This window comes from Phycodurus eques, chromosome 19, assembly GCF_024500275.1.
Source record: "Phycodurus eques isolate BA_2022a chromosome 19, UOR_Pequ_1.1, whole genome shotgun sequence".
NCBI classification, from domain to species: domain Eukaryota; kingdom Metazoa; phylum Chordata; class Actinopteri; order Syngnathiformes; family Syngnathidae; genus Phycodurus; species Phycodurus eques.
The window spans coordinates 13,461,840-13,530,167 of record NC_084543.1 but is presented as its reverse complement, the minus strand read 5'-3'; the positions used below and the strand labels follow the sequence as shown (position 1 = coordinate 13,530,167).

The 68,328-nt window shown below is 38.9% G+C and overlaps 1 protein-coding gene across 1 annotated transcript; it reads right to left on the bottom strand.

Moving 5' to 3' along the window:
* Positions 1 to 22,636: 22,636 nt before the first annotated feature.
* LOC133417940 (urotensin-2 receptor) lies at positions 22,637 to 58,560 on the bottom strand. The gene is made up of 4 exons (XM_061706192.1): positions 58,075 to 58,560; positions 55,639 to 56,363; positions 52,538 to 52,916; positions 22,637 to 23,726 (listed from the first exon to the last, which is right to left on the bottom strand). Exons 2-3 carry the CDS (start codon positions 56,350 to 56,352, stop codon positions 52,539 to 52,541), a joined length of 1,092 nt encoding a protein of 363 aa, XP_061562176.1. The 5' UTR covers positions 56,353 to 56,363; positions 58,075 to 58,560; the 3' UTR covers positions 22,637 to 23,726; position 52,538.
* Between the last annotated feature and the right edge of the window lie 9,768 nt (positions 58,561 to 68,328).

Here is a 68,328-nt window from a genome sequence, read left to right as displayed (position 1 = left end):
TAGCACATCTGCCTCACATTTCTGAGGACCGGGGTTCAATCCCTGGCCCCACCTGTGTGGAGTTTGCATATTCCCCCCGTGCCTGCGTGGGTTTTCTCCGGGCACTCCGGTTTCCTCCCACATCCCCAAAACATGCTTGGTAGGTTAATTGAAAACCCTAAATTGCCCGTAGGTGTGAATGTGAGTGTTGGTATGTGCCCTGCGATTGGCTGGCAACCAATTCAGGGTGTACCCCGCCTCCTTGCCGATGATAGCTGGGATTCGCTCCAGCACTCCCGGGACCCTTGTCAGGATAAGCGGATGGCTGGGTGAAATAATCTTAATCTATTAATACAGTATACAAATACATTGAACTCATCCCATAGAGTTTTTATTCCAACTAAATATTGTTTTGAGGTCAAGAAAGAGAAAGTTTCGGCTGTATAGTTCATACATTATACTGCTCTCCAGTACATACAGTACAAACCGTTGATCATAAAGTAGAAATAAAATGCCTGGCAAAGAAATTTTATGCATACATCTATTTCTCCTAGGAAATTGGGACACAATGTAATCATTGGACCTCGTTAAAGGTGATTTATGAGGCATTCAAATAGGAATAAACAAGGGATTGTCTGAAAAACAAAATTAGTTCTCCTTTATGGGCAACAATGTTGAGCAGCAGCAAAACCTGAAATGAGAATATATGCAGATTTGCCCCACACCACACAGTAATAACTCACAATCTACACCCACTTTACACTTAAAGCTATAAGCCACGATTTTTTTGTGTCCCACTACTGTTACAGTTCAGCATTACAACAAAGTGATCCGTCGCTTTAATATGATGTAGCCTGTGCGGAGTCCAACTGTCTCCGTCTCCGTCTCCCCCTCTCCCAACCCCTTGCGGGTTGATATACACTAACGTAGTGTATAATAGAGCTGTTGAAACCCATGAGGAAAACAAAACGGGTGAGAGAAACAGTCAATAGTGTCCAAATATGTTCTCTAACCTCTGCGGTGTTAATGCAGAGACACACACATACTTTTCCGGGTTCCAACTAAACCATTCCACTAATGTACATTAGAAGGTATTGTGTTTTACTACTATATTTATAATGTACCTGTGTATAAAAAAAAAAAAAAAGCTAAGCCTGTGGCCAAAATGTACGCGGTCGAAAAACATACGTACGTTTGTTCTGCTCACGTTCTTCCAACTATTAATCTATATTTTTTTTGGTTCAATACATGTGATAAAGTACAACATACTATTGGCGCAGCATCAAACGCGCATCCACATATCCAATGGCTCAATGTGCACGGACGCTTTGTTCGCTTCGCGAACGTGGAAGACGCTTTTCGCTTGTCGTCCTGCTCTTCTTCCTCTTTTCCCATCTCGATAATGCTTTTGTCACGTCTCCGTAACTCAGATGTCTCGGCGATCGAGATTAAGGAAGTTGCGAATAAAAATTGCAACAAACAAACAACATCTACCTCTTTTCGAGAAGCCATTACCTGCCAGCAGCTGTGTGGGTGGTCACATCGTCACGACCCAGCACTCTTCACCTTCTTACATGTGTGTTTTTATTGCTTTTCTACATCCTTATCTCATTTCTTTTAATGTGAGCATTGTGTTATCTCCTCTAATAGAGGCTTGGGTGAAAATTACTTCAAAATAAAACAAAACAAAAAAATTGTTGTCGATTGCACGTTTAAGTGCTCATAATAAGGACATTCTCCCATATGTGAATAACTGAATGTTGCAAGCTTACAATTTTATTCCATATCTTTTTTACCTCAACGCTGCAAATTGTGAGATGCTACAGTAACACCAAATTTATATTATATTGTATTCTATTCTATTCTGATAATCGGCCCCATCCCCTCTTTCAAAATCATCAAAGGCCAAAAATGCTGATGTCTTAATAACTACCCTGACTGATTCTCCTCTGGTGTGTGGACTGTTAAACGGAATTTTTCCTATTATTCGTGATCTTTATTTGAATGGACAAGTTCAGCCAAGCCACACACTCTGCGATTGTGACGTGAAAAAAAACGTCAGCTAGGAAGTGACTAACAAATCGTGCTGCAACGACTTTACAAATGGAATAGCAACTGGTTGGTGTTTGTATAACGTGTCTCTCAAGTTTCAAATGTAATGTTAAGTATCGGCATTTAAAATGACACTTCTCAGCACTCCGAATGAAGCCCACCTATTGAAGTAAAAGTAATACAATGTGTTTTCGTATAATTACTGTAATTTCACATTCAAAGCAAGCAGCACTGTTTTGCAAGTTCTCAACAGGATATGAAATTCAGGTTAATACCACCTCTTGGTTCTTGTGTGTCCTTTAAGATTTGTTTTAGGGTATCATTGAATTTTTCCTCATCCTCCATTTTCCACTGGTTTCTGCTAATGCCTTTTGTACTCAGTCTGCTCACATCCGTTTCTGCTGAAACAAACTATAAATCATCTTCAGTTTATTTCATTACGAAACTTGAGCAAAATTCATATCAATGTTCTCCTTACTCTTCTCAAAGTTTTTATTATCCTTATATTGGATGGCTGTAGGCAAAATATTGATTGCCTGGAAGGTATTACCAAATCGATCAGACTGCCTTGAAGCTGTCCTTGATTAGGCCGTGGGACTAGTTATGTTTCATCACTTCCAGAGGTTAAGGCTTAGATGCTAAGAAATAAAGCAATGACCACTCAAAAAAAGTTAAACTGATAAAAGTAAAAAAGAAATTTAAAAAATGTGCAAAAAAATATCCAATGCAAATCAGCCACTGTTTTATTTTTGTTTTGGTCCAACAGAATTATCTTAAAAACCAAGCCTATGAAAATGGCCTGGACAAAAATAGTGGTACCCTTAACTTAACCTTTTGAGGCAATCACTTTCATCCAACATTTTCTATAACTCTTGTTTAGACTTTTAGCATGTCTTGACAGGTACTTTTCATTTCCTGACTGTATATTTCAGTTTTTTTCCACAGATTTCTACAATAGTATTTATATCAGTACTCATCCGAATAGTCTTAGCAATTCTTGATTTTTTTTTTTTTTTTTTTAATTAACTGTGGGTTTGTATCCTTATCCTGCTACAACTCATGACCTACAACTATGAGCAAGCTTTGTGGCACTGGGCAACACATTTTGCTCCAGAGTGCCTTGACACTCTTGAGATTTCTTTCCACCTAGTATAGATTCAAGACACCCTGTGGTGAGTTTACAAAGCAGCCCCAGAACATAACTGAGCCTGCTGTTTATTTCACAGTAGGTACGGTGTTCTTTTCTGTGTACACACGACACAGGAAAAATCGTTGGTACCCTTTTGTTAAAGAATAAAAACCCACAACGATTACAGATATACCTTGAAACTGATGATACTGAAATTTTCTGAAATGCATATTGAAAAGTCACAATGATTTTGTGCCAATGTTTTAAGGTATTCTGTATAAGCAAAGCACATAGAGCCACAAGAGACAGCCTTGATGTGATTAACATAAATTAGTCTAAAGGAAGCAGGTGGCTTCCAAATGTTTGACTGGTGAGAACAGTCGGACATTATTGAATCACAAAAAGTAATTAATTGTCACTATCCCCCAACAAACTTATAAGCCTACATATTGAATTCCCGCTATTATATTATTTGTACACTTGGTGATCCCAACAACCGGCCTCTGATTTATAATACTGTATTGTAAATAATCCCTCCAGCAACATGAGCATTATTGCACTTGGATGACACACACTAAAACCACTGGCAATTCTATATCAACAAACCTCACAGACCAGACATGATGTACTGTATGTACATGTCACCATTGTGTTATATTTTACGATCCATTTATCCCTTTTCTATACTGCTTGTCCTCATCGGAGCCTATCCAGGCTGACTTTGTGTGAGAGGCCAGTCACACCTTGGACTGGTTGCCAGCCATTCGCAGGGAACATTCAGACAAATTCACACCTATGCATAATCTAGTCTTCTTTGAACCGAGCATGCATTTTTTTGGAATGCGAGAGGAAGCTTCAGTACTCGCACAAAACCCTTGCGAGCACAGGATTAACCTGCAAACTCCACTCACCGGAGGGCGCGATTTGAGATTCAAACTCAGAACTTCTCGACTGGGAGGCATACATGCTAACCATGTACTCACCGTGCTGCCTTATATTTTACCCTAATTTATAGAGTAAATGGTCAGATCTGATCATTTTCAAAAGCAAAAGAAATCTGTTATTTTAAACAATTTACTGTGTATTACTTCCATAAGAGACTGAATTCTCATGACTCCTCATCATTGGCCCACTGTTGAGCAATGAACAACGGTGTATTACTGTATATTGACATGACTCGGTTGACTGTGGGCCTTTCTAATCCTCCTTGAGTGTATATTAGTTATCGTCAAACAAGTTGCCAACAATCATTCTGTAAAGCCCAAGTCGGCCTTCACCCAATTACTGACCCAATACCATTACCTTGACTGAGCCAATAAGGACAATTAAGATGTTACGGTTGGGGATAGTTCGCAAGGGTCTTATTTCCCAGTTTCGGTCTTCAAGTAAATTAACCTGTCAGCTTTAAAACTGCTAAATAGCTAAAATAGGGGGGACATTTCCACTAGGGGAGAGACTACATGATTTCTCAAGGGGACAACAAAGGGCCTGTCATGAAATTTATTAAACCTATACAGAAAGCCTTAAATAAAACATGAGTAAATAATTAAAGTCACTGATGGTTCAGTGGTACACTCTCCTGACTTTGGTGTGGGCAGCATGGCTTCAGTTCCCACTCAGTGGTGGTGTGGAATGTATCTGATTATGATTTGAAAGTAAAAAGGTCATTTTATGTATGACTTAAAAACTTACAAATATGTATGGTATGACATAAAATAAATACAAGGATAGCAATTATTGTGTCATCATAAAGAAGTGAAATACAAGAAAGCGTCGTGGTGGATGATGGCCAAATTCTACAAATACTTGGATGTGATGTTCGAGTATCAATAATAAGCAGAATATGGAACAATTTTACCAATCTAACCAATTTTTTTAAATGTGAGAGACCCCATACATGATAAGGAAAAACATCAGCAAGACTGTGCTTACTGCTCTTATAGGATCTTGACTTTTGCACTTTTTATCTTCGCGTATAATCCCGATTTCTGACCAGGACCATAGTAAAACTCATTTTCATTCCTGGAATTTTATGGCTCAGACCAGCCCACTTTAGTTCACAAAGTATTAATGAAGATGTATAATATTTTCCCCTTATTAGTGTATCAATCTTAAATACCTTACCATTCCCTCTAACATAGATATTCATATTGTATTTGACTTGATTTAATCTAAATTACAACTGAATACGCTTACAAGATCATGATCAGTGTTTATTTGAACAAGTACTTGTACAGTGCTTAACAAATGTACTAGACCACCTGTTATATCTGTCACAGAGGCCATCTAGCATCATGAAGTGCTTTAATGTGGAGGGTTTAATTTTCAGTCAGCTCTCCACATTTTACCATTTTAAACAGGAATGAGGGATTTCCAACTGAATTCACACAAATTTGACCTATCTTACTGGGATTCTCTGAAAAGTCATAAATGAATCAAGCATTACATTAAACAACTAAAACTGTTTTTTTCTGTTCAGGAATGCGAGTAAATAACTTTAATTTGACATATTAATCAAGGAATATTGACATGCTTTATGACATCTGTCATTCTCAAAGAGTAGTATGGAAAACAGTCCCGCAGTTTACCCACCCCACACTAGAATTTGAAAACATAATCGCTACTTCATCTGTAACACATTTGTGTGGTCCCTAATTACAGTATTTTTGGGGTATTTTACCTCTTGGACCTGTGGATGGTCAGTTGCTTCTTCCAGGGTGTCAAGTGTCCATTCCAATACCTTAACAAGCACAGTAATATTTAGAACGTCAATCCACCACTGATCAAAGTCAATTTTCTTTGCAAATTGGCAATGTCATTATCGTGCAGGATCATTATTTCACTCGCATTGCACTTATTGCCCATGTATGTGAAGTAGGTATGTGTTCATTACTATTTGATTGATTCAGTCAATCTGAGTAAATGTCATAATTGTGATCAATGCCTGTAAGGAGCCAATTAGGGAGTCTTCATCTTCTGTCCTGAAGCAAATTAACCTGCCAAATTTAAAACTGTTAAATGGTTATGCCAGTGCCAAGTTCAGCTATATTTGAGCTAAATTATACAAAAAAATTACTTCCTTCCAATTTCTACAAAAGCTAAAGGAAGGTTAAGGCTTCTTCCAAGGACGAGAGTACTACATTTGGGTACATATCAGAATAGAGGTAAGGAATGAGAAATATATTTTTTGTCCTCTTCTATTGACAGTACATGTAAATCTAAGGCCGTATTTCGAGTCCTTCTGGTTGTTGGTACTGCTCAATTACAATTACAATTACGATGTTCAGTTTCAATGAAAGTCTTGTTTCCAATTAGTTTTAGTTCATAATACATCCTTTGAGAGGAGGCAAATGCAAAAACTCAGGTTGAACTCGGGAATATTGGACAAAAATTAATTCATACAGTGCAGTAGACAACCTTACTGTCCTTGGTTGGAAGCATCTTAGATCACCCACTGCAAGATAGTGTGGTCATGATGTAGTTAAAATGATAAATTAATTGAAAAAAAAAGTTTACATCATGTTGATAAAAAATCTCAAACATATGCAGTCAGACTTTATTGCGGTTCGATCCCATTTAACACATCTTAAACTGGTGTTAAATACAGCAAATACTAAGTCCACATTATTTTCCACAAGCAAAGAATTAATATCAAATGTATTGATTTAACCAATTTAGGGGACTAACATTTAGATACATACAGTATTTGGTAGGGTGTAATGGGACATTTATTCACATACAGATTTTTTTGGTATGGAGTATTGGATACAGTCCTGTTGTACATGTTTTTCTACACTGGGGTCCACACTTCTGCATATTCGCCTCATTACAGGTAAAGTACTGAGATGCATTGCACCGTACAAGTTCCCAAACTGAACATTTTAGATATGGGACAACTGCCTCACGCGCTAGATGCACACTACTCCTTAAACAAATACTCAGCCTCGGTCTAGCGGACATCATGGCTAGTGATATGCCATTAAATATTAGCGTTATATGATACTGTATATGCAGGCACGGTAGGCGACTGGTTAGCGCATCTGCCTCACAGTTCTGAGGACCGGGGTTCAAATCCCGGCCCCGCCTGTGTGAAGTTTGCATGTTCTCCCCGTGCCTGGGTGGGTTTTCCCCAGGCACTCTGGTTTCCTCCCACATCCCAAATAACATGCAAGGTAGGTTGATTAGAGACTCTGAATTGCCCGTAGGTGTGAATGTGAATGTGAGTGTGAATGGTTGTTTGTTTCTATGTCCCCTGCGATTGGCTGGCGACTGGTTCAGGGTGTGCACTGCCTCCCGCCCGAAGATGCTGGAATAGGCTCCAGCAGCCCACAAACCTGGTGAGGATAAGCGGTAAAGGAAATGGATGGATGGATTATACTGTATATGATAGTTATTTGCTGTTATTTCGCTTTATTTTACTCTGCTGTCTGCAGCCAGTTCGGCATTGCAAATGAGAATCTGTTTTCAATTCCCTTACCTGGATAAATAAAGGTTAACTAACTAACTAACTAACTAACTAACTAACTAACTAAATAAATAAATATGCTTTTGGCAGTATGTAAAACACGTTAACTCATTTGAGACCACAGGATGCAAAAAATTGGCGTGGTGCAAACGACCTTTCATTGGAATTTAAACTAGCTCTTCAGATCGAGCCAAAGCTATAACAAATACCATTGATGTTTTTATGGCATTAAAATTCATACTGTTACTGGAGCACTTGCCTGCAGAATATGATTGACATTGCAATTTCTTGTTGTGCTATTATACATTATTAAATCCTTTTTCTATTTATCTTGTCCTAAATCTGGTCAAATGGTGAGTTGAGCCTATTCGAGCGGACATTTGGCGATAAGTAGAGTACACCCCTGGAAATAATCATCTGTATTGAGCTAGTATGTTAAAAACACACAAGGAATTTGCTTCTGGTAGTTGAAGCCACTCTAGTACAACAGCAAACAAGCAACTATGACAAAAATATGGCTGTTTGGCACAATCCATCTTTCGGAAAAGTGCTACTGATCACTTTTTTTTGCTGCACAGATCAGAACACTAATTACAGCGAGTACATTGAGCCTCTGTGGATTTGTGCTATGTGATCCGTGACCATGGCTGTCATGAGGAAAAATGTATGACACTGCACAGGGAACATACTTGAGCGATGCGCTAACAATGTTTGAGCTCAGCAATTCCCCGGTCACCCTGATCAAAAGCACCGACCGTGTTAGCTCTGGTGCCCTGCACCATTTACTTTTAATGAGTTTCACACTTACATTGGCATCAACACCACCGGTCTGTTTCATAAACAGCATGTCGTTTGGTGTAATAAATACTTCAAAGGACTGACTCATGGAGAAAATTAAAGGCCTTTTATATATATATATATATATATATATATATATATAAGGCCAATTGGTTCCAACTGTTCTTGTTCATTTTTTGGAGTCTTCTTTAAAACAGACGATAGCAAACACATAAAACCGCCCAATCTTCCCTACAACAATAGTATATGCACATGATGTGATCTTTAGAGAACATGGAAACTCAATTAAATAGATGGCCAGTTCAGGAACAGTTCTTCAAGGTCCAGTATGTTATAATTAAGTCTGCAAACGTTTTTTTTTCCAGTACACAGTATTTTGCAGCAGTTTCTTTTCCATTTAAGAACATCACCTGTGTCTTCCTCTCTAACTCCAGCTGCCCTCATTTCATTTCACCTCCTTATCACACTCACCATTGCTCTGCACTGTTGACCCTTAGTATTTAAAGTCCTCCACCCTCACGATCTCTTCTCCTTGTAGCCTCACTCTTCCTTCTCCTTCTTCTTCTTACTTCGGTTAATCTCCATTCCTCTCCTTTCCAGCGTATGCCTCCACCTTTCTAAATGTTCCTCCTCTACCTGCTCACCGCTTTCACTGCAGATCACAATGCCATCTGCCAAATTCCAATCTAACCTCATCTGTCAGCCTATCCATCACCACTGCAAACAGGAAGGGCCTCAGGGCTGATCCCTGATGCACTCCCACCTTCACCTTAATCTCCTCTGTCACACCTAAAGCACACCTCACCACTGGTTCTGCTGCCCTAATACATGTCTGGTATTATTCTAACATACTTCTCTGCCACACCAGACTTCCTTATGCAGTACCGCACCTGCTCCTCTCTGGGTACCCTGTCATAGGCTTTCTCTAGATCTACAAACACAAAAATGCAGGTCCTTCTGACCTTCTCTGTACATCTCCATCAACACCCTCAAGGCAAATAACGTGTCTGTGGTACTTCTCCTTGGCATGAAATAATTCTACCGTACTCCAACAAGAATATATATTTTTAGTTTTAACATATAAAATATTTTGAAATCAATTGTGCCTAAATAAAATAAAATACAAATAAAATGAAATTGCTTTCCAATCCAAACAATGTGAGGCCAGCACAAATGTCTGCAGTTAGCATGTCTGTCTCACATCTTTGAGTTTCTGTGTTTGAATCTTGCCCCAGGTGTTCCTGTGGGGAGCTTGCACATTATACAAACTCTCCGGGCTTATGTACTGTAGGTTTTCTCCGGGTACTCCAGCTTTCTCCTAATTTACTGAAGACTCCAAATTGACCATAGCTGTTAAAGAGTGTGAATAGTATACAAGTCGCCAATCGGAAAGCCTTTAATCTGTTGTTCTTTTCCACTTGTTCCTCTGATTTAGACCATCAGTATCACAGTGATCAATAGCAAGCACTAGAAAATTGGCAGGATCAAGCAGAAATGCCAGTAAGATGTGATGGCTTTTACAGGTCTTCTGTGTTAAAGTCAATCAACTGCTGCTCATCACTTTGTACCTCAAGAGATTTAACCAGTTTTTGTTTTGTGCAAGGATCTTAATACAGTACTTAAAATCAAATTATTGGGCTACAGCTATTGTACCCTATTTTCACGACCATAAGGCGCACTTAAAAGTCTTAAATTTTCTCCAAAATGGACGGTGCGCCTTATAATGCAGCGTGCCTTATGTGTGCACAGAGTTCCAAAATCTGTAAATGTTGTTGTGTGACTTTGATGAGCGCTCCGCTTGACTGACTGGGAGCATTTCCTGCCGACACGCTGCTTATATAGAGGAAAGGCGGACATGACTGAGGACAGCATGTGGACGTTAAAGGGGAAAGGGTGCACGTGAAAGAGGACGCGAAAGGCACGCCCCAGTAGGTATATAGTGCTGGTATGTGCATACTGCAAAACAACTTCGGTTTGGCTAAGGACCCCTGAAAATGGAACCTACGAAGAGACACGGTTACGGTCAGGGCTGCTGTTTCAGTACCCTGAGTCCAGCCCGTGTGTGTGTGTGTGTGTGTGTGTCATGAGTGCTTTGCAGAGTTGATGTGTTGGATTCTAGCAGCTGTACCTTGTCATCCTAATTACACCTGACTGCTCTTAAGACGCTGTGGGACCGTTGCCGCATCCCTGCGCCCCCTTACACGGTTGGTCAGAAAGTGTGGCTCAGTACAAAGCATCTATCACTCAAGGTTGAATCCAAAAAACTGTCCCCCCGTTCCATTGGCCCCTATGAGATTGTGGACTTGGTAAATCCATGTGCGGTACACCTTAAGCTCCCTGCCTCTCTTCGCATTCACCCCACCTTCCATGTTTCCCTGATAAAATTGGTTTCTTCAAGTCCTCTGAGACTGACTCTGACAATGACGAGAGGGAACCCGGCTTGTTTGATGGAGAACTTGCCCAGCTGTTCATTTCGGATACAAAAGATGAGGACTTTGATGGATTTGTGCATGAGGATTGATCAAAAAAATAACAGTACATTGTTAAATACTTCAATAAAGTACAACCAAACTCAGTTTTGCTCCCGCTGCCTTTTTAAAAACATACGGTAGCATGCATGCTAGCGTGTGTTTTAAAATAGCGTATGTTTTACCATGCCTGCGCCCAATAATATCGTGCGCCTTATGTGTGTGTTAAATACAGAAATAGAACCCGTAACTGAGACTGTGCCTTTTAATATGGTGCGCCTTATGGTAATATACGGTAATTAAAAGAGCATCAACAATGGCAATGAATTGTTCAGATTATCTGTGAGATCAAAAAGAAGAGATGCTGTCAGAAAAAATACTCTCTCTCTCTCTCTCTCTCCCCCTCTCTCTCTCTATCCTGTTGTGCACGACCAACCAGGGGGGCAGTATAATAGTTATGAATAAACAAATAAAGACACCTTTCACATCGACTGGAAGTGACCCAGTAAACTGTGATAATATTTGTCATATTTTTCCAGAGGATAAATAATATATGCATATGAATAATTCAACTATTCATGTTCCAAATTGGACCCACGCCTAAAACCACATACATTGAGTGAAAAGTAACTCGCTATTTTAAAATTCTTATAATTTATTCATATATTGTAATATTTTTCAAACATTTTTTGTGTATGTTCCATGATTAAAGGAGCAAGTCTATGCTCCCAAACCAACGACTTTGGAAGAACTTGAAGGGTGACTACGAGAACTTATGTCTTCCATCCCACAAGAGTTCCTTGTGAAATAGGTGAATGCGGTTCCCAGGCGGCTTAAGAAACTGGTGGCTAATGCTGGCGCCCATATCGAATTTTAAATAAAGCTCCCTCCACTACACGTTCTTCTCATGTTAATTTCTTGTCAGAATTATAGTTCAGAAATAAATTACAAGTACTTAAAAATAGCCATTTCAGTTATCATTGATTTTTTTTTTTTTTGTGGCTGGTGCAGCCACTAGGGGCCACAAACCATTGTATTTCTAGTGCTTGTCAAAGCCACTGTAAATGGTCATGGTTGTGTCAGGAAAGACATCAATCATAAAACATTGTCCATAGACAATGCAACCAGAGAGAGATTGGATGCTGCAAAGTGGTGACAGGGGAGAGCATAGGCAGACCATGTTTGTGTGTAAAATGACGAAAGAGGTGAGAAAAACAAGAGAGTGAAGTTTGAGCAGAGGATCAAATGGTGGAAGTTAAGAAAGTTGGACTGTTGTGAGGACTTTAAGAAGTTGAGAAAAACTGTGGGTTGGGTCTAGGGACCCGCCAACTGTCTCAATGCCATTTGAATGAATAATTTTTGGGATATTTCAATTTGAATCTACTTGTGCATATCCTCTTCAATAGAAATAACCAAATTAAATTCAGATATTCAATTAAACATTTATCCATCATCACTATTAGAAATGCTGCACACATGCAGGAATGTCAGATTTACAGTATGTGATGATATGTCATCATCCTATCAGAGCTTTTAACTTTCCCAAAGGTAGGATAGGGGTCAGCAATTGGTTTATTATGTTTTTTTTGTTGTTGTTTTTTAAAAAATTATTATTGTTTGTGGTGGCACGGTGATGGACTGGTTCAATCGTCTGCCTCACAGTTTGGTGGACCGCGGTTCAATCGCCGGCTCCCCGTCTGTGTGGAGTTTGCATGTTCTCCCCGTGCCTGCGTGGGTTTTCTCCGGGCACTCCGGTTTCCTCCCACATCCCAAAAACATGCATTCATTGGAGACTTTAAATTGCCCGAAGGCATGACTGTGAGTGCGAATGGTTGTTGGTTTGTATGTGCCCTGCGATTGGCTGGCAACCAGTTCAGGGTGTACCCCGCCTCCTGCCCGATGACAGCTGGGATAGGCTCCAGCACGCCCGCGACCCTAGTGAGGTGAAGCGGCTCAGAAAATGGATGGATGGTACATTACATTAACACAATAATATCATAATTTTTAAATGGGCCAAAAATAAGGTAGGGAGGAGGAACTCCCCTATTATGATATCATTTTTTAATGATTTTGTATTTTTTTAAATGATGCTATCCATCCATTTTCTATACTGCTTAACCTCTTTAAGGTCACCGGTAACCAGTTGACTTTGGGTGAAAGGCGAACTACCCCCTGGACCAGTCGCAGCGCACATATAGAAAAAGACAACCATTTACTCTCACATAATCACTGAGTTGGAACTAAACTCACGCTGCAGTCAGGCGAATGTACAACTACATCATCAGTGACTATGATATAATAATTAATTTCAAACTATTTTGAAGAATAATTGTTTTTTGCTGAGGGGGGAAAAAATGAAGTGTGCATTTGAGGAAAGGTTCTCATTTGTTTCAACAGGGCAATGCACCGAGACAGTTTAGACCTCGAGTTTTAACTTGAGAATCAAGAACAGAGGGGGTTACAATTAAAGAACTGAGATATACTCAAATAATTGCCCCTCTATTTGCGTCCGACAACAGTGTGAGCTTCAGGCCCCTTCCTAATGGGCTATTGTTCTGTTTCATGTCGTAATCACAAAGTCAGCTGAACTCAGTGTTGACCCCACGCATAAGGATTTGCGATCGTCAATATTGAACAGGTTCAACATTTACCATTGTCGGCCTCGGTCATTTTCAGCAGATCAGGGAGGAGATATAACTTGTAACACACTTCACATGCAGGCTAATCGGCCAGGATAGTCTTTTAATACAATATCATCGGCCCCTAACTGACATACGCAATGAACATTATGAACATTATGATGTGACAGCTTGACTTTGTATGGCGCTGCTCCTGACGAAAACAATACAACGATAACGAGAAAGAACCATCCACTGGACAGTGTATCACATTCTTGTCCTTGAGGGGAATATCACAAGTAGACAATTTTCAAACAGGTAAAGTGGACAAAAGGGGTTATACAAGAGGTACGAAGGAAGTAAAAAAAAATAATAATAATAATCCACATTCCACACACATCACCGACGCATACTTTACCTGCACCTTAATTATAACTGGGTATGACATTTACAGGCGATCAGTGAGAGGTTTTCAGGATGCATACATGAGCCAAGAGCTAAGGCCATAATTAAATTGACTATATTTATAATGCCACTCTTGTTAGCAAGTTAGATAATAGCCTCACACATGCTGAGGATCATTGATCTGACATTTCGTAGTCATGCGGGGAAGCTTTCCTGGATATTACTTCCTGGGGTTTTCATCTCAGGCCTACACTTGTCCATCAACACTTTCATTGAATCTAATTTTGTATTACTGACACATGATTAATATTCTTGGCAGTGGATAGACTTTTCAATGATTAAAAGGTGTGTGGGCTAAAGGTTAAGTCTACATGGACAACAAAAACCCAACGGATGCCATAATTATTAGTTCAACATAGAAAGAATAGACTCACCACAACAGGGAGAATGACATGATGTAACAAGGACCTTTGAGAATTAACTGAGAATAAGTGAACAGAAACTGGAAAATAAATACAAACATACCACCGAGACAACAAGGCACTGGACAAGACGAGTGGCAGGAGGAAGCTAATCGGTAGTCGCAAGTAACAGGGCTGACGAGAATAGGTAGAGACGGAGACACACACTGGTCAATAATGCAAATCAACTCTAAAAGGTCACCAAAAACCCTGATCATGACAAACACAGGGATAGTTAAAGACCAGGAGACAGTGACAGCATCTTTCTGCCTATATATAGTGCCACAATAAAATGAAACAATCACAATGTGTCTGAATTGTAGATTTTCAAAATATGATTGACATAAAATTATTCCACATATTCCCTCATCAAGGTGACTTTAGCATTTTCAATTAACCTAACATGCATGTTTCTGGACCCCTCCTTGAGCCGTCACCTTATCGTGGTGGAGGGGTTTGTGTGTCCCAATGTTCCTAGGAGCTAAGTTGTCTGGAGCTTTATGCCCCTGGCAGTGTCACCCATGGCAAACAGGTCCTAGGTGAGGGACCAGACAAAGCACGGCTAAAAGACCCCTTATGATGACGACAAACTACGGACTCAATTTTCCCTCTCCCTGGACGCGGGTCACCGGGGCCACCCTCTGGAGGCAGGCCTGGAGGTGGGGCTCGAAGGCGAGCGCCTGGTGGCCGGGCCTGCACTCATGGGGCCCGGCCGGGCACAGCCCGAAAGGGTAACGTGGGTCCCCCTTCCCACGGGCTCACTACCTGTGGGAGGGGCCATGGGTCGGGTGCAGTGCGAGCTGGTAGGTGGCCAAAGGCAGGGACCTTGGCGATCCGATCCCCATTGTCATTCACGACAATAAAAACAACTAGCCTAGCTTCTTCTATTTCTTCTTCTACTACAAGTCATTCTGGCATTCCCTGTGGCACCATGCAGCCTCTGACAGGTCAGTCTTGGTACTACAACAGACATCTGGTTTGGGGAGGAGAGTCACAAATGTCGATGTAGATATTGTTGTGTTTGGTGTGCTTTTTTTGGTCATCTTGAATACAACAAACACTATAAGTAAGCACACACTTGATTTTAAAATTGGTTTAACTATCACCTGCACATACAGTAGCTGGTCAATTTAATTAAATTCTCTGGATTCCCTTGAGATGGATTCCTGGAATACAGTGAGTATCATGGAGGTATCTTGTGACTAATGCAGACAATATTGTAGCCTTTGTATCTCTCATTCATAATCTCACATTCTTTTATTACATGGGAGTCATGTAAATGTATGACATCTCATTTTATCTCACTCAGTATTTATGAGTAGAAATCAAATGAGATGAATCTGAAAAGACTTGATGAATTGGGTTCGATGTCACATTTGCATATATATCCATCCATCCATCCATTTCCTGAGCCCCTTTTGCTCACTAGGGTCGCGGGCGTGCTGGAGCCTATCCCAGCTATCATCGGGCAGGAGGCGGGATACACCCTGAACTGGTTGCCAGCCAATCGCAGGGCACATACAAACAAACAACCATTCGCACTCACATTCACACCTACGGGAAATTAAGAGTTTTCAATTAATGTGCAATTAACGTGGTTAATTGACAACTCAAAATTGCCCGTATGCGTGAATGTGAGTGCGAGTCCTGCCTGATGATAGCTGGGATAGGCTCCAGCACGCCCGCGACCCTACTGAGGAGAAGCAGCTCAGAAAATGGATGGATGGATGGATATATATATATATTTATATATATTATATATATATATATTTGTGTGTGTTTGTGAATGTGTACAAATCGTCCCAAATCCAAATACTCCTAGATTTCTCCTGGGGATACCACGGTTAATTATACATCAGCATGGCAGTGTTTGCAGCCTGTCTTCTGTCGCTCAGTGAGGTAAATCAATAGATGCACCAGCTTGATGCACACCTGGAATGCGCCTGAAGGCTTCGCTCTCTCTCTGGTAGGAGACAAAAGTCATAGCGTGATCAAGCCGTCACAAAATGTGAACAGAGCGAAAGAAAACACACACTAAGAGTTTTGGTCGCTTTTCATGTATTTAGTTGTGAATGTGATAATGTCATACCCTGAACATTATACGTCATATTGACATTCAAAGGAAATAATTTACAGTGGTGCCTTGAGATACGAGTTTAATTGATGTAATTCCGTGACCACTCAAATCACTTGCCCCATTGAAATGAACAGAAATACCATTAATACGTTCCATCCTCCCCTCAGAATTGTTTTTTTTGTGTGTGTTTGTTTTTTTAATCAGGAAAAATAGTACTGTCTAATATTGTACTTTACAAAATCATGGAGTAATAACATATCCGTATTTTCCGGACTATAGAACGCATTGGAATAAAAGACGCGCCCACTAAATTTGTAGAAATTAATTTTTTTTACATTTATTAGCCGCACCAGACTATATGCCACGGATAAATACGTTTTGAAATTAAATATCTACACAGAAAGATTTTCTAAATGTTTATTTACATACTTTAATTGTTTCCAAACAGTGTCTGTAACACGGCAGTAAAACGGCTCAAACATAACAGAAAAGGCATTGTTTATATTCATCCTCCTCCTGTTCGCTGAAACCACTGAAGTCGTCTTCTTCAGTGTCGGAATTGAAGAGCCTCAGAACAACTCCGTCACACACCATTTCAGTCTCTCAGTCGGTGTCACTCTCAATGTCATTTTCATCTCGAGACACAGTTACCCCTGAAGTGCCGTTCTCCTCACGTAGCAGTTCAGCCTTTCGAAATCTGTTGGTGATAGTACAACCCCAATTCCAATGAAGCTGGGACGTTGTGCTAAATATAAATAAAAACAGAATACAATGATTTGCAAATCATGTTCAACCTTTATTTAATTGAATACACTACGAACACAATATATTTAATGTTCAAACTGATAAACTTGATAGTTTTTAACAAATAATTATTAACTTCGAATTTTATGGCTGCAACACGTTCCAAAAAAGCTGGGACAAGTGGCAAAAAAGACTGAGAAAGTTGAAGAATGCTCATCAAACACCTGTTTGGAAGATCCCACAGGTGAACAGGCTAATTGGGAACAGGAGGGTGTCCTGATTGGGTATAAAAGGAGCTTCCCTGAATTGCTCAGTCATTCACAAGCAAAGATGGGACGAGGTTCACCTCTTTGTGCATGAGAAAATAGTCGAACAGTTTAAGGACAATGTTCCTCAACGTACAATTTTCATCATCTACAGCCCATAATTTAATCAAAAGGTTCAGAGAATCTGGAGAAATCACTGCATGTAAGCGGCAAGGCCGAAAACCAACATTGAATGCCCGTGACCTTCGATCCCTCAGGCGGCACTGCATCAAAAACCGACATCAATGTGTGAAGGATATCACCACATGGGCTCAGGAACACTTCAGAAAACCAATCTCAGTAAATACAGTTCGGCGCTACATCCATAAGTGCAACTTGAAACTCTACTATGCAAAGCAAAAGCCATTTATCAACAACACCCAGAAACGCCGCCAGCTTCTTTGGGCCTCGGCTCATCTAAGATGGACTGATGCAAAGTGGAAAAGTGTTATGTGGTCCGACGAGTCCACATTTCAAATTGTTTTTGGAAATTGTGGACGTCGTGTCTTCCGGGCCAGCATCTGTGATGGTATTGGGCTGTGTTAGTGCCAATGGCATGGGTAACTTACACATCTGTGAAAGCACCATTAATGCTGAAAGTTACATAGAGGTTTTGGAGAAACTTATCCTCCCATCCAAGCAACGACTTTTTCATGGACGCCCCTGCTTATTTCAGCAAGACAATGCCAAAACACATAGTAAGAGTGCGGGTACTAGACTGGCCTGCCTGCAGTCCAGACCTGTCCCCCATTAAAAAGGTGTGGCGCATTATGAAGCATAAAATACGACAATGGAGACCCCGGACTGTTGAAAAGCTGACGCTGTACATCAAGCAAGAATGGGAAAGAATTCCACCTACAAAACAATTAGTGTCCTCAGTTCCCAAACGTTTATTTAATGTTGTTGAAGAAAAGGTGATGTAACACAGTGGTAAACATGACCCTGTCCCATCTTTTTTTGGAACGTGTTGCAGCCATAAAATTATAAATTAATTATCCATCCATCCATTTTCTGAGCCGCTTCTCCTCACTAGGGTCGCGGGCGTGCTGGAGCCTATCCCAGCTATCATCGGGCAGGAGGCGGGGTACACCCTGAACTGGTTGCCAGCCAATCGCAGGGCACATACAAAAAAACAACCAGTCACACTCACAGTCACACCTACGGGCAATTTAGAGTCTCCAATTAATGCATGTTTTTGGGATGTGGGAGGAAACCGGAGTGCCCAGAGAAAACCCACGCAGGCATGGGGAGAACATGCAAACTCCACACAGGTGGGGCCGGGGATTGAACACGGTCCTCAGAACTGTGAGGCTGACGCTCTAACCAGTCGCCCACTGTGCTGCCTAAATTAATTATTATTTGCTAAAAACAATAAAGTTGATCAGTTTGAACATTAAATGTCTTTTTAGTGTATTCAATTAAATATAGGTTGAACATGATTTGCAAATCATTGAATAAAGTTGTATTTTTCTTTAGAATTATTTTTCGTTATTTTTTTTTTCCATAAGAAAGTTTTTGGGCTCTCAGAGCCCAAAAAGTTGGGGGTTTTCTGAAAACTGTCATATTTTGGGGCGGGAAAGTTATATTTTTAGAGCTAAAAAGTACAAACATTCTTCAATAGCAATTGAATTAATATTCATGAAGGGATGTAGGCTGGAGGAGTAGGGAGGGGGAAGTGGGGTTGTCTGGTCTTTTTATCTGGAATCTTTGATTGGAAAGTCACCGTGAAACAAGCATGGGAGTGAAGACACAGCTGATTGGGGATTAACTCACTCTACTTTTCTTCCATTCTCCACAATTGTTGTAGTGTTTATTTTCCCAGGAAATTACTTTCTTCAGGTTTCTAATTGGCTCAAATGGGCTCACGGTTGGCGGTACAGTCGCCGACTGGTTAGCAGATCTCCCTCACAGTTGTGAGGGTTTGAATCACGGCCCCCGCTGTGTGGAGTTTGGATCTTCTCCCCGTGCTTGGGTGGGTTTTCTACGGTTTCCTCCCACATCCCAAAAACTATGCATGGTAGGTTTATTCTAAATTGCCCATAGGTGTGAATGTGAGTGCGAATGGTTGTTTGTTTATATATGCCCTGCAATTGGCTGGCAACCAGTTCAGGGTCTACTCCATCTCTCGCCCAAAGATAGCTGGGATAGACTCCACCACGCCCGCGACCCTAGTGAGGATAAGCGGTACACAAAATGGATGGATGAATGGATGTATTCTGTTTTGATTTATGTTTAACACAACGTCCCAACTTCATTGGAATTGGGGTCGTAGATTTTTTCACACTACTCCACCCTTTTAAGATCCACTGGCAGACCTCAGAAAAGGATGATCTTCGCATGCGGCCAGTTTTAGTGAAAGATTTCTCGCCGCTGATCTTCCAAGCCTCCCACTCACCTCGGAGTGCCGCTTTACAAGCACGATAGACAGATCGATGGCTTAAAAGCTGCATCATACGCTTGTCTTCTTGTACTTTCCATGATGAGGGTGTGAAAAATAAAAAAATATAAATATAAAACCTTTTGCGTTCACTGCGCCAAAAACTTGCGTAGTCGTCTTCTACACGCTGGAGGCATCTGCGCATGTCCAAACCCTAGTGTATTATGGGAAACGGTCATGTTTTAAGCATTTAGCCTTGCATTACGTTCGAACAAGTTTGGCAATACGTTTAAACAAGTTGGGTCTTGTTTTTGCACTTATTGCGCACCCTGATAGCCGTTAGCGGAAAAAAAAAATCTATATTTCAGCCACATCGTTGCATAGGTCGCAGGGTTCAGAGTGTGGGAGAAAAGTATCGGCTTATCGTCTGGAAAATACGGTAATTACATAGAACTAAAACGTTTGTGCATCATGATTTAATACAACCCACTGGTGTGCCTGCCTTGGCCACCGGGAGGCAGTATAATACAGTCATGCAGACAGAAATGAAGAAAAATAGTACTTCTCCTGGTACTACTTTAAGAGACTGTAATATTAAATGCTGTAATATTGGTCATTTTTCGAAGTTGATAAAACATATTATATGATCTACATGTGTTGCGTGTGTTCAAATATTTATGGCTTCTAAAACAGTGACTATCGATGATAACTATAAGGATGTCAATGTCATTTTCCATTGTTTGTTAGCATTAAGCAAAGCATACTTTTCTGAGACAAAACTATGTGGCTGTTTTAAATACACGACGTGTCATTCTCTTTGTTTTATGTTTAGGTTGACAGTTAACTTAAACTGGGAGTGGTATTAAACAGCTTGACGCCTCTTTTGGGATGAATTGCTCAATATTTGCCAAACTGCTGCTTATTGTGAAGTGAGTTGAACTGTCACTTCCACCATACAAAGCTCATTCACAAGCTTGATTTAAAAAAAAAAAAAAAAATAATGTCCCAATGAAAACTCCTAAATCGGGTCACTTAAGTAAATATATAAGCTACAACGTCTCTATGGTAAATTAAATAAAACATTCAGATTCAAATGTGGAATGAATGATGTTGAATTGGCTTACGATAATAACAAGAAAGAACAAACACAAAACAAATGCAGATTCAACACAATTTTATTGCATACACTGACAATAACCAGCGTGTGTGTCTTTAACCAGCAAAATAGAATTGCAAGGAAATGAATGAATGATTGTAACTCCAGTTAATACTTTTCAGGCAATTAATTTTTTTTATTGTAAACATACAAAAACAACTTTATGTTTGATAAACTTAATTTTTTTGGGAAAAATATCATTGGAACCAGTTCACATATAAATATTACATTGTCTTTTGCCTTCTTTTTTTGTTGTTGAGAAAACTAAAGTCAGAACTAATGTGTGCCAGTCTGTGTTTTATTTTATTTATTGTTTTTATGCACCTTCTATCTTTGGTATGGAGGAGTATTAGGGATACACTGAAAAGAAAAACAATACTAATAAAATACATTACAAATAAAGTCGTAATATTACAAGACAATAATTATTTAGATGTGCAGTGGTTATATTAAAAGAAGTCTCAATATTTTATGATAACGTCTATTCTCATAATATAACTTATTTTTTCCTGAAAAATACAAATTCCTTCGGATAATACTGCATTGCATTTATTTCTCGTAATATCACTGTAGGGACATAACATTACAGATTTATTCGTGTAACTTTACAACATGTAATTCATCATGATATATTTTTTTCTTTTCATTGTGTCCCAATCTTTTGTTTTGAATACACAATTCACGAGCAACAGAAGCCAACTATATTAGCGCATAATATTCTAGGATATGCAACGAACACTTCATTTAAACCTAACCTATTGTTATATTTTAGCAGCTTTAAAAATCAGCAGAGCTAAACTCAACTGAAGCGTTAATTTTTTTGCAGATTACGGTACAGAATTTTACCAAGACACAAATTTGTTGAAATTAAGTATACAGTATACAGCACCATGCAGTGTAAGGTAGTACACAGTAAGAGTAGTGTAACATACAGTGACCAGTTATGAGAAAACTGAAAAAAATATATATATATTAGACAGAGTGAAATTATTGTATCTGTTTTAGGTTTTTTTTTAGATTTTTCTGATTTGACTTGTTAATGTCTGTGAGTGTGCTGTTCTGCACTTTATCCTACTGTTGTAGAATAGTGGTGGTAATTACCTTAATGAAAACACCCAGCTCTCCACAAAATAAAACATGAAAATGCAAAATGCTTGGTGCGCAAATGCGCAATGACATATTTTAATCTTTTAATATGCTGGCGAGGTCTTCCAGCCCACTGGTTATCAATCTAATGAATGCAGCAGTACACAGTATGCGGGGCGGGTTGAGGACAGTGCATGAGACAGATCTCGAAAAGATCCTCTAAAATGAGCCAATTTCACCATGGCATGAATAAAAAAAAAAAAAAAAAACCTGTATTTAATTCTTGATCCTTTTGGTATTTTGAAAAAGGCATGCCACAAATATGTTCTTAAGACAGCTAGGAACTATGTAAAAAAATTTTTAAAAAATGCATTATATGTCTCCTTTAAATCTCAATGATGCTGAAATTATTTTGGTGTTAGGTTGAGAGTTTTATGTCAAAGTGACACAGTACCGTATAATTAAAAAAAAAACAAAAAAAAACGTTTAATTTCTACAAAGAAATATTTGGGCCACACCGAAAACAATAAAGTCAGAATTTTACAAGAAAAATAATGCATTATTAAAATCAAGCCACAATACTACGAGACAAATCTCTAAAACCAAAATTACATTGTGCTTCAAAAATAATTTCATAATCTAATAACATTAGTCAGTTCTTAATCAAATGAGTTCCAATTTTAATGAGGTGTTTAAAAAACAAGCTTAATGTTAAACTTAAGTTTTAATGTTTTCTTTTTTTCAGGTCGAAGATTGACATTCACTTGGAATTAAAAGGCATTTTGTGTTTTACAATACAGGTACGCACAACAACACAGTTGATCAAGAGTATGCAGTGTGCTTTTTTGACAAATAAAAATACAAAAACTGCAAAACATTTGGACTTTGAACAGAAAATCCAAAGAGGAAGACAAAAAGCAAAATGTGTGTTGTAGCACAGGTGGTGCGCAGATTAAACATTTGTGAACGTCTTCCAAATTGGTTTCTTCGCATTCTTGTTACATTTTGACCATTTTCTTGGAATGTTGCCATTTTTTCCTTTTCAATGTGGCTTTCATGCATCTTTGTATCTTTCCGAGCATGTCTTTTCAATTAATCGAGGTCGGAATACTTAATTATGGATTACTGCATTTATGATTGATGCTAAGGTGGTGACATCTGAACCCTGCTACACTTGTTTCATAACCATGCATTTTTAGACAGAAAAAGATAATCCACACAAACACGGCATCTATTATATGCTCTGAATTAGCTTCAATAACCTAAACACAATTTTTGGCACATATATTACATATTTGACCATGCCGACTCACATATTGCAAAACAAGGAGCACAGATGGTATACTTAGTCAGCATGAAGGTCATTCCTATGTTTCATTCATGGAAAATACAAATGGGTACACATGTATGAATACGCATTGTTTGTTCAGTACACAGTTTCTAAAAGCTTTATCTCACGAGCGTCTATTATAACATGTGTTGGTGTGCACACATTTGTCATGTTTCCACTTATTCTGTTCATTTCGTAGATATGAAGGGTTCATCCGTGTCCCATTTCCATGTGGTTGTTTGGTCCTTTTCATCATTCAGCACAGTTCTGTCAGATCTGTAAGGACAAAAACACATGACACTTACAGTATATGCATTAGTAGAACATTTAAAGACTATGTAGTCCCTGTAGAAACAAGAAACGATTAGTGATGTGTTGTATTAGGACCACACATTATGAAAAAAAAAAAAAATACTACTACTATGAGAAGTATGTAATGTGTACTATATAACCTTGAAATGTAATGAGATTATAAAGACATAAATGTGCTTGAAGGAAGTCATGCATTGCAGAGAATAAAAGGTTTTGTGATAATGTCGACCATATGTTGGATCATGTACAGTAACTGCATTGGACCACAGGCAGGGGCCAATAATTGTGTAACTGATCGACTCTTCTAGACACACCATATCTTAATCTGGAACGTGACACTCCAAACACAATCTGCACATTAATATCTACAAGGAGTCCTTTACGCAAAACACAATTATCAGTGTGAGAGCATTGATTTGTGTCACAGCAATGTAACCTCATGCTTTTGTGGTGTGCATGAAAATCATTACGTGGAGACATGCATATAAATCAGCATTAAAACAAAGTGCTGGGTATGTGTTGATAAATCCGGGAAGCAACTGCTACATTATTTTGTTTCATTATACAAAAACACTGGCTATATCACCAACTTTAGTGGTCAATGATAATATATTGGTGGACCAGCCTGCACACCTGATTTTTTGTGTTAACATTCAAAGCAGTGCTGTTCAGAGCTGACAATGTTTTGTTTTTTTTTGCAGTAGAAAGTACAGTAATCAAAATGACCCATAATTTGGGTAGATTTGGGGTCATAATTTTGCTAATGTTAAACATGTAATTGTATTTTCCCTTTTTTTTCTCTCAGTAAATTTGAGTTGAATTGCGTTGTTGAAAACCTTTGTCAGTTTGTAGTCACATCAGTGGTTTAAAAGTAAACGACACCTCACAATTGTAAGTAGTGCCGTGCAAAGCTCCAGTGCTGCCAGGGGCACAGTAATGTAATTTAATGCCCCCCCCAACCAGTCCAATTGTGACCATTGCGCAGTGTTGAAGAAGTGCTAGTTTGTTAGGAGGTTCATTATTATCTAACTAAAATCAGAGAAAGATGATCATAGGCGTATTTGGACTATTTCCCTTTTGCACCTTTAAAAACTAAGGCCTTTTGTTAAATTGACTCAGCCCTTGACGATGCAGATTGTTTGTTTGGGAAAATATTATCCCGTAGTACAGCACTAAGAATAGAATACACTGGAGCTGGAACAGAATCATGGAACAGTAAGGCCGGCTCGGGTAGACGTGCACTAATATAATCCTTAAAATAGCTTAGTGGTGTCTTGTGCTTCGGTATTGTAGAACCTGACACTTGTCACTGTATCCTGTTTGTGTCATCACCAAAATCCAAAACATGCGTGAGCAAACAAGCACACGTGAGTGTGAGTTCTAACTTTTCATTGCTGCCAAATATATTTAAACTGTTGATTATAACACTGCTGGAGGATGTTGTTGTTTTAGTCCATGAGGTTTCAGCTCCATGGTAACAAAACAAGCCGTGCATTATTTTGACCACATGACAAAACCTTCATGTTGGAATTGTTTGATCTTGATCATCACGATATCTTAGTGCTGGAAGAAGCCTGGACTTTAAAGGTCCCATATTTTGACTATTTAGACCTCTATAGAGTGACTCGCTAACATGAACTCCGTATAAGCTACTTCTGTTGGATACAGTTTTGTATGCGCTTTATCCATATTTAGCTAAGACCGCCCCCCTTCCCTCTGATTGGTTGCCTCCCTGTAGAAGACCCACTTGTGAGAGCGAATGCGTTTATGTTGCCAGCGCTGGATCGACGTAGATAAGCTCTAGAAATCCGAGTGACCTAATTTCAGGGCCTCTCGGCAGAAAAACATCTGAAACTCAGGAATGTGTGGCAAATTTTATTTAATATTCCACATGTTTACTTAGGACCCATAGAGCCAATGTTATAATCCAAATACTAGAAAAAGTTGTTTTGGTAAAATATGGCCCCTTTAAAACGTCTACTATTTTATTCACGTGGTTTGGTGATTGCTGTCTTTTGATTTGCTGAAAGACAATCAACTTTCGTTTTAACTGATACGTATACATCGAAGCTCACGAGAATGGCCAAATAAAAAGAAAATCAAAATACAACACTAATAGGTCTATTTTTCTTTCAACTTTTGTAACTTTTAACTAAATCAAAAAATAACTGTTTTTGTAGACATAGATTGCAGTGTTATGAAGCGTTTCATTTGTGTCTAAGTGTGGTTCTTTACCTTTCAGGGAGCATTTTGTAAATTTCTCCTGCTCATTAGCTTTTTTGTTTGTTTGTTTGCAACTGTTGTACTATTCGTCATACTACTCTGATTGTTCCATCTTATGAACTTAACTTTTTGAAATGACTTTTTTGTTGTGAGAGGGGCAATGTATGTCTGGCTAAAGTTGACTCATCTACTGTATTTGGTTCATGAAACCACAACCCTGTAGCCCTCAGTTTTGAACCTTGGAAAAGTATGTTGAGATCTATTTCATGGTAGCATGCTCACACGAGTGTTAGTCTGCTTTAATACGTGTTTATCCTCCTCTCCTTTCCAAAACAGTTAAGGAGCATGTGGAGTTTGAGAGGCTTAGGTTAGTGGTTGTCCTCCTTGTCCCTGACGCACATTTAGCAATTGAGTCTGGCTTAAATAGCAGGGGGCAGAAAATAGAAAGAACGACTCACAGCCACTGGCCGTCTGTCTGCTTGTTCATTGGACACCTGTTAACTTGAGATTGCACGCATCTGGACACGCGCCCTTTCCACTGATGTCTCTCCTTCATTACCACACATCCACCACTACTCCCATTTTCATTTGTGCCACTGTCCTGTTCCAACAGTGTCAACCAAATGTCTTAGTTATCACCCACACGGCAGCATAGGCCAGAGAGGTGCATATTTTCCCCAATGTGCAAAGGCATCGTAATGAAAGACTCATGAGATGGCAGGGGCATTTCTCAGTGTGCCGACAAGGGGGGGGGGGTTCAATCACTGACGGTTGTTTATCACTCCATGATGAACAGTTGAGGGTACATGTTCACTTTGTCTCACTGCAGAAATGAGTGTCAGTCAAAAATTGGGTCTTAAAAGAGCAAAAGGTAAAGTCTGGTACTACGTATTTAGGTGAACTGAAATTACACGTACAATAAACATTCATCGAAGACAAACAACCAAGCTAATCTGTCTGTGAGCGAGTTACTCTGCACTTCCACCCAACTGTTACATAAAGTTGGGCTAATTTTCATAATAACTAGCCTGACACTGAATTGCCAACAAGGCTTCCTAGAGCTGCTAGGAAGTCTGGCGCCGTATACACGCAAGCACACTATGGTGAAATTAGCAGCAAGGGCTTAGCACAAGCGGCATTCCTTTGCAACCCCGCCGTCATTATAACAAAAGTCGAAATCGGCATTTGCACTTGACAGAACCGTCTGCCAAAGCGGCGGGATTTGAATCAGAGCGTGATGAGTGAATACTCAGTGTGTTCTAATTCTTTATCCTTTGTGTATTTTGACTCTCTAATGTGGGACCTGGGAACTTTTTCAAATTGTGAAAATAATGTAGAATACAGATGCATTAATGGACGAAATTATTCAACTCAGAGTGAGCATCCAAACAGGTTTTGGTGGGCTTTAGACCCACCTCCCATCCCACTGGGTAATATAAATGTTTGTCATTGATGATATGATGTCGAACATATAGTATTCATATTAAGTAAATATAGGTAAAATGTCACTGCACTGGCTATCTTATGTCGCACTCTGAGCAGTTTTATCCATCCATTTTCTATACTGCATAGTCTCTCTAGGGTCACTTGTATGCTGGAGCCTATGCCAGCTGACAGCCATTCACACTCACATTCACACCTTTGGGGAATTTAGATTATTCAAGAAAACCAACATGCCATTTCTCAACTAGGGGGAGGTGGTTGAGGAAGCTGGAGTACTTAGAGAAAAACCCACCATGTAAGCATGGGGGGGGCATGCAAACTGAACATGAATGGCTTGCTCAACGGCACCTCAACAGTAGCCAGCAAGCAGAATAGCATTCCTCTAACAACTCCCTTTTTTACATTTGTCCGTAGTGCGACTCGAACTCGTGACCTCTGACTACAAAGCCTAAGTCCTTACAGGCTACTGCTGTCCCAGCCACCATTTGACGCTCCTGCTCAATTTTGGCGATTTATAACAGTACTGACAGTGTGAGGCACTAACTATGCACTATAAAAGCAAGAGAGATCAGAAGAAGCTCTCTATCTGCTGCAGAGTATGAGGCAGGCTTTGTCTGGAAAGAGAACAAAAGAAGGTATGCAGTGCTCATTGGAAGCCTTCTTTAAACGTAAGATAGATGGAAAACTAAAATGCCATGTGCGTCACAGAGAGAACTTGTTTGGCTCCAGGGATCCTTCAAAGAAAAAAAAAGAAAATCATCCCTGATGTAAGAAGGCTTACCCTTTGATTGCATTTCTTAATAATACTTCCCTTCATTCACAGTTACATTAAGTGGTACATTAACCTAGTAAATGCTATGTAATGATTTTTTTAAGGCAAAACAAATATGAAAGATTATTTTGTATTTTATTTTCATGTTATTCAAATTGTATATATCCTGTATGGTTATGGCTGTGAAAGTGAAACTGGCCTGCCAACTGAACTGTTGGTTTTATTTCAAACTGAGTATGTAAGAGGTATTAGTTTGTTTTTCATTCAGTGAATATGTTAAAATGTTCAATGGAAAATAGATGGAGTAACATTATCTTTTTTGCAGTTGTCTTGTTATAGGTCATCAATGTATTAAAGTTGTCATACTTCCATCAAACTATCCAGCCATCCATTTTCTATACTGCTTATCCTCTTCAGGGTGATAGGTAGCTAAAGCGCAGCTGACTTTTGGCAAAACGCAGAAAGTCAGAGGATGCATATAGAGACACCCTTTTTTTACTTCGTACATTCACTAGATGACTGAGTGGAAACTGAACCCACCCTGCCTGTATGAAAGTCATGCGAGTCAACCACTACACCATGTGTTCAGCCTGTGGCTTTCAAATAATATCTCATGTCCCCGTCCTGTTCTTCGAGAACCGTGGATTTTTACAAAGTCATAGAGTAGGCTACGAAGGGTTTAAAAGTGAGATTATCCCATCACGTCTGAAATGGAATATCCAATAGCAGCCCTTGACCTTTCAACAACCTTGTTTGAACATGCTAAGAGATTGCTATCTTACAACTGTGTGTGCATAAATCTGTCCCGGCCTACCCCGCGGTCCAGCCCACTGTGTCAAAACTGACCTCTATAACAAACAAACATGGAATGCAAAGCATTGTCTGTATAGTAGTGTTTCGATTTTTGTCTAATGCTAAGCTTGTCACTTGTCCTTGCTGCCTCAAATTTAGCATTTGGAGCTTTCCAAAGCATTTTTACTTTCTTTTGACTACACGTTTTAGCGATCTGCAACTGGGCTTGCTTTATTGCTTTCTCCTTGGCTATTTGTGTCAAGGTGGAGGCACAACAGCGTGGGCATGTTTATATCCACGTCAACTTTCCTTTGACTTAAAGCAATCAAGAGTGGACAAGACTTGAGCGATCACTACGATTACTTCAGAGACATATTGCTCTTGAACAAAAGAGCCCTAATTTCTCGGATTAAGTGTGATAAAACTGCAGTTTAAAGACAGACCCAATTCAGGGCTGCAGCATTCATACTTTGTAAAGCTTATTGATCCTCTCGGCTGAAGGTTAGCGGCTTTTGTGGTCTCTCTTCACACTCAGTGCAGTATGCAAAAGCCATGATCTTTGGAAAAATAAGCAGAATTAGAGAGAGAAATCCAAGACGTTAGATGCAGGAGATAAGCAGCACAAAGAAATATGTGGTTGGGTTTCCTTAAGCATTGATCTGATAACTTTTATCAACCATTGTTGTCTTGAAAGATAAAGTTTCTACTTCTATTACTTGTACATTTCTTAGGAACTGATTAAATTCCTCATTTGTCCTTCTGTTCTCTTGTAGCTATTTCAGTTTCTGGTTGGAATAGTAAGATATGCCTATTGCTGAAGAGTCTAGAAAAATATTACATGCAAATGAGCGGAAATGGCTTTTTGTTGTTACATAATGTATTGTATGTCTTCACAACCTCAGAGATGGTGTAACGGTTCAGTCGTCTGACTAGACATGAAGGCAGCATTGGATAGTCCGCCTTTTGCACAAGAAAGCTGGGATAAATCCCTGCTCCCAGCAGTATAGAAAATGGATGTCTTCATGAGGAAAAAAATAATCAAGCTTTTTTATGAATGCTTTGAACTCCTTTTTTGATGCCAGTGTTTTATTAAGTCGAATAATTGTGCTTGGAGGAGTTGTGTCATAGGTCTGGGCAGATATGCAGTACAGTTCCACATCACTTTAACTATATATACAGTGTAGGATTCATAACATGCGCGACTGTTTTTTCCCCCCTCATTTAACAAAGAGGCAAATTTGAATACTGGTTTATATTTTTGTACTAAGAATGTGAATTGATTAAAACAACTAATTAATCACAAATGTGGCTTTAATTAATCGCAATTAAAACTTGTGAAAGTGTCATTAACACACTAAAACATCGATTTAATGCAAGGGAACTGCATTTTTATTAAACTTGGACTTAAGTGGAGCAAGTACATTGTAAATTGTCATTAAATTCACGACATTGAACATGTATAATGTGAATCGTACAGACTTTAATGGTTTGAGAGGCTCTATGAAAGGCCAGTGTAGTATGTCAAAAATTATAATTATACCTAAATATATCCACCTTGGGCGGCACGGTGATTGACTGGTTAGCACATCCGCCTCACAGTTCTGAGGACCCGGACTCAAATCCGGCCTCACCTGTGTGGAGTTTGCATGTTCTAAGTGGGTTCTCTAAATTGTCCGTAGGTAAGAATGTGAGTGTGAATGGCTGTTTGTTTATATGTGCCCTGCGATTGACTGGCAACCAGTTCAGGGTGTACCCCGCCTCCTGCCCTCAGTTAGCTGGGATAGGCTCCAGCATACCTGCGACCCTACTGAGGATAAGGGGTGTAGAAAATGGATGGATGGATGGATGGATATTCACCTGGTCTGGTGGTTTCCTCCCACATCCCAAAACCATGCATGGTCGGTTAATTGAAGACTCTAAATTGCCCGTAGGGTGTGAATTTCAGTGTGAATGGTTGTTTGTTTATACACTATGTGCCCTGTGATTGGCTGGCGACCAGTTTAGGGTGTACCCCGCCTATCGCCCGAAGATAGCTAGGATAGGCTCCAGCACGCCCCCCGACCCTAGTGAGGATAAGCGGTTTGGAAAATAAATGAATGAATATTCACCTTGTGGTTCAGAAAATTCGTTGTAATTAAATGAAATGTCAATGTGTACATTTGAATCTTTAACACCAATAATGATTTAAACTCCTTTGCATTTATTCAGATGCTGAGACACGCCAGTCTTTTCACTTTATTGGAAGAGAGAGCAACTCTCATTTTTCTGACTGATGTGGCCTGAAAATGAAAATAGTCTTTCTCATGGTACAGTGTTGGCAGGTGTTGAAAGATATTTGAAGTCTAGGGAGTCTTTTCTTGGTGACTACCACTGCAATGGGCACCCACTCAGTCATGCCAACAATTGGATTCTCATTTGTGTCGGTCCAGTGTAGTTTTAAATTTCTTGGCTGTCTCATCCTCTGTGTCTGAATCAGAAGTTGCAAGCAAGAAGATAGATAGGCATAGTACTCTTCTTTTACAGTACTTGTGTTGTTTCAGCTCTCTGATCCTGTGCCTTTTGTTTGTCTTTCACAGGTTATTGAGAGAACTCCTCACTTCGGCTCTTTTGGATTCTGTTAGCCATTTCAACCCTTAAAACTAGGATCGAGTGAAGTGGCAATCTTGGGACAGGCAAGATTGCTTCTTACTTTTCGATGGGTTTTACAGTAACTGAAGGCCTCTTAAAACCGCACAATGCTGACTGGGTCATCAGGAAACTCAATGGAACAGGAATTGTAGCGCTCTCTCTGAGGATTCATGTATCATATCTGTCCACGCAGAAATAAAGTCAATTTGAACAATGGAAAATAGTACAATGTGTCATAAAATGTATGACTGCTTTAACAAGTACACTTCACCCACGTGGTTCAATTAGCTCCTCCAACTTCTTTAAGTTTGAATGCCAGACATATGTCAGCATTTGTGTTTTAGCTGTTCTGCCGAGATAAAGTGACGTTTATTGGTGATTTGTTTTGCTGGAGCCTTTTGATATTTTCCAAAGTAAAATTCCATCTGGTTGGTACGTCTTGACTAAGTGACTCTTCTTTTTGTTTATGTGCAGTTTGTTGCTGATTCAAATCATGCACACTGTCTGGAAGATAGGCAAACATGCCTCTGCATACTGGTGCTCTATAGAGATATTATTGTCAACGCAAACGACTGCTAACTCCGCTCGTCATCGATAAAGTGAGCCATGATACCAAAATAAATGTCATTGTTTAAAAAGGTCAAGTGATACAACTGACAGTTCAGTGCAATTTGCATCATTTTTACATCCATCTATTTTCTCCTGCTTATCCTGTGCAGGGTCACAGATGAGCTGGAACCTATCCCAACCGACATAAATAAAAAATATCCAGTTAAAGACCAGGCTGTAGATCTTATATAAGCTGTGTTTTTGACTTTCATGAAGTTACTTGATGAAGTTTTAATGTGGTCCAAGGCTGAAGATTTTTTTTTTCTGTCTGTTCTAATACACAACTTCATTAAGGTCACCATTTTGATAGCAGAAGAAGAATCAAGCAATAATTTGTGAATATGAACTGTGCCAATATTCTCAATTAGTGAGATAAGGAGTCATTTATTAGCATTAATATGAATCTTATTGATGAGATGATTCATTTTGGGGTTATTAGACATTTAATCATCAAGATTTATCATAAACTGATAAGTCATCTTGGCTAGATGGATGACCACTGCATCATTAATGTAATGTTTAGTGTAATATCCAAATCACCCAAATGTGGATGCAGTAGTTTAATTCCGCATTGACCCATGAAACTCAAAATACACGCAATCAACTCAAAATAACAAGCACGTCTGTGTGGCTCCTACTAAAATTCAACTGTGCTACACAGCAATAAAACACTTTGATTTTATTGATTGTCCTTCCAGTCGATTCAGTCTCACCAATAACCCCAAACCACGAATCAGCGCTGTTTGTCCACCTGCTGCTCAAGCTGAAAATCATTACAATTACACTTCCAGCCGCAAGCTACATATCCCATTACATCCGCTTGTATCGCACATCATCAGCCTAGGATGTGGTCAAAGTTACAAAAGCTTTCAACTATTCATTTTAGACCCCTATGGTTATTTGACTTGTTCTATTACTTGTTTATGTCACAAATGTGGATGACAAATTTATTTTGTGCTATATGTAACCTGAACCCAATGAATTTTTCTATTGCATATGTACAGTACCTGATCTACTGTATGAAGATTAGCCACTGTGGAGTGCGTATTAATTAACAATTATATATTAATAAGGTTTGCATGCTCAATGTCTTGTGAGGTGTACCTATAATTAAGGTGTTTTTATTGATTAATTTGCTCTTGTCTAAAATGGCCAGCAATATAGTGTGTGTATATATATATATATATATATATATATATATACATATATATATATATATATATATATATAACATTCTTGTTATAACATTGTGACAAATACTCCTGTTCTAAAATAGGACAAATATGGAATAGTAAGTTATTATTATTAACTGAATTTTTGGTTTTATTTCAAAATGTGTCTATGAAAAGAAATCGTTTTTGTCTGAATCGGTGAACAAGTTCAAATGGTCAGTGGACAATACAATAGGTGTCATTGCATTATCCTTTTTGCAGTCATCTTGTTAAACGTCCTCCCTGTATTAAAGTTGTCATACTTACAGCAATCGAGCCATGTATCCGTTTTGTGCACTGCTTTTTATGTTTAACGTCATGGAAAACTGGAGCTTATCCCAGTTGACTGAGCAAAATTCAGAATACATCCTGGACATTTGTATTTGTTTTTAACAACGAAATTCACCACTAAAGACCATGCTCAGCACTTGGACTATGCCTTGAAAACAGGGACAACAGAGGGATTTTTGTACTACTCCCAAAGATATAAATATTGATAACATAAGTATTGAAATTGCCTTTTATTTGAGTTCTCGGCAAGACTGGTGTTGATTGGGAACTTCGTGAAAAATGTACTAAGCATTTAATTTTGATTTCATAAGTTAGCGCTGGTGCACAAACAAGTTGTCTTATATAGTAGAAGTTTTTGCTCAATTTACAAATAAATTAGTTTATTAAAACCCTTTTTTAAATCTTCAGCCTTTCATGTGACCTTCCACTGATTAGAGCGGAAGCCACTAAATTGTACTTCTTTCTGCAACTTTCAGTTCAGTGGAACTTGTTTCGCAAATCTTTAGTAAAGCTGTCTCAAATACAGGCTTTCTGGGCTGCAACAATCCGAAAAAAAAAACAACCCACAGAATCCTGTCGGGACTGCCATTTCCTTCTACATTTTCCTTCTTCAGTTCAAAACTCTTTTAAGTGTCTGCATCTTATGTTGACACTGTGTGTGTGTGTGTGTGTGTGTGTGTGTGTGTGTGTGTGTGTGTTTGAACGGAAATTTAGTGTCTTAGAAGCTCACTGGGGTGCTTGGAAATGTTCTCATTAAAAAGAAGTGTAACATCTGCCTGCAATTCATCTTTAGTTCTGAAAATAATAAACTCAGCATCTGTCAACCATCAGTCTCATCCCTCCCTCAAGCGTCTTCCAGTTGCTATAGTCCATCCTTGGCACATGTTCCCATCATGCCTTGCTTCTTCCTAACTTAATTTCGATGATTAATTCATTTACCGTGGCTGAGATGTAAATGGGCAAGATGTTTATGAGGATACCTGAGGATACAAGACCGCATTATACATAGCATCTGCACGCTCAATAATTGAGATTGCTGGAGGTCTTAAAAGATTCATCCAGAGATACAGTTTGGGTATTGGTATCTTGATTTACAATAATCTCAGTGAATAAGTTTTTTTTAATCTGGTGACATAATAATTTAAATTCAGTACTGACATTGAAAGGCCATGCAGCCTCAGCAGGTAGAGACACATGCTATGCTTTCAGTTATGAATTAAGGAGCTCATTCTGTGTTTGTCTCTGGTCCTGCTACTTTTTTGGCAGGTAATTATGTAAAATGAGCAAATTGTATTTTAACCATTTCAAATTGGAGCTCTAGAACCGCTTATGAAGGGCAATTTACCAGCAATCAGAAAAAGTAAACAACTTTAGCTCAAATAGTAGGCAAACTGTCATTCATATTCACAGCTATGCACAATTTTGTGTCTTCAATGAACCTGGCCTGCATCATTTTAAATGTGAGAGGAAACCGGAGTAACTGGAGAAAATCCACACAAGCAAATTAACTCCACATAAAGGCAAGAGCTGACATTCGAACCAAGATCCTCTTAGCTATGCCACCAGGATGCATTCATTCAGTTAAATTAATGCTATCTATTGTGTAGGTGGACAATTAACGGCGTGGAAGAGGTGACCTACTGGGGAGGTCTTTGGGTTTTGCATGCTCTTTTCTTTTTACAGGTCAGTCAGAGTCAAAAGGAATACATGGTATATCTGATTAAGCCATTCACATTGTCATTACCGTACCGACTTCTTATTATCTTCCTTGCCAGAATGCGTAAGATAGAACTATGATTATCTAAACATGTTGCATGCATCCATCCATTTTCCTGAATGCTCATCCTGTTCAGGGTCAAAGGGACCCAGCTGACACTGGACAAAAGACAGACTACGGTCAATCACAGCCTCACAGAGCATCTTAATCTATCTTGTTTATCCTGAGTTGTCAAACAAACAAACAAACAAACAAACAAACAAACAAACAAACAAAAACAATTGCCGATTGATTCACATCAGTGTAATAATGTTTTTTTAGTGAGGAATATTTTAAATAGGCACCTATCACACACAAATAAATTCACACATCACTCACATCAATATCTCACAAAAAGCTCAGGCGATCACTCGGCTGTGAGTTTGCTGCAACATCCTCACACGTTATACCGGATCAGAACTACAACCATCGAGATCGCCAGGGATCTAGGACCCCGTGAAGTGTTTTACATTAGGGCCCTCCACGTCAATGCTCCATACTGAAAATACTATGAAACTGTTAGTCATGGGCTCTTAGTATCGTCATCACTTCCCCCCATAGCTCCCGCCCAGGAGTGACAAGACAGACCAAATTCGAGATTCAGTAAATGTCATCCCATTTTCTAGTTTAGTTGGTTTGAATCTCACATGATGCTATTGACAGACTTAAATATGTATTCATTCTGATAGCACGAGGAGCTAAGAGGAGGAGCTGCACACCAAGACATGAGCGAGTGATATATGTGACATGTCTTAATCTAATCACAGCTTATATTTTACCCAACTTTTAATATAAGTGACAGTTAGTCACTCAGATAATGCAGTAATTCCTGTATGTACTGTAATTATGTACCGTTTTGTAATAATACAGAGCGTTATTAATGGATTGTGAATTACATGTGGAAGCCTTGGAGTGCAGACAAACAACAGTAGCTGTTAAGTTTCTTCCCTTTTCGGTACAAAATCAACGTCACGTAGGCTGACATGCTGCTCTGCTCTCTATTAATCAACTAGCATCGCGACACATCAAAGAATCAATTATACACAGGGAAGTCAGCTGCATTTAGTCTTTATGTAAAAAGACAAGTTGTGGAGCACAAGAGTAGGGTATCAATTATTCTTTTAGTTTTATTTTGCAGTTTCAGTAATTTCAGTTCACGGTTCAATGTAGCATCAAACTCATTCATTCATTTCCATTATTATCAAGTGCTTGAAATTGGGCCTAGTAGGAGGCCTGGCCTCATCGCAACTCCATAGTCTTTCCCTTATCATATCCATCCATCCATCCATCCATTTGGTTATCCTGGTTAGGGTTGCTTATCCTGGTTAGGGTCGCGGGGCGCTGGAGCCTATCCCAGCTGACTTCGGGCGAAAGACGGACTTCACCCCTGAACTGGTCGCCAGTCAATCGCAGGGCACATATAGACACGGACAAACATTCGCACTCACATTCACACCGTCACTGAGTGGGAACTGAAACCACGCTGCCCGCAGCAAAGTCAGGCGAGTGTACCACTACACCATCGGTGACGCCCTTATCATGATGGTTACAAAAACAGTATTTTGTATTAGCCCTGTTGTAATAGAAGGCTGAGGTGAGCTGTAAGTCATTTGCATCAGACAGAACCGCCTAAAGTTGATTGATTTCATTCAGAGTCAACCAGTGATGTGGGCCTTGACTAATGTCGGTGACCTTTTATTAAGACATTTAGTAACTGTTTTAAATGAAAAAAATAAAAATAATATGACTTCCTTAAAGATGAAAGCATTTCTTCAGTCATTTTCAAGACCAGACTGCTTCGTGTTCTGATACACATGGCTGCCCCATGTAACGTTTTTTTTTTCTTCAAAATCTGTGCCAGAAACAACATTCTTCAATTTACTTAGTTGGCCTTGCATGATTTTGATTTATATTATGATTCACATTACATACAATATTAATTACCCATTGCTATGATTTCGGTTCTCATAGTTTAGGATGGGGAGGCAGTGGGATTTTATATTAGCCATTTGGGATTTCTGATTCACATAAGGGGGTAGAGTTGGAATGTATACAAGCGAATGACTTGTCCCTGGAGAACTTTCTAGTTGTATTAGGATCCTCAGCATGCTAATTAATAATGTGGCTGAAGTGGTCACACAATGAATCTGTGAGAACCAGAGTAAAAGAAAGTTTGCTCAAAGAATGCCAATAAATTGCGTCCTCTTCTTGTTTATCATTGTTAAAGTCCCCACCACTTAAATGTCAAATGTCTGCTATCTTTGATTTCAGTCTCCATGCATTATGCTCAGGTCAGTTTGTGTGACAATGTTTTATGAGGTTTAAAAGTTGTACTGTATTCTTGGGGCTCCATCGTTCATTGTTGCCAGTTGAAATTAATCCAAACCTTCCACATCCATCTAATTTCAAAAGTATCCTGAGGACAGCTTGACTTCCACTGGAGTAAAAATACAAGTACCCTGAGGTGTGTTTTCTACGAAGTAATACCATAATCCTTATCTTATTTTATCAACATTACCACAATAGGGTAAGCATGTTTGCCACCCCCCACTGCTCCATGCACATGAACAGATTGAAATTCACCTTTAGAGTGGTTTGAAATTATTAACTTGCCATAATTTTCAGTATACCTTAAAACAAGGGTGTTGTAATTGTAGTTTGCAGTGGTGTTGGATAACACTACATCATACTGAGAGGTGTTTGTTTGTTTGTTTGTTTCAGTGTTGCACTTTCAAGATACTTTGAATGTAATACCAGAGGAGGTGCGCAGCCTGGACTGGTCGCTAGTCAATCCCACTGTTCTAAAAAAACATCTCCCTAAAATAGAGATAAAATGCCTGATGCAGAGAATGAAGGGATTGTAATGTTGTGCTGCAGCAAATGTTAACTTCAATGCAAAAAAAATAAATTCAAAGGCTCCTGAATGCATGTTTGCTATGAATGCTGTATATTTTTGGTTAGTCCTACCCCGCATTTGCATTTCCCACAGTCAGATGTGATAGGCTCCAGTTTAGCCACGATCCAGATGAGGATAAGCGATGAAGAAAATGGATGGATGGATATTTGTGGTTATACGGTGAGGGTTGTTTGAGAAAAGAATCAGAGATACTGAGTGAGGTCTTTTGTGAGATAAGCTTTTTATTGATGACCCTGGTAGATGGCTGCGATTTATTGGCCTACATTAGGCTAGAGAGTGAGTATCTTTCAGGAAACAGACACAAAAACAAATGTGAATGCCTTGTGACTTACAGTGATGGATGGTATTTGGGTTCCATGATTACAAGTGCAACCATTACCACTATGATCATAACAGAAACTCGCATACGCCTGCCTATTTGAATTTCTGTGATGGGACCACACACGGAAGTCCATTTTCTGTACCACTTCATCCTCACAAGGAGGGATGGATGGATTTCCTGCTCCTTATAAACCCTGCAATGCTTTGCATTTCAAAATATTATGGTAGCCTGAATAACACAAAATACGTAACACAATTTTAATCACGACACTGAGCTGTCCTCTAATTTGTGGCATCCAGGTAAGATGCATTTTTCAGGCCATAGGCATAGCTAGCTAGCCAATTGCGTCCTATGGTGGTAAAAATGGCCCAAATAATTATAACTCAGTAACTCACAATTGTGCTGCATAGCCACTGATGGAACACAAACACTTGGTTCTTCTATAGTCCGGGAGGGGTGACTCTAGCTGGACGCTCAAGTGTGTACCGTAGCGCTGTTTTAGCCACGCCTGAAAAAGCCAGCGAACTGATATGGTGAAAAACAGTTTAATGCTATATTACCACAACTCACCACAAGTCTTACCACAAAACCTCTGAATTCACTTTACAGACTCTTTAAATACGGTGGAGGGAGTTCTTTAACCACCAGTGGTAAGTCTCCACACTTACCGTAATTTCTTGTGTATAATGCGCATTTCTTTCCCCAAAAAATTATCAAAAGTCAATAGTGCGCACTATACAGGTATGTAGGTATTTGTGCTGTCATCTAGAGGTTATGAAAAAGCTTTCATTCCAATGTCACTGCCACCTAGGGTTTATGAGAAAGGTACACTTTGATTCTATTATGCCGCCACCTGGAGATTATGAAAAAGGTGTAGCCTACAATTACATTCCGATATGGCAACGTACGTATGACTGCATATACTGTATGTACAGTTGTGCTCATAAGTTTACATAACCTGGCAGAATTTGTGAATTATTTATTCATTTATTTATTTTTTAAATATGACTGAACAACAACCTTCATTCATTTCTTTATGGTTATGTTTTGTTTAATGATAATGCTTTTCTGAAATGCTTGACAGTTTAATTTGAATCCCATTAAATTAGAATTAAAGGTGTTTCGCCTCGTCCTTCATGTTTTCTTTAAAGAATTGTACCCATCTTACAAATTCTGCCTGGGTAATCAAACATGAGCACAACTGTGTGTTTTCTCATTTACTAAATAAAAGTAAGGCTGTGAATTTCAAAATAAGAGCAGGTAAATAAAAAAAAAGCTATTACATGTTCAGATAGAGTGCTTAACTTCAGAATAATTCTCGGAAAAAACTAACAAAATACAGATAATACTTCATGTTTTGATCATATGGGTAGAAGCAAAATCATGCATTGTAAAAATGCATTATACATAGGTAGAAGGGGTTTCCAGAATTTTGAGATCAACTTTGGGGGTGCACATTATACATGAGAAATTACGGTAATTAACTAATCAGAGAAAATGTTTACGTGCCTCGTTAAGTGCTGCTGTTTTTGGTTAGCTCAGTTCATATGGGCTCACCAGTTAACTATTTAATGCCCATGTGAAAAAAATAATCAACGGGGGTAGCCTACTTACATTTATGGCTTTTTTTTTTTTTTTTTTCTTAAAGGGAATAATTTGACAATTTGGGGGCGCCATTTATTAAGTGGCTAACTGAGGCAATAATTATCAGTCATTTGGGGCATTGGAAAATGAATATTCAATAATAGATTATTATTATCTTTTATTTTCATTTCCTACGACAGAAAAATACTAAAGAAAGCGCGTTCCCAAACTAACAATTGTATCTTCATCCATTCATTTTCTGAGCCGCTTATCCTCACAAGGGTTACGGGATTGCTGGAGCCTATCCCTGCTAACTTCAGGCAGAGTACACCCTGAACTGGTTGCCAGCCAATCACAGTACAATTATATCTATTGCAGCAATGCTCTCCATAATGAAATATTTAACGACCTTGATTTAACAAAAGAAAGAAGCAGCTCTCACAAAAGCAACACACCCTGAACCGCTCCATATTTAAATGCACTCAGCCAACTGTAACAAAATAAAAAACTCAATTTCTCTGCTTCTTCTTGAGATAACTAGTTGGCCAGGTGGTTGCTGCCATGAAATAAATGCCACAAGGCCTAAAATGGTTAAGAGACCACCTACATAACATTGCACATGAGCTACAAAATTCCTTCAAGAAACATTCACTTAACAATGAAACGATTAATCATGTCATTCCTTAGTTCGAATGGGCAACCTCATGATTCATGTTCATTGTAAAAAACAAAGCAAGCCTTTTTGTGCACTTTACAGTATTAAGAAACAAAGGTGATGACATGCTGGTTCATTCGGTCCACGCATCTTGGCAGCACCTACCGCCAACGACTGCTGTTGGACATGAAAAAAAAAATGGTAAATGACACTTCTCAATGGCTAACACCCTTATCTCATCTCAACAGAAGCAGAGTCTGTTCTCAAAACAATCCTTACACAATTAATGTTTGTGTGTGAGGGACTAGAACACTTTGTGAGCCACTGAGGACTAGAGTGGGCTAGCGTGCAGAAATGAAAGTGAAAAGGCAAATCTTAAAATGAATACTCTTCTCACGGTTTAGTTCCAATTTTGACAAATATAGGGGCAGTCCTTTAATGCATGCAGCACTTTTCCTGATTCTCAGTGCAACACTGCACCGAATCTCATTTCCAAGATGGCCTCACCCATTAGGCTTCACCTCTCAAATAAAATCCCACAATGTGAGCTTCACGGATTGAAAGAGGACTCAGAAATGAAGTTGTTAGTATAAATCAGTGATTCTCAACGAGTGTACCGGGGCACATTAGTGCGCCGTGAGTGTGCCGAGGGAAATTATAAAATGTTATGTAATTGTTCAAAAAATGTGTCATTTACAATAAATAATGTATCTTTGTTCATCTATTTATGCTAGTGAGGCATAGTGACAGACAGAACAAATAAATGCTCTTCTACAGCCCCAATTCCAATTAAGTTAGGACGTGTTAAAGATAAATAAAAACAGAATACAATGATTTGCAAATCATGTTCAACCTATATTTAATTGAATACACTACAAAGTACCTCACCTATAAGTAATACAATCAAATATGAATATCCAATATGATCCAAGTCCAAAATCGTTACATTTGGCAAAATGCCAAAAATGTGAACAACATTTCAATAAAACAAGTATACAGAATAAGCAATCATTTCCATTTCAATTAAGAAAAATCCTTCAGATTTAATTTCACCCATCCATCCATCCATCCATTTTCAACACCGCTTATCCTGGTTAGGGTCACGGGACGCTGGAGCCTATCCCAGCTGACTTTGGGGGAAAGGTGGACTACACCCTGAACTGGTCGCCAGTCAGTCACAGGGCACATATAGACACGGACAACCATTCGCACTCACATTCACAACGTCACTGAGTGGGAACTGATCCCACGCTGCCCTCACCAAAGTCAGGCGAGTGTACCACTACACCACCAGTGACTCAATTTCACCCATATAATTTGAAATGACAAAAATGGAGATACCCCACTCTAATACTGATTGGCTAATTTAATTGTGACAAACTCAGTTTTAAGTGTTGAATTATGTTTCATAATGTGCATGTACATGAGCAAAACTTGCTGCTCACACATGACCTTAACCCAGGATTAATTATTAATCTTAATCACTCATGAAATTCATTAAATTTGGACATTGGTTTCCACCCAACAGTGACGATCTGCATATTGAATGTATTGTGTATCACTGACAGTGCATCGGTCACTGCCATTTTTAAGTGGATACATCTGCTTCCCTGCATTACTATGTTAATCACACACTGAAACATACACTGTATACACGGGTAACAACAATTATCAAGTGAAGAACTGTATGTCTATTTTTTTGTCTATTTTCAAAATGGCGTGAGCCAGTTGCAATTTTAGATTAAAAAGGGTATTTTATGTTTAAATCCACAGGGGATTCTGATAGATACCTTCTCAGTTTACATAAAAAAGTGCAAATCTGCAGCTCGCTAAATAATTTTAAATATATATGTCGTTGCCTACATGAATATTTATGTATTATATATTTTTGTATGGCGGCACGGTGGCCGACTGGTTAGAGCGTCAGCCTCACAGTTTTGAGGACCGGGGTTCAATCCCCGGCCCCGACTGTGTGGAGTTTGCATGTTCTCCCCGTGCCTGCGTGGGTTTTCTCCGGGCACTCCGGTTTCCTCCCACATCCCCAAAAACATGCATAAATTGGAGACTCTAAATTGCCCGTAGGTGTGCACGTGAGTGCGAATGGTTGTCTGTTTGTATGTGCCCTGCGATTGGCTGGCAACCAGTTCAGGGTGTACCCCGCCTCCTGCCCGATGACAGCTGGGATAGGCTCCAGCACGCCCGCGACCCTAGTGAGGATAAGCGGCTCAGAAAATGGATGGATGGATGGATGGATATTTTTATATTTGAATAATTATACTTTTTCAGTCTATATATTTATTTATTCATTTAGACAAATGACAGAACATTAATTTTTAAGCTTTAAAACAAGTTATAAGATTATTTTTTAATATATGAATAATTACACTTTTTTAGTATATATAAATATTTATAACATTTTGTCTTACACAGAGGAAAACAACACAGAAATGTTTATGGTTTGAAACAAGTTATAACATTCATTATGATAAGTGGTTGAGAATTTTTTTTTTTTCAGATTAAAACAATTAAATATGAAACGTATATTTTGTTCTGTTGATCCAGGGCCACAGGAAAAGTCTGTTGTCATGGAGAAAGTGTTTCTTGTAAAGCGATATTATTCTTTTTACAAGGTCAGCATCCATCCTTTGTAACCTCAAAGCAAAAATAAAAAAAAAAGAAAAAGAAAAAAAAAAGATGCCTTTGCAGTTGCACAGTCGGAACAAATATCAATCAGGATGAGCGACAGCACTGCACTGGCAATCTTCACGGCTTCACATGTTCTGCAAGCAGGTGATGACTTGTGATGGAGGAGGCCAGAAATTCAGTGAAAGGGTTCTCGAACGGCTCTTCACACCCGAGCATTCTATAATACGTTCAACTGATGTTTACCATACTCGTGAAACCATTTCCGTTATTAGAGAAGAAGAACATGGGTTAGAAATTTGATACATTTATGTTATTTATCAAATTAAGCATGCAGCAGACAGTTTTGTTGTAGGACATTTTTATGTTAATATTTATGTTTTGTCATAGACAAAAACACAGTCCTGTCCGTTGTAAAACATATCGCTTAGATGACTCAGATGAATTACTTCTCAATACATTCAGTAAGAGCCTGACTTTAAAGCCTTGTTTCTCTCTTTTCTTTTTGCAAAAATCCTGGGAAGTTAGACTTTTTTTCTTTTTTTTTTAAATCAGATGACCTGGTTCTATGTCCGCTTTTCTTCATTGGAATAAAATGGAATTTGAATAATTTAAATATCTGTATGTAATAATTATTGACTGTAGAAGGTAGCCTTAATATATTGGAACCATGATTTAAATTGTGGTCGTCTCAGCAATATTGGAAGTTAAGATTTGAGAGAACCTTTAAGTTAGTTAAGTTATTTGGAGGACCGAATGGGTTTACATTTTCACGAATGATCAAGATCAGCAGGTTCTATGCCCATCAAAGTTGTGTAAAAAGAAAAAAAAGATGTCCAAAATAAAAGTTTCCGTCAATGGTAACATTTTAATTTGTCTGATCAACTTTTGAAGTAAAGTTATGATTGATAAAAGTCTTGGTTTCACAAAACTTTTTTTCACCGGTCGTGGTCGATGTATTAGTGGATAACATTAAATAGTGTGTATTTGTTCTGGGAAGTCTCGATTGGCCATATTGACAGACAGTCACATTACCCTGGTAGGAGTCATGATTGGTTCCTTGGACAGAGAAACTTCTGACGTGAAACCAATTAAAGAACATTCGGCCATATTCTCCTGTTAGCGCCTAAGTTTTTTTTCTTTGTTTTTTAAGGCGCCTGACATACACACCTTTCAACGATGCACATTCTCTCATCCAGACTTCTGACGAACACAACGTGCGTAATCGTGCCAAACTTGTGTGAATCCAACAAAGCAGCATGACTCACTGGAGTCTGAGGTTGGCTGTAAATTGTGGAGCAGGGTGTTTTCCTGAGACTCGTGAATGTCATAGAAATCCATTTGGAAATAAATCAATATTAAAAATCCCTTTCGCTCACGCTAACAAAATAACACTTTGGAGGAGAGCATTTTTTTGGAGGAGAGCATTTTTTTGTTTTATTCTGTAGGAAATAAATCCAATAAAAGAAATGTATTCAGAATATTGTAATATATATATATATATATATATATATATATATATATATATATATATATATATATATATATATATATATATATATATATATAAACCCTACTTTCATCACCTGACTTTGATCACCTGAGTGAGGGTGTTTAATTGTTGAGACCCAAAACACCTGCCAAGCACCTCAGGAATCATCACCGACAATGTTATCCATCTGATCCTTGATGTATCCTAGAATCGTTACACTAATAATGGGCATATGGATCCTGCCATAATTGACAGGAATGGGTGAACTATTGGCTGTTTTTTGTCAATATTCGTGTTTAAACACATTGACACAACACATACTCAATGTGAACTTGAAGTTGTCATTGGAGCGCTTTGGTGATGCTAGAATTCAAAAGCGCATGATATTTTCCTAAACTGAAAATGACAGTCTTTGTTTAGCTTAGCTGATTAGTGTTAGACTTACATTTTCTAAAAAAAAAAAAAAGAAGAAATAGAAAAAGAAAAAAAACTTTTTGCCAGTGGACACATTTTCATTTAAATTGATGTGAGATACTCAGTCCACGTGCTTATACGCAGCAGTATTGAATTATCTTATGGTATGGATGCAGTACAAAATACATGTTTTGATTACCTTAAAAAAAACCTATGGCTTGAACAACTTTAGAAACTTTGCATGGGAAATTTTGCTTTCTGGACGAAGTGCAGATAGGACGTACCCATCAACGTGAGCTTGATGTTGTTTACTGTAGATTGGTGATTTACAGTGTACCCTTGTTTGTTCAAACAAGCAAATAAACCTTTAAAAACACTTGTTTGTAACTGCAAGGAAAGCATAGACAAGGAACACATAGCCAATTAAATACTACATAAAACGTAATGTTCTAGATCTAATATTTGTGTCAATCATTAAACAATCAAATTAATTAGTGACAGTGGCCAGTGGAGTAATGTGGAGGTTACACTAACTTAAATCAAATGGGGGAAGAGTCAGCCCAGGCCAACAATATGTAAAATGTAATATTTGTATTGTTTATGTATTATTCATTATTTCTGTGTTTTCCTTGCTCAGTGTTGGCACTTGTTGCCACATATTTATATGCAATTTGCATGTCTGTGCATGTTTGTTGTTTCATGTGTTCAGCGAATGTAAACACAGCCATATCTATTATGTGAAACTTGAAATGTACATAGAAATGGGCACTTCAAACATACATTATAGGCATTATCAGAATTAGGCACTTGGACCTGCATCTTAAAATCTAGCCAAAGGCTTAAAGCACCGCAAAACACCCATCCAACCATTTTCTGAGTCGCTTCTCCTCACTAGGGTCGCGGGCGTGCTGGAGCCTATCCCAGCTGTCATCGGGCAGGAGGCTGGGTACACCCTGAACTGGTTGCCAGCCAATCGCAGGGCACATAGAAATAAACAACCATTTGCACTCACAGTCATGCCTTCGGGCAATTTAAAGTCTCCAATGAATGCATGTTTTTGGGATGTGGGAGGAAACCGGAGTGCCCAGAGAAAACCCACGCAGGCACAGGGAGAACATGTAAACTCCACACAGGCGGGGCCGGGGATTGAACCCGGGTCCACAGAACCGTGAGGCTGACGCTCTAACCAGTCGGCCACCGTGCCGCCTGCACTGCAAAACAATCATGCATAATTTTGGTTTTCAATACCTTGATCGTTTAAGGGCCGCCGTGCACCGAACGATGGCGGTTGAACGTGACTAAACTGGACAACTGCAAACAAATTACATTCAGCAACTGACACCCACACAAGCGGCAGTTGACTCTCGCACATATACCAACTCGCTGCAATGGAAAAAAATGTGATCCCTGGCATTCCTATTGGAGGCTCCACATATACTGTCTTGCATTATTTTTTCAAATTAAAACTCAAACAACATGGCTCAATTGTCAAGATATATATACAGTATGTATATAAAACAGACATAATACATCTATTGGCATGAAACCATTATAAGAAACTTCACAAGTAACTACAACCTTTCTATTTTACAGGTAAAAGCTTCTTAACACACTGGTGACAGAACATAAATGACCATTTCTAGCTCCCAAAATGGGTCAAGCCAATGTAATGAGCTTGGTAGATGAATAGGCCCTCCACAATCATGGATGTACAAAAGAGTTATTGCATGCCTGTCCTGATGACCTTTACAGCGATAACCTCTAATTTAGTCGTTCAGACCTCTGATTTAGTCTGTAAGGAGACAGGAATCCACCTGCTATTACATTTGTTAGTTAAGACTGAGACAAGAAAATGACAACCAATCAAAGTCCTCATCTGTTGTTTAACATGTTGTCACAGATGGGAATTACTTGAATGTAGTGCTGACGTTAGCAGGTCTGGTCATGGGACTGATGCAGTTCTACCTCTATAAATGAATGGTTATCGAGCTTGAACAGGGTAGAGGCCCATCCTTTGTGAACAAAATGATTTTTTTTTGTGAAAATGTGTGCATGTAGATGGATTAGACAGTCGATATTTGTCAACAGAACAAAACTTTTCTCACATGGGCTGAGGACTGGCATTGGAGACTTCCAGTGGCTCGATGTTGGGCAACTGTTTAAAATGACTATTTTGGTTTTACATTTTCTTTTCATTCTTTTTTACCGACTTTGGAACTGTATGCTTTTCACTGGAAAGCAACAATATGTGACAATATGCTCATTCTCTCCTGATTATCTTCTTTTTTTTCTTAAGTTCTTCACTGTACACCCCCTTGAAGCTGGTCCTTCTTTTGGATTGTCGGAAAGAAGACAAAAAGTAAAAGAAGCAAAACACAATGATGTTCAATTACTATCAAATGTACAACATTTATTTATTTTTTTTTGCATATTTTTAGAATGTGGAAGGAAGGTGAAGTGCCTTCAGAAAACCCACACAAACACTGTGAGAGCTCGAGCTGGGATTCAAAATCAAGCGCATCTTGACTGTGAGGCTAGTCACACATGACACTACTAAATTTTATACATTTAAAAATTATATTACACCAATTTAAAGCCTTCAACGGAAAATTCAACCCACTTACTAAAAATATTCCCTTCAAAATACTGTATTTATCATGTACAATAAAAAATGAAATAGACTATCGTTGTAAACTTTTTTTCTTTTATAAATTTTCCAGTTCCTCACATTGTTCTTTTCCTCCCCTTACCGAACATGAAAGGAAGAAGCCAGCTCTACAATGTACATTTGAGAGAGCAATTAACCAATGTTATGCAACATGTTTTCATGTCTAATTGTTCATGTTGTGGAGTTCTTTCCACCTAAACAGTGCCCTTATTAAATATGGATGGGGTTGCTATTGTTGCTGAGACAGCATTTCAATAGTGCCCTAAACGAATGTCTTCATCAATTGTTAACGTTCCTTGCCTATTAGTGCTAATCTTAGTCACTTGAGAGGGACTTTCCATCCTTTGTACGTATACAGTGTATGGACTAATTAAACTAGTGCAAAGGGAGATTACAATTTTGCTGCAGTGAATATTAACCAGTCGATTTAAAGTATAAAACTATCCTGCATGCTGCTATTTCCTGTGTACACTGGCCTTTTCCTGCCTTTTGTTACTGTAATCATGATACTATCAAGCGTCATTATGAGTTAGAAACGCTCTGCAATTGGCAGCCAGGGATCTGTCACCGTCTGGACACATGATACGGTCCACTTGATAATTTAGCAGTAAAACTGTTGCACTCTAGAGACTTTTTCCAAATAAAATCATAAAAGGAAATACATGAAAAACCATACAGACTAAAAAAACTGTAAGTTTTTTTATTTTCAAAAAGGGAAACACAGTGAGGGACTGGTTAGCACATCCGCCTCAAAGTTCTGGGGACCGGGGTTCAAATCCCGGCCCCGCCTGTGTGGAGTTTGCATGTTCTGCCAGTGCCTGGGTGGGTTTTCACCGGGCACTCTGGTTTCCTCCCACATCCCAAAAACATGCGTGTTAGGTTGATTGGAGACTCTAAATTTCCCGTAGGTGTGAATGTGAGTGCGAATGGTTGTTTTGTTTCTATGTGCCCTGCGATTGGCTGGCGACTGGTTCAGGGTGTACCCCTCCTCCCGCCCGAAGATAGCTGGGATAGGCTCCAGCAGCCCGCGACGCTAGTGAGGATAAGTGGTAAAGAAAATGGATGTAAACATTTTACAACTATTCACTACTGACTGACTCTGTAAAAGGCAATTTATTTTTAAAATCTATTTTTCAAGGCTGCCAGTGTTAACCCAGTGACCATTTCTTTTTATTGATAAGAAAATGAATAATGAATAAAATGTCTATGTGAAACTCTACTTTTATAGTACAGTATATAGTTTATGTGTCAGCCATGGATTTGTGCATGACACATTATTCAATATTTTTATTGCAGGGTTGAAGAGTTATACAACACTTCATGCACAAAGAATCAATTTCTATCCATGATTTGTTTCCCTTCAACTGTCATTTAACAATGGTGAGACCGTTCCACAGTTGGATGCTTGGGCTTCCAAGAGGGAAGAACTGACACATCCTAAAATCTTTGTTAACTGTGTAAGTAGTTAAGTGATGTTCTTAATAAAATGTAAAAACAATGAATCGTGTACTTGCCCTTCCTTACATTTGAAGAGTGAATAATGTGTTAACGAATGAGCAGTGGGATTCACACAGAGTATAAATGCAGCTCATAATCTGGTGTGCATTGTGATTTTAAATTAATCTTATTCTTATCTCATTGTCAACTTAAGGGGAGTACACAGATTCTGTTTTTTAACACCTCAACTGATTATTAAAATGTGAGCAACCACACAAATGAATAACTATTATTACCCGCTCAGCATCCATTGCAGCCTGGCCATCATGGAAGAAGGATCCCCCCACTCCCATGTGTGATACATTTCCGAGGTTTCTTTCTCAAGTTTTTCCTTGGAAGGTTTAGCCCTCGGGATTTTGTTCATTTTTGTGAAACCAAGCCCTTTGAGACTTTTTCCGATTAAGAGCTACATAAATAAACTTGACTTGACAAATGATGAGGAATATATGCGCATGTGTGCTCACTGCTGTTTTTGTGTGTAGTGTAGCTACTTGAGATGATTAACACAGCACACCACAAACATAACGATATCTCCACAGACAATCGCTCGTCTCCTCCCACAAACCAGAGGTCTGCTGTTTTTAATTGGAAAAAGCCAAAAATGCTTATATTTGGTCTAATTATCAGTATGTGTGTACAGTAAACCTTCATTTATGGTGACTATTAGCACGTAACTATTAAGAGTAGGTGTACGCTGCTTGAGTGATGTGAACAACAGCTCATGCAGACATGGTGTGATCGGGCGAGTTCCTGCCTTAAGCACTTGCCCCCATTCCTCACACTGACGGTGATGTTTTTAACTACAGTACAGTAGTTGTATAAAATCAAGGTAGACGTTGCTCTTTACTTGCATTTGTTTCTGTCGATACTGTTATGAGTGTGTGCATTATCTATTCGTCAGGGCAAGGTTGTTTTTTTGTGGCTTTATTTCATAAAACTCTGACTGTGGCTTGTGTTTTAAACAGTTGCTTTTCCAGTCATAATCATTGTGTCCTCAAGCAATTTCAGTCACTGCCCAATGTATGAGTTGAGATTACTCAGAAATATCTTTTTTTTTTTTTTTTTTTTTTTTGCTAATCGTAAGAGCCCAATTGACCTTAAGTGAGTCATTGCTGCCACGTTAAAATCATATAACCAATAACGCTAACTGTATCAGAGATGTACAAGTGAGTAACTGCACTACACTGACCTTTAAAAAAAAATCTATGATGCACTAAATATTCAATAAGTGAATCGTGTTATAACGAGGGATGACTGTACTCTGCTTGAGCGATATTATACTGACAACTCAGTACAGAGATGTGTGTTGCTTTCTCTCCAATGAGATATACGGTTCTTTGGTTGTCATCACGTTTCATGACACACAAGTGCTTGCCAGCTCTAAAGCTAATAAAAATCCCAGTGTAAATATCCACAGCAATTCACCCTTTGCCAGATATACTGGACTTGACTTAGCCAGCTTTGAGCTGGTGAACGAGACAATTGACACTGATACTATCACACTGCTTCACCACTGAGAGTTGTTTTTAATTTGGAGAGATATTAGAGGTGTGATTGCACAAGAACAAGTAGACAAATACAAATATCCCCTGGGCCTGTGGATGAAGTTATGTATCACTCAGCGCATGATATTCCAAGGCACAGAGTACAGCAATAACTGTGTCTGTTGCAACCATCTGTACTGATACTATAGACACACAAACCACGAATCAGGGGTGAATCCTAACTGATACCAGTTTTAAGTTATTCAAAAAACATTCATTCAATTACAACATTGCATGATGGTAGCACTACTACAACCAAATAGCTTTTCGTAGCAAGCTTGTATGTATTCAGATTCTAAGCTCCGGCATGTTCTTCCCTTGCTTGCATCTTCCTCCCCCATTTCAAAAAGACCCCTGCAATTGGATGGCAACCAGTCCAGGATGTATCCCGCTCAAAGTGAGCTGGGATAGGCTCCAGCTCACCCCTGACCCGAATGAGGACAAGCTCTATAGGAAATGGAGGCCTACTGTATGTCTGTGCCCATTCCGCTCCGTCACACTAGAATACATTTCTACTGAAGGAAAAATTTGCAACAGACATCTAATTTTAGTATGAGAGCATCTCAGTTATGCGTGTGAGAGGTAATCCAGAAGTACATACCTGACGGCCCCTGATATTACCCATACAATGTGTACAACAGCCATGCAGATTGACACTTGCATAAGTTCAGACAAAAAAAAAAGAAAAGAATAGAAAAGAACCACCTACATTCTGTCTGAATAATTGGAGACCATAAAAGTAGATACAGTAGATGAATGAAAAAAGACTCCCCTTACATTCACATTTTTACAAATATGGGTATCGTAAAAATGGCTTTTAGGCTCTAACAGTACATTCAATTAGAATTTGACAGTGAGTGTTGCTTCATAGTTAAATTTAGGAACTTGTGACAGATAACTTTAAAATCCCAGTACTCAAATATGAAACACAATGTGTTCTGAGATGCTGGCTTATTTGACTTTCTAAACAATTTTCCACATGGGAACTACAGGAGTGGTTTCCAGGATCAAAACAATCGACATCATAAAACCTTTACAACACTACCAGCATTTTTTAATCGATAAATGTTCTGAACTATCATATGTGTGTAGAAAAAAAAACGACACTTCTAAAATTAAAACAAAACACTCAACACTATGTTTGTTCATCTGTACTCATTTCAAATTCAAACCTTTTACTATAATAAAGCCATTAAGAAGTGAGCAAGGCATTGTTAAACTGCAAATGTTGTCGTAGAATCTTCTGTTAAGTGAAAAATCAGGACCACCCAGTTAAACAAAGTACAATTGTATGTCATAAAAACATGTGCCTACCTCACAAGCTGCTGTTGTGGGCACGCAAGGAGGCTGTATGTGTGAGCATGAAGCTCTCTGTACACTGCTGACTGCTTGCAGATGGCGACCTGCGTGGCGAGCGCTGCAAACGCCCCCTCCTGTCAAAAAAACTCCCAGCTGACCAGGACCGGTTGTGCTTCCTTAAGTACTCCTTGTAGTTCTTGGTGAGCAATGTGTATAGGAATGGGTTGATGCAGCTGTTGGAGTACGTCAGACATGTCGTCAGGTAATTGATGTTGCGCTTAGCTGCGGAGGACAGGGGCAGTGTCGGATGGTACTGACCCAGGAGTTGCCAGATCCAAAAAGGCAAGAAACATGCCCAAAATAGGAGTACGATGGTGAAAATCAGGTAGAGAACCTTTGGGGTGACAAAAGGAAAGAGAGAAACTGTTGAAGTAAAACATGTCACTGATAGCAATAAATCAACTAAATGACTCCAATTCTGTTTCCATGGAGAGCAAAGCTGATTATAGGGTCCTGGGTTCGTACTCAGAAGAACTCTAAATTACATGCAAATATGCTCAATAGGAGTTATGGGCTGATTTTAAATATATTCTTATGCCATGACGCCATGTTAAAACCATTGCTTTTCTGTCCATGATCTCACCTTTGATCCTCTTGCACAAAACCAATTTAATGGTTATAAGTGTTTGAACTGAGAAAAATAACAGCTAACGTTTCCTAAGAAGACCCTTTTTTTTCTCTTTAAAGGTAACATGTTCCGCGTTGTTTTCCACAACTGTTTTCCAAACAGTTTCATTGTATCTTAATCACATCTGCGACAGAAATTAAGAAATAAAGAGTTGGCCAATGCCAAGGACGAGGATGAAGCTAGGGCTCCAACTAGACCGGAGTGTGAAGAAAAAAAGCAAGACCCCATGAAGCCACTGACATTGCCAATTACACCGAAATTCGTTATCAAAACTTAACACTGAATCTAATCTGTCACATGCATCAATGCTTCCCTTTTGCCTTTGACATGCTAGAGCTTCAGTTTTGTCACTTGAAAGTGGCCGATGTTTGCCTAGCCTAGCTGCCAAGTCATGGCCTCGGCCCCACTGTAATCTTGTAACATTGAACGGTTAAGAACGGATTACCGCCACATTTTGAGAAATGAAGATATACTTTTATGTTGTTTAATTTCACACTTGCTGGGTAGGAAGGCCCTCCAGAGCCAATTATAAGCAATTTCAAACAAAATTTTCCAAAATTTCTAAAATCCTCATAAAATGAATTGGAATCTATTAAGATTAGAATAACATTATTTTAAGCATTTACAGAAAATGTCTCCTCTCCACTTTGTAATGAGTTTGACTTTCTAACATTATTTGACGTACATTGCTTTTGGCACAAATACTTTGTACTGAGTTGAGCAAAGACACACCGTTCTGAAGGAGTAAGCCAATTGTTGCCCCCTTCCTTCAATTACTGTAAGATGTTGAAAACCTTGGAAAATGAAAATATTGTTTTGAGCAGCTGACATTTCCAGCGAACCATGGCTGACTGATGTATGCAAGTCAAAATCCAATCAACTGAATTTGCTATTAAAATCTTGAATTATGTCGTTGTAAAATGTAAATCCATTACTTTGAATACATTGTACTGTAAGCTTGAGGGATATATGTTGTTTTACATTGCCACACATTCTTACAAGATGACAGGAACATACATTAGTTGACTCAAAAATATTGGTTTGACCCAAAAAGAGGTATTATTTAACCAATACAGAAAGTTGATGACTGCTTCAGACCAATGTACACAGCAGACAGACCTGTTGTGTGTTTATGGTGCTAATTGTGGTGTGTTATAAAATGCTGCTGTATAACTTGAAAAACATAAAAATGTTTTTCAAGTTATACTAAATGATTGTTTAGCCAGCTTTGTTTTTTTTTTTTTTTTTGCTGAATATTTTTTATTTATAATTATTTTTAGAAATTACAGAAAATAGTTCTAGTCCGACGTCATACCATAAATCCCAATATCAAATTCAAGAAGTTAATAACCGACATTTTGTTGGGTCTAAAAGCGTGTGTTCCTTTTTGTACATACTGTACAGTATCTTGGGAATCAAATTAGAAAAAACAAAGACATTTGTTAGAGAACAGAGCAACAATGGGTGTGACATCTTATAATCGACAGCGTGGATGTTGACAGCGTCACCGCAATTTGGCTTGTGCCTTGATAGTTTTCCTAATTCTGGACTGTGTTTGTGAAGCTGATGGCTTCATCATGGTCACTCAGATGGCTTCCTGCTACGTGCCGTATGTGCTCTTTTGTGCGCTCTTATCATGTGTGCAATTGATATGAGCCCATTGACAGTGACGTCTGTTTCCAATGTGTTTGTGAGAGAGAGCAAAGCAGGAGCAAAAAGATCACTTCATATTCATGTGATGAACAGGGGAAACAGGAGAACCGGTTGTGTTGTTTTTGTGAATCAATCACTGCTCGGCTCTTAGATGGAAAATCTGTTCAAAATTGAAACCGGTTGGACATTTAACACCACCTCCCCTAGGAATCTTGGCTTGGATGGTCCTTAAAAAGTCAGACATACAGTATAATGGAAACTTTACTTTTTAATCACTTGTGGACAAATATGGATCTCTGGAGTGGCTGCCCACTTATCAAGTGTGAAAGTGCACAACCAAGTAAATCTTCTGTGAGCGGCCTCCATCCCAAAATGTGTCTATAAATCCAGCGAGGATGATTTAAATAATATAGCTCCCCACACGGTATCTCCGCCCATGATTTAGCAACTAAGCTGGCCATTTTGCATGGATCTGCACACTGATGGTAAGTGTACTTTGACAGCTTGATGATTAAGTGCTACCTCCATGAGTGAACCTAAAATTGGTGCAAAGATTCAAGGGTTGAGCCCAAGTAGTAGTAATCATTTATTCAAAATAAACGAAATAGAAGTTTGATTTGCTCAATAGTCAATTTCCACAAAATTCTGTGTAAGGATGGCATGATTTTATATTTGTGTTTTATTTTATCCAAATGAGCAACTATGGACTAACTTGAACCACAGAATCCTAAAACAAAACCAAATGGTGCCAAAGTCTACAATGAGATCCACTGACCTTCAGATTGGGAAGCTTATTGGTCGTTTTGAAGGTCACCGTCTGTGAAACCCAGTAAGTCCGAGCTAGCTGGATGTAGAGGTAACCAATGATCAGTCCTGGGGCAACAATGCTTGTGCAAAAAAGGAAGGTGATGTAAATCTTATAGGACAAGGATGACAAGGTGGGAAGACACATAGCCTTGTTGCCCACCTTCATCAGCTGAATGCTTACGATCATCGGTAATGTGAGGATAAAAGAAGCGCCCCAAACTAGCAGCGCAATGGCTTTTCGATATTTTTTCGACCGTTTCACCGTATCCAATGGCTTGAGCACCGCAAAGTAGCGCTCAGTGCTCATGATGGTCAGTGTGAAGATACTGGCGTGCATGGTCAGAAAGTCCATGCTAATGAGGATCCGACAGCCAACATCCCCAAAGTACCACCCCTTTAGGAAGTGTGTGCACACTACGAACGGGATGGTGAGCAGATACAACAGATCCGCCAATGCTAGGTTTATGATATAAATGTACATTGAAGCTGCATTCCGCATGGAATGGCACATCACCACAAGGGTGTAGATGTTTCCCAAGACTCCCACAAGAAACATGATGGCGAGGATGGTGCCAATGGTGAAAGTGACAGCTGGGTCCTCATGAGAGCTCTGAGGGGGGTCGGTGGCATTGGTGCTCCTTCCCACCAGGACTTCCACAGGAGCCATGGACACAGTGGTCATCTCAGAAGATGCTATAACAAGGAAATACAAGGAGTTAATGAAAAAACTTGATATCTTATCAATGCTGTTAATGTATCCATCCATCTATTATACCACTTATCATGATTTTTCAATCCCCATTCAATCACAGGGCAAATGTAAATGGGGACCGAATTAGGAATCAGTCCCCTGACAACAGCAGGAAATTCAATTACAGTTGGAAAAATATGATTTGACAATCACTAAGTGTTTGTAATTTTGCCTTGATATAAATATATTGTACATATTGCTGGCTTCAGGCAGAACCCTCACATCTCTAAAACCATCACTTTTCAGGACCCCCCCCCTCCCAAAAAAAAGAAAAAATGCCATTAACATTGCATCTTCGTAAGAGAAAGCCATTTTCAATACTTTAAGTTGGTCAATAATTTGCAAACATGTCAAACCCGTGAGGTGACTGACCAATAGTATATCCATCCATCCATTTTCAACATTGCTTATCCTCGTTAGGTTCGCAGGGCGCTGGAGCCTATCCCAGCTGACTTCGGGCGAAAGGCAGACTACACCCTCAACTGGTCCCCAGTCAGTCGCAGGGCACATATAGACACAGACAACCATTCGCACTCACATTCACACCATCACTGAGTGGGAACTGAACCCACGCTGCCAGCACCAAAGTCAGGCGAGTGCACCACTGTATCATCAGTGACTTGGGCCAAAAGTATAGATTTGTGAAAATATGAAATTGACCAAATTTGGACATTAAATGTTTTTGCCCAACAGTGATGATATACTAATGAGATTTGACAGAAGTGTAGGCTTTAAATAAAAATGTGTCACAAACATATGGTAGGTCATTTATCATTTCGTAATGACAGCCATTTTATGCATCACAGGTGTATGTCAGGGACTCATTAGTATTGAAGATAGTCACTTGACAATACGGCCATAATCTGAAAGTCTGGATCCTGTTAACATCTCCAAATTGTGAGTTCCTTCCCAGACACCTCCAGTTGCTGTTTGTTTGCATAAATTCCTTCCCATGTCTTCAGTAAGTGGCAAGCATCCTCGATTGGGTTGAAATCAGGCCACAGGATATTCTGACATTGAAAAATATTCAATTTATTTGACTTTGCAGAACAACTTGCAGTACTACAACCACATATCCTTCTATCATTGTCTTGCAGTCATTTACTCAATATTTTAGAAAATCTGAGTTGCGTCATACTGCTTGTAGATTTGAGGAGACTAACATTGGACAACAGCCATTATGAGGAACGCATACACTGTTGACGCTTTTATAACAGCTCTGAAAATAGCTTTGAGCTTGTGCCAGGTGTGGTTTAAAACGAGACAAAAACACCATGAGTTGTTTGATTCAATTGTAGTTTTTTTTAATTTGTTTTATTTTTTAGCTATTGTGTTTTACTTTATATGGCAAAAATTATGACATGATGATTGTCCTGATTACAGCGGCTACCTAAGTTAATGGGTAATATCCTTAATGATGAATGATTTATCTAAGAGTTCGAGACAAAATGAAAATGTATTCTTATCATCGCTCAGACAGTGCTGCATGTACTGCCTGTATATTTTTTTGTCAGAAATCCTTGCTAATTACTCCAAAGTCTGCAAGAAATTACTTAGAATGTGTAAGCCTCTTTAAAAGGCCTGTGGACTAATTTTACAAGTCAGCCTGTCTGCCCTTTGCAACTGTAATTAAATGGCCATGCAAGTTAGTACCTGTGTTGTCTTGTTTGAAAGAAGCCTTCAGCACGTTTCACCAGTTCCATCAGCCATGCTTTTGTCTAACTTTTTCCTACCAAACTTGGCATGTATGTCCAAAATTTCACACTCCATAAAAGCAGCTCGGGGTCCGTGAGGTGAAACAAAAGGTGAATAAAAGAAAAAAAAAAAAATTCCAGTTCTCTACAGGGGCACAAAACAAATACAATTAATCTTCTGCTGTGACCAAAATCTGAGCATTGCCAAAGAGTCCCTCAATGGTAAACCCAAGGAGTTTAGAATTGAAAGGTGCAGATTTACAGTAGATCAGTCTCACAAGTTCTCTTCCATTGCGTCTATGCAGCTTGGCAGCAAAGTTGTGACATAAAAGGAGCAGGAAAAAAAATATCTAATGACAGAAATATAAAGACAGATCTTCAGTGAGCTGAAGATGACAGAGAAATGAAGACCGCATTTAAGCTACCACGCGTCTCAGAGAATCCCCCCTCAGCGAGTGTATGTGAGTGAGTGAGCGTGAGGTAGAGAGGCAGTGAGGGAGGGGAGAGGACTAAGGAAGGGAGGGAGAGCCAGTGAGGCTCTCTTACTAAAAAAAAATGGGAGGGAGAAGACAGAGAAGATCTGGCAATGGTGAGGTATGCAGGAAATGTGCATTCCATCTCTAACCCTTGTACCACCCATTTCCATAAGGATGTATAGCAGTGTGACCCAAGACCCACACTGACGTAGGTATACAAAAAACAATAGCCATCAGAATTAATTGGTACAGTACACACTCCTCTTTTGTTCCACAGTGGCATCCAGTAACACTTTTTATGAATGGAAAGTATCAGTGGCACTGTCTCCTCTGCATGGAGATGACCCAAGCTTTGTCCTCTCAATGGAACAATCCATTCACAAGGTAGTAGTACAGCTGGCTCACAGTATTCCCAACTATAATTACAAGAGAAGCAAAGTAATACAATGTAATACTATACAATTCTGTATCACTCCAAACTAAACTTTAACGTTACTTAATCTTTAAATCATAACCAGGGTTAAATGAATACCTCTCTGGCACCTCATTGGATTGTGTGGACATGATCTAAAGTTGGTACAATGTCTGAATTCCAGTCAAGGTGGTCAATGAAAAAAAGCCAAATGAGGTCAGCGTCTGTAAAACCTCAGACTGTAAATCTGAATGTGTTGTTATTTTGTCTTTTTGCTTCATTTGGTAATCCACTTCTGGACCAGCACAACCACAAATTAAAAGGATGATTAGATTAAGACTAATGGGCTTTAGGGGGAAGGAGCCTTCAAGAGTGGCTTTCTGGGCACATTTTGGTGACTTTCTCTCTCTCTCTCTCGCCATGTGTGTATGCGTGTGTGTGCGTGTGTCTGTGTGTGCGTGTGTGTGTGTGTGTGTGTTAAACCTGCAGTAAAGGTTAAATGGAAATATGTTTGAATTAAAAGCAATATGAACCAATACATTCATTCATTTTCTATAGTGCTCATACTCATTTGAGGCATAGATGAGTTAACTTTGGGTAAGACACACCCAAGACCAGTTGCAGAAAATCACTGCACTGTATTATTATTATTATTATTATTTAACATACAAAACAAAAATCATTCTGGTATAACACATTATGATTATACTTATACATGCTCTTTGCAACAATTCTAATGCTACAACCCGAGAAAGTATACTTACCTGCTGACAGAGTTACATTCAAACAGAATCAGCAATCATAATCCAGGCTGGGTTCTGCATGAGTTTATTTATGGCAGTCCTCCCTGCCACAGATCTCAATCTGTCCTTCTCAAAGCATATACATCAGAAATTGTTTACTGCTGGATGGGAGATGGTTTCTTACTCCAGAACTATGTAAAGCATTTGTCAGTTACAGTATTTAACATAAAAATCAGTTTTGCATGCCATCACTGACAATGTAATAGTTCACCCGTCTGACCTCTATTGCACTAGTGATTGACTGGGGAGTCCAGGGTGTCGTCCATGTTTCGGTCAGCTGTGGTAGGCTCTAGCTCCCTATGACATTCAACAGGATAAATGGAATAGAAAATGGATGGATGGACAGTTCTGCATGTCCCCATTACAAGTTGAAATATGAGAGATATAACCTTGCTTGCCACATCCTGGCACACCCCCTTAAAAAAGACTTGACTAAATTGTCATATACAGTCTGTGCAAAGTTTTAGCCCACCTCTAGCTTTTCTATTTTAATGACCTGTTTCACAGCAGTTATTTTGAAATAATGTTTTAAAAAAAAAATACACACAAATTGCTAGCGGGGTTATGGTAAAAATACATTGCAGATTCTTACAAAGCTTCGCAGGGGATGAAAAGAAAAAAATGGTCTGGTGAGGAAGCGGATACAGGATATGAAGATATTTGAAATATGGATCAAACAAATCATTATGGTTAAAGATCTTATATACTGGTGTTGTCATGGGTGTGTGTTCTGGTTGTGGTTTTCCCCCTGTCTCGCACACACCTGCTCCTGAGAACATCTTCCCCACATGTGCCTCGTTCACCCTAATTACCCCTTGCATTTAACCTCCTGTCTCATTCTTTCTAGTCACTAGTTCGTTGTACCTTGTCGTCGCGTTCCAGCATTCCTTGTTTCCACGTCACCGACTCACAGTAAGACTCGACCCTGTTCCGGTTATCGACCTTGCCTTTTTGCCTCGCATTTTTGGATACTGTTGCCTTTTCTGGATTGCCTGCCTGTGTACCGACCTCTGCCCGTATATTAAACCTCTCTTTTTTGAAACTGTCCATTTGTTGTGGAGTCGTGCATTTTTTTGGGTGCTATCCTCTGTTCCGTTCATGACAGGTGTAGTAGCAGCATGTATTACTTTGTGTGTTACAGAAACAATCATCCATCCATCCATTTTCTGAGCTGCTTATCCTCACAAGGGTCGTGGGAGAGCTGGAGGCTATCCCAGCTATCATCGGGCAGGAGGCGGGGTACACCATGAACTGCTTGCCACCCAATTGCACGGACACATATAAACAAACAACCATTGGCACTCACATTCACTCCTAAGGGCAATTTAAAGTCTTCAATTAACCAACCATGCATGTTTTTGGGATGCAGGAGGAAACCGGAGTACTTCAGAACTGTGACACAGATGCTCTAACCACTCTCCACCGTGCCCAGAAACAATCAATATTTTGGAAATTAACAATGCTGGTATTTTAGGGCAGCTGTGGCATAAACCTATTTGGTGGCAGTCTAATACATTTCTTAAGTACTATCATTTATGTTTTTTCATGTATTATTTTTTGCTTGTGGGGTTGAAATTTACGGAGAAATACGTACTTCTGTTACGGATATTGTCCCACGTGATTGTGACAGCAAGCTCAGTGTGTGTGGGCGTGTGCGTCGATGTGTGAGTGCATGTTTTTGGGATGTGGGAGGAAACCGGAGTGCCCGGAGAAAACCCATGCAGGCACGGGGAGAACATGCATGTGTATTTTCTCATTTACCTAATAAAAGTAAGGCTGTGAATTTAATGTCAAAATAAGAGCAAGTAAATTAAAAAGTATTACATGTTCAAATAAAGTGCTTATCTTTAGAATAATTCTTTAAAAAAATACTTCATTTTGATCATATGGGTAGAAGCAAAACCATGCATTGTAAAAATTCATTATACATAGGTAGAAGGGTTTTCCAGAATTTTGAGGTAATTATACATGGGTGCGCATTATACATGAGAAATTACGGTAAATGGTTTTTGTTCCGAAATCCAAATCACACCAAAGTAATTAATAATTCAATGCTTTTAATATTCAAATTAAAAATGCTTTTAATATTGTCACTGATGGTGTAGCAGTACACTCACAACTTTGGTGTAGGCAGCGTGGGTTCAGTTCCCACTCAGTGATGGTGTGAATGTGAGTGCAAATCGCTGTCTGTGTCTATATGTGCCCTGCGACTGTCTGGCGACCAGTTCAATGTGTGGTCCGCCTTTTGCCTGAAGTCAGCTGGGATAGGCTCCAGCACTCCGCGGCACTCATCGACCCAGCACTCCGCGACCCTGAAACAGGATGGGCTTTTAATATTATTTGTTCAACCTCATTTATCAGCACTCACTAACAAACTTTATTTTTTTTAATCATATTCTACTCCCCCCAGGCTGTCCACTTGAATTAATAAATTTAGCCAAGCACTGTAGCTGAAGTTAGTTTGAACGGTTGAAAAAAGTATTTTTTAACTTCAACTTTAAGCTGCAACACCTCCCATAAATTCCATTGGAAGTGGAGCTCTTAAAATCATAGCTGAAAACAACATAAATAATTTAACCGCGCATGGCTACTTTTAATATTAGGAGTCTTACAATGTCGAAGATGTTACAGGTTTTATATGTTTCTTACAGCATGGTATAGACACTCTAATTCCTTGGTAGTATGCTGCTGTCAGTTTGTTCAGTGAAATGTATGCTAGCTCTTTTAAATTATTGAGAAATTCTACCTTTGAGCCGGTAGAAAAACTGCAATTTGGCAAAATGCTTAAAAGTGCATTAAAATAAAATTTGCTCCGTATGCAAGGGTTTGAGCGATGTGTGCTTCGCTACGCCATTTGATGTCGTAAGGAGCGCACAACATGCATTATGCATCCTCGCTTCAAAGCCGGGAGCATTGGCAGCAAGGCGGCGCCGTTTTATGCTATTTCATTTGTTCTGCTGGTGAGAGGATAAAGTTTGTCAGCCCAGAAGATGAGAGGGAGTGTTTCAGTGTCATTGTTAAAAATGAATGCACATCAAATCAAATTTGAAACACAGCAGAGAGAGTAAAGCAACACATCAAAGATAAAACGCTTATAAAAACAAAAATTATGAATAATCACACAATAAACAGTTTGGTAGGGATGTATTACAATCATTCATGGTAACACACACACACACACACACACACACACAAAAGTCCTATCTCAAAATTTAACAACGCAATAATTAAGCGATGTGGAAGGGAGCCAAAAGAAGTCAGTCTGTCCGTGTGTGCAACAATTACTTTGTGGCCTCTCTCTGTTGGAGTAAACACACAATGCAAATGCAAAGCAAATGCAATGCAAAAACCTCCTCCAGTCAGACCCAATTGCTGCAGCTCTAGGTCCATGACCAACAGGGACTCTTAGGGCTTGATTAACTAATGATTTGCTCATGAGAAAACGGGTGCAAACTTGATTGCTCACGTAAACCTATTGTATGTGAAAGCTGATTTACTAACCTTGCTCACAAAGCACAGTGTCCGCCATATTTTGGAGCAGTTCATTTTGCGTATTCTGTGAAAAGTGTATGCAAATAGATGAATTTAGCACCCTAAATGCAATTTATCAAACCTGAGACAAATTAAATCTCGCATCGGAAAAGGTAGGTGCAAACAGGCACGCGCAGTAGTACCATAGTGAAAGGCAAGAAGAGAGGCCAGAAACAAAAATGACTGACTTATTTTCTATTGAGCAATGCAGTTTCTGAGCTTTTCAAGGATCTATTCTCCAGGTTGTGTGTATGTAAGTATGGCTTTCATTACCATGACGACTGGGGATGGAGCTGTTGGGTCTGCGACGAGGCAAGCGGCTACTTATGCGGAAGCAGCAACCCAGAGTGTTAATAAAAGAAAAGTAACTGCCGCCATAAAGGCAGTAACAATTGATAACACATACCTACACATAAGGACCACGTGAATCAAAAGGGGAGGCCTAAAGCATTGCAACGATTAAAACTAAGTTGGTTATGTGGCGAGGGGATGATGACGACGTTACTTGTGAAGGCTCGATGGCCAGGGGGAGAAAAACTAAAAACAAAACTCAAGACTGATGTAGGGTGACTGCATTGAAACCAGACTAAAACACATTTACTGTACAGTATGTTCATGGATCAGTGTGTCCAGCCAAACCACAGCAGTCGGCGAACATTTGGCCGATTTTTCATGGAAAAAAATGAGCTGCTGTCTGGGAACATGGTGTCCCTTGGTACATTTGTGGTATTAATGGAATACGTCCTGCAGGAGCCTGACCACACGTGCGGTAAATATGAGTCTGCAGTACGTTCGGCGGATAAAGACTTGTCACTGTGACAATCACACACTATACCCCTCTATAAGCAGGGCGTTGTTGTTTTAACCTTGCATTCACATCACAATTAGTTGGTCTTCCACTGAAAGTTTCTTATAATACTCAGGGCTATCGTGTAAATACTTTCTTTATATTTTTCTTACATAGGTTGTAAACTTTGTGAAAATAGCTGTGCTGCTTTCACTTGCCTTAAATGACCCATGGGAAAAAAATAAAGATTTTTTTGAATCAGAATCTGAAAAAAAAAGTACATCAAAAATACATTTTAAAAAAATCACTGTTTGGGCTGTGCCTTGGTTTCAAAGTCACAGTTCAGTTAACATTTGGTACAATAGGGCAACAAAATACATCATACAACTGTTGCTTTTGTGTGTGTAAACAGGAACAAAATCAATGTCAAACTGCGAACTGCTCGCATTAAATTCTCCAAGAAATTCAAGTTTCTCAAACAGACAAGGCTAAAATCTTTACTTTTTGAGAGATGCTAAACTGGACAATAAATAGTTGGTAATATTTTAAACCAACCCAGTGTGACAGAATATTTGTCCTTGATTTGTAATAGGTTATTTGGAAGCATTGTCTATTTTTGTATTTTGTGATTTGCTATTGAAGTTACCAGTAAATCTCTTGTTTAACTGGTGTTCGATAAACCAATTTTTTTTTTTTATTTTTTTTTTTAAGAGGACAACATTTGACAACCTTATTGAGACATCTCAGAATCCCAATAAACAGTTATTGTTACTGCGTTTAGTCCTAAACCTGGGCACGTTGCTGATAACGTTATCCATTGGCGTGTGTGTTTGCATGAGGTGAAATGAAATGAGGATATCTGATGTTGTCGACCACTGCACCCTAAGCTTGAGGTTTTGGGTAAACACTCATGAAATTGTCTTTGGTCATTGCTTTATCATTGAAGGATAAAATCAGGCTTAGTGGTCTATATTTACGCGTGGAAATGTAAAAAAATAAATTGTGAATAATGGGAAAATAAAGAATGAACAAACATCCAGCATGTTTGGCCTTGGGTGTGATCATGTCTGCCAGTCATCTCAGGCTTCCTGCTAAAGTGGAGTATATATATATTTTTTTATCTTTGACCTAAATCTGTCATACAAACCTTCAGCTAATCTCAGACAATTTGTTAACATTTTTAAACTTTTCTTTTAACTTATTTTGTCGTGAGACAAATACTGTTTGTTTTCATTAGAGGTAGGTAGAGTAGCCAAAAGTTGTACTCAGGTAAAAGTACTGCACTGTTAATTTAGAATAATCTTAGTCTACTGAGTAATTGGTGATTAACTTCTGAATTATTTTTTAAATAGCCCATGAATGCCACATAATGAATGTAAGTCGTTCTGTTGCAGTACCAGTGTAAAAATAATTCTGCATGACCACACATTTTATTATAATGACACATCTGATTTAAACAGGACGCTTTAGTTAATAGAACCTGAGGCAACATGATAAATAAAGCGCTCTTTTACAAAAAAATATATAATATATATATATAATATTTATAAATCAATAATCACTTGGATTATTTTTTGAACAATTATACTTACCTACCGATAGATACCTGCAAATCTTAAAAACTATTTTATTCTCTTAAAACATTTATTGGCTGAGTGTGAACATGTTAAACAAAAGTGTGTACGCAATAAAATGGCATGGCAAGATAATGTTTTTAACTTGGCTTTTATTGCATTTTTAAAAAGAGCACTTTATATTTCTACTAACTACGGACCCTGAAAAACTAGTGTGACAGTTGAAGCATACATGCTAATACTAACGTGTAATGGATTAAACTCTACCAGCATATTAAATAAAATATATTTTAGAATTTAGGAAATAACAATATATGGTAAAACAACAGTTAAAATCTTGATTCAGAACTATTGATTTGTGTCATAGAAGTACCACTTAAGCTTGATTCCAACAAACCTTTATCTGGTTATATACAGTTTCAATGATAATATTTCTCAAAAACACTTATTTTTGCTCTCGAGTGGCACAATTCAGATAGGCATCTTAGCAGCATAAAGAGAAAATCAGTGTAATCGGATGTTCTCAGATCGGAATCAGAGCGCTTTCACGTGGGCATCGGATATCTGCCGATGCGATCCTGTCAAAGCGAACTTGACATCTCTGAAATATACACAACAGCTTCTCTCCAAGCAACACAAATAATCTAACTGCTAAATCTATACTCCAACGAAAGCAGATATCATATTTAATGGTAAATAAATTTTTACAGTAAAGACACAATTTTTTTCAAATGTAGCAATTTTTTTTATGCCGTCTTGGCTTTATATGGGTAAACGTCTTCCATGCTGAAACAATCATGCTTTAAGTCCTATTTTCAAAACATTATTGAGTCATACTAGTAAAGTATTAGTATTGGTATAATACACTAATATCATGGCAAGTCCAACGCAAATTTAATCAGAACAAATATTTCTTCAAGTTGTATGAGAAAAATCATAAACGATGATAACTTATTTATGAAGAACAATTTCATTCAATACAACACAAAATGGTGGTGGCCTGTTGAAATGCACGCCTTGCATAACTTCATAGCAATCGTGCCCTTCAAACTGTCACTATTGATAATCGTATGATATGGGACTGGACCCAAAAGCAGGCGGCGGCGGAGGAAGTAGATAAGAATGGTTTATTAGGTCGTAGCTCAGGAGGTAGGATATCCGAGGAATGATAATGGTCCGTTGGAACAGGGAAGGTGCAGGAAGCAAGAGCGTGGGCAGGTGAATTAGCTTGACGGTGTGGCTGGCGCGGGCAGCGAAGCGGGAGACACGGAAGGAGCACTGGGGACGGAGGAGGACATAAGAGGATTAGTACAATTGCAGGTAGCCATGAAACCAATAGAACACTCGAGAAGGAACCATGAGAGACGGCCTGTGTACCACGAACGAGCGTAAATACTCTGGCGCTGGATTCCTGGATCTGGCAGGCTTATATGCAGGAAGTGATGAGTGCTGATTGGGAACAAGTACACGGGTGAGGAGGTGATGATTGCTGGGGGGAGAGAGAGAGAGCGAGAGAGAGAGACAGAGAGAGAGAGAGAGAGAGAGAGAGAGAGAGAGAGAGGCACAAAGCGCCACTCAAATCCCAAAAATGGAACTGCAGGGCACAGGCCATGACACAAACTCTGCAGATACAAGTTAATGATCTTTGTGACTCATTAAACCAATGACACCCTTGTCTTTATACATTCATAATGAGTAAAGCTATACAATTCTTCTGACACTTCTCACACAAGTACATATCTCAGAAATAACAACATATTTTTCTGTCTGCTATTGTGTGAATGCAAAATGGCTGCAACATCCTGATCCTCCTCTGGTGTATAGCAGCAACATAATGAGGCTCCCTCCAGTGGCATTAATGGTAAAGACAGCTTAACTGGCTTAGAAGGACTATTTGTAAAAAAAAAAAAAAAAAAAAAAGGGAACGACACTAAGAGGCATTTGTGTTAGTTTTCATCAAAAAGACATAAAGCATGAGGAGGAATATCGTATATATCCAAAGATACAATTAGCATCTTCAGAAAATGTGACACAAATCATGACATTTCCTTTGAGACATAACGGTAAAGACATTTTGCCCTTAAAAGTGTGAAAAATATCATTTTAAAACATTTCCTTTTTTTAAAAAATCAGAAACAATTACCTTTTGAATGATACCAACTGCCAATAATTCAAAATACTAATATGAGTAAAATCTATTGATTTTCCAAATGAAATTCAGTAGGGTATGTCTTTACCATTATTGATCAAATTGATGACTGAAAATGAAAATGACCCATCTGGGTAGAGGTGCGTCGATCATTGAATATGGAGTAATGTGGAAGTTACTCTCATTTAAATCTATTGGTTTTAGAGTCATCCCATATGACTCAATAATACAGTTTAAATGAATGATACTAGGTGACTGGCAGCTCAAGCATGGGCTATGTGACAATTACAAATTGTTAATAGGATATTATTATTCGCACCCAAGTCTCGTGCTAAGCTAAGCATTTTCTAAAGTAGAAGACATAATCTGCTAGACTTTTAGAACTTGATGTGCCATTATGGTAATCTGTGGTCAATGACGGTCGATGAGATGAGAGGGCACAAGCACGCTACCACCACTAAGCTTAGTACTAGTAATCACA

Excerpts from the sequence above, each read along its gene's own strand:
- LOC133417940 (XM_061706192.1), bottom strand. The coding sequence starts at position 56,352 with ATGACCACTGTGTCCATGGCTCCTGTGGAAGTCCTGGTGGGAAGGAGC. Across the intron at positions 52,917-55,638 it reads ATAAGCTTCCCAATCTGAAG|GTTCTCTACCTGATTTTCAC; the intron begins GTCAGTGGATCT and ends GTCACCCCAAAG.